General features: G+C 39.4%; 1 protein-coding gene across 1 annotated transcript; it reads left to right on the plus strand.

Annotated features, from left to right (window-relative positions):
* The first annotated feature begins 25,117 nt into the window (after window positions 1-25,117).
* On the plus strand, window positions 25,118-60,728 carry mkxa (mohawk homeobox a). Its single transcript, XM_078427535.1, has 7 exons — window positions 25,118-25,164; window positions 26,059-26,301; window positions 30,757-30,916; window positions 35,945-36,098; window positions 41,882-42,211; window positions 60,425-60,458; window positions 60,542-60,728. Exons 1-7 carry the CDS (start codon window positions 25,118-25,120, stop codon window positions 60,726-60,728), a joined length of 1,155 nt encoding a protein of 384 aa, XP_078283661.1.
* Window positions 60,729-60,948: the final 220 nt, after the last annotated feature.

Genomic DNA, 60,948 nt, shown 5'->3' on the forward strand with positions numbered 1-60,948 from the left:
TAAAACTAAACTAAACAAAGGAATGGGCTGTTTGACCATCACATCCATGTCAACCTTTATGCCTATCTGCACTTATTCCACGTCCCTGCATTAGGTCTATACCCTTCAATGTCTTGCCTCTCAAGTGCCTGTCAAAATATCTCTTAAATGTGATAATTGTATCTGATTCCACCACTTCCTCGAGCAGTGAGTCCCACATTTCTGCCACTCTTTTTGTAAAAAGATTACCACTTCCCACTGCCTTCCCACTCCTTTGCATTGGAAAGTGATGGCTGGCACTTTGAATATGGTATTTCTCTATGTCCAGCTCACATATTGAAACATGTTTATAACTAAATTTATTTCCCTCCTGTTACCAAGAAGGATCACTCTGTACCTATAGTATTTCTTTCAGCAAATGAGCCAGAAATTGGTTTAATCCATCCATTGAAAGCAATTAGTTTTAAGAGTGAGCTGAGGATTGGACTCAGACACATACCCTGTGGAGAGACGACCCATACTCTGTAGCCAAATTACAGAATACTAGACTGTAGTAGTTTTATTGAGTTGCCTGCTGGTAATTAATCTAAAATTAGCTTATTGGACTATATGAAAACAAACATATTAGTTTCAACTTCAAACAATTATAATAAATACCTTCCAATTTGTAAAACAGAATTTGGAACGGTAGCCTAATAAATAGCTTGGTCAGCGTAAAGTAGAAATTATATATCGGATTTCCATTACATATGATTACATGTTTATATTTCTGAACAAAATATGTTTCTGTCTGTGGTAACTGAAACAGTTGTAAACAGATGTAAAAAGAACCCTTTATATTTAGTCACTGCACACTTTCCTTTTCTAGACATTTGCAGTGGAAACCCAAAATTGATTGCTGTGGTTTATTACTTATAATACTACTGCCTTGATTTATTAACAGAAAATGCCACATCTGACATAAAAAATACAAGAATATGGTTCTTTTGGCGAGCTTTACAAAATGTGAAGTTTTGATGGAGACAAAAGTATGCTTATAATGTTCTATTAAATCTTCAAGATCAGGTTTAAAACTCTGGTTGTAAGTCAATACTGAAACATTTTGCCAACTATAATACATATGCACGTATTGGCCTGAATCGGGCTGACTGATTACTAGCAGTTCCTCAGGGTGTTAGCACGTTTTAGACTTCTGTGCATCTGGCTGTCCACTCTGTTGATGGATTCCCCATTGATCCCAGTGGTGAAGTAGTGATATATTCAGTAGAGAGCCTGGTTGCACTTTATATCCAACTATCAGTTTGCATCAGCGAAGGCGAGCAAATGAAATGGATGGACTCACTGACTTTGTGGAGAAAGATACTTCAATTACTTAGCTTAATATTTTTAATTATTTGTTTGTGTTTCAGTTTGACTTGTTTAATTTAAATTTGAAATTTGTTCATAATTTTTACTTGCTTTGATCATTTCAATCTATTTACAGAGTTGTACAGCACAAAAACAGTCCCTTCGCCCCCCTCCCCCCTTGTCCATGTCGACTAAGCTGACATACTGGGCTAGTCCCATTTGCTTGCATTTGGCCCATAGACCTCTAAACGCTTCCATCCCAATTATCTGCGTAAATGACTTTTAAAAGTTGTAATTGTATTTGTTTCTATAGATTCCTCTGACAACTCATTCCATAACGACTCCCCACTGATTGAAATCATTGCCCCTGAGGTACCTCTTTAATTTCTCCCCTTTTACCTGAAGCCTATGCAATCTAATTTTAGAATCCTCTACCCTGGAAATGACGTTATCCATGCCCCTCATGAGATTGCACACCGCAAAAAGGTCACCCCTCAGCCTCTAATGTTCCCAAGAAAAAAGTCCCACCTGTCCAACCTTTTCCCATAACTTAAGCCCTCAAGCTCAGGTAACATCCAGGTAAGATCTCTTCTGCATCTTTTCTAACTTAAAGATATCCTTTGGTTCTGGGTAACCAGAACTACACACAGTATTTAAAACGTGTTTTAGTTATTGTTTTAGAGATACAGCATGGAAAATTTGCCCACCAAGTCTGCGCCGACCAACGATCCCCGGTACACTAGTTCTATTCCACATACTAGCGACAATTTACAGAAGCTAATTAACGTACGGACCTGCACGTCTTTAGAGGAAACCGGAGCACCTGGAGAAAAATCATGCGGTCACAGGGAGAACTTGCAAACTCCACATAGACAGCACCCATAGTCAGGATCGAACCCGGGTCTCTGGCACTGTAAGGCAGCAACTCTACAGCTGCCCCACTGTGCTGCCCTTGTGGTCTCCCCAACAACTTGTGCAGCTGCATCATAATGTGTCAACTTTTATACTCAACTTGGTATTCATGCCAAGCACCACCTTCACCACACTGTCCACCTGATTTGCCACTAATAGGGAATCATGCATCTCTCAGGTCTCCCAGTTCTGCAACACTCTCCAGGTCTCTACCATTTACCATGTTAGTGGTGCCCTGATTTGACATTACCAAAAAGTTGAATACTTTATAAATGGCTCTGACTATCACAGGCATTTAAAACCCTTTAGAAAGATATTTGTCCACATATTTGGTGCAGGTTTATCTGCATCAATTAATATAAATGAATCACTGAACCAGTTACTGAAGTAACTTTTTAAAACTGTGAACAGTATTCTAAAGCTCACACTAGCATATTAATTGCTGTGTTGAATAGGGATTCTCACACTTGGAAGAAGTAACTGTTGCCACCTTGTCCCAGGGAATTCCCGCTGAGTTATTCCAGCTTTTTTTTGTTATCGTTGGACATAGGATTTCCTTCTTTGAATCTATGTCAGTGAATTTAGGGCCTTGTTCCTCCCCCTAGCAGCCATCACTCCTCCATGATATCTATTTCTTGTGTTGCCGCTGTATTTGTTGCCATGAGGTGGTTGCCTGTGTGACCTGGAAAAGAAGGAACTGCAGATGCTGGTTTACACTGAAGATAGACTCAAAATGCGGGCATAACTCAGCCGGTCAGGCAGCAATTCTGGAGAAAAGGAATGAGTGGCATTTTGGGTCGGAACGCTTCTTCAGACTGCTCTGGATAAAAGGAATAAGTGACGTTTCATTTCGGAACCCTTCAGCAAAGTTTGAAGAAGGGTTTCAACCCAAACATCACCTATTCCTTTTCTCCAGACCTGCCAGTTACTCCAGCATTTTGTGTCTGCATTTGAGACCTGATGTCTTCTTAGATTGATGCACTGAAAACTTTTAGAAGCCGTGTTCGAATGAGTGTGATTCCAAATGGAATCATTAAAATCCAACTTTAGTGTGCAATTCAGGGTGCAAACCACAACAGTGCCCTGTCAAGAGTCCTTGAAGCCAATTTCACAAACTGCATAGTGAATTAGCATTACTGCTGAATCTAATGATGGTCTAGCACACCAAAAATAGGTGAATCCAATTTTTTTAAATAAAAAGAACAGGATCAAACTGATTTAAAAACAATATTCATGATATTTACCTTTACTACCACCTTTACTAGAATCATAGAACTTTACAAAACTGAAGGAGACCATTCAGTCCATTTTGTTGACATGGACAAAAGAGAATACGAACATAGCAGCAACTGCCCAGCTCTTGATGAAAGATCTTGCAGACTCGGACTCTTCAAATAATCCCCAGATATGTTTTAAATATAATAATGATTTCTGCCTTTGACATGTTATTAGGTAGAAGAATGAAATTATTATTTTTCAACTCCCGTCTAAACCTACTAATTAACATGAATTTATATCTCATTGCTGACATTTCTTTGAAGGAAAATTGGTCATGTTTATCCTATCTAGATGGCACATAATTAAATATCAGTTTCCTGAGATGCTGACCTCATCAATCTCTCTACATGACTACAACACTCTATTGCTGAAATCATCTTCATAGATTTCCTTACACCTGTCCAGTGATATGACATATTTTCCTTCATTTATGGTGATGAATTATTTGTCTGAAATGGTTACATTGTCTGCAGATGCTGCCTGACACATTGAATACCTTGCATTTTCTGGGATGATTTCAAACTTACAGTATCCACAGTATTTTCTCCATGGATAATCAATTCTCATAGCCTATTATCTATTTTTTAACTAGATAATACGGCCACACATTGGCAAATTATTTATTCTATGTACATCCAGAGGAGGAATAGCATTTTAGCAGATTTTCAGTTTTGGCATGAGGTTCATATCCTCTAATTTTGTTCACACAATACATTAATGAACCAGATTACATCCCCATTACTCATTTTTTCAGAGCGTTTGAAAATATGGATCATATTCTTTTTCAATTTTACTTTACTATTATGGGAATTAGAAATACAATGCAAACATCATTTGACATTTTATCACAATCATTACATGTAATTTTATCAGAGAGTAAATTATGGATGTTTACATGCTGTAGTTTAGGGGGCTCTACCACAGAGTTGTGGGTTCAAAACTCACCCCAGAGTATAAAGTCTTAGGTTGACATTGTAGTGTGGTGCTGAGGGAATATTGCTCTGGCACAGTTACTACCTTTCTAATTTGTTATTAAATTAAAGTTCAATTTCCTTTTTCAGGTAGATTAAAACATTTTGGTATTCGCTTTGTTGATTTTTTTGTTCATTATAACAAATCACTTGATTAAACAAAGATAAATAACTTACTTTCTTCCATCTCTGGCTTTTCTTATTTCCCCTCTACCTTTTCTCTTGTAATAGAAATATTTTTTTGCTGCCTATCTTCAAATATCTGTCAAACCAGGTTACAGTTCACTATTGCCCTGGCCTTTGAAGTAATGCAAAGTGAAACAATTAATTTCCTGAAATACTGTATTAAATTCCATCCTTTCATCGTACATAGAAAGGAAGTATTGTATATCAGTGCATATGATTTATTAGCTTGTGCATTGGGAGAGTATTGGCAAAGGAGGTTCTGGTTTAAAAACTTGAAATTCAGAATGTTTGAATTTCAGACAGAGTACTGAAATATATTTTTTAATCCCTATGAAAAAGGTAGCAGTATGAAACCTTCAACAGTTTTTTTAACTGACATCAAAAATAATATTTTAACATCCTAGGACATTGATTGTAATTTCATCTATCAAAGAATTATGCTAAAAAAAAAAAAATTCACACAAATGTCACAGTTTCTCTTCATTGATGGCTATAGGCCAACAGTAGCAAATAGAAAGAGGAAAATAGTTTTGACTCTAAATTCCTATAGCTTAAATAGAATCACCTGAGCTTCCCTTCAACTAAAATATATGTTTGAATAGTGTCTTAAGAAATATTTTATAGTAGTTTAGTTAAAGAGATTTTCTCGTAGCATATTGCCTCTTAATGCCACAAGCTAAAAGCTACTGTATCTACTTTAAACACCTTATTAACAGTGACACAAACAGTAATATGTCAGCATTTAGAGACCAACTTGACAATTCTATTATAATTTTTTAGGCATCTTCTTGCTTATGCATGTCATACATCAACTATTTTTGGACATATGCCAAGCATATGCAAATAATGCGCTAAATTATTTTGAGGCAGACATTCTTGGTTATTTTCTTGTTAAGGAAGTCTTTAAGAATGCATTACTGCAATACAACCCAGTTGAAACTTCACAGTCGAGTTCTGAATAGATTAAAATCTGTTAAAAAAATTACTTCAGTCCAACTACACAATATTTTCCATCATTGCAATAATCTGGATTTCATGAAACAACATTTATAAGTCTTCCTCACCTCCATCCAGGGACCCCAGCAATCCTTCCAGGTGAAACATGTTCACATGCATCTCCTTTAACCTCATCTTCTGCATCCGATGTTCGATTTGCTACAGTTGGCCTAACGGCATCAATGAAGAGAAACCATGACATTTCTATGATTTTGTTTAAAAAATCAGCCTAATTCTTTAATAGGTGAAATTACAATCAATGTCCTAGGACGTTAAAATATTATTTTTGATGTCGCTTAGTTTAAAAAAACGACCTTTTTCATAGGAATTTGAAAAAATAATTTCAGTACTCAGCGAGACCAAGCATGGACTCGGCAATCATTTGGCCGAACACTTATGCTTGGTCTACGAAGACCTAATGGCTAACCCCTGGTGCTAAACATTTTAACTCCTCTTCTCCCCTTCCTTCCCCCCTCCCATCCCCTTCCCTGTGCCCCGCCTGGACTCGTATCTATCTCTTCCACCCCCTTGCCTTCCATCTACATTTCTCCCTCTAGCTTCACAATTCTCATCTCAATTCACAATCCTTTTGTTTCACACCTTCTGCCAATTCATCTCTGGTCTTTCTCCAACCATATATCTATCAAAACCCCTCTACCTTGTACCCACCTTACCTGCTAGGATTTTGTCTTGTCCTTCCTCTCTTTCAGCTTTCTTCCCCATCCGAGTCAGTCTGAAGAAGGGTCCTGACCCAAAACATTGCCTATCCTGGAGAAATGTTCTCCAGTGATACAGCCTGACCCACTAAGTTACTCGAGCACTTTGTTTTTTATAAACTAAAAACTGGATAAGGAGCAAATTGTTTATGCTATCCTTTTAGCCAAATGTCATTAGTATCCGATTCCTATCCTCTGTCTTTTACAGCAATTCAGTAAATACCAGAATGTTGACTGGATTGGGGGGGTATTAGCTCCAACAAGAGGACAAACAAACTTGAATTTGAATATGTATGATGTCAAGTTAGGAACAGGGGACGTACAAAGAGATCTGGGTGTCCTAGTGCATCAGTCACTGAAAGGAAGCATGCAGGGACAGCAGGCAGTGAAGAAAGCCAATGGCATGTTGGCCTTCATAACAAGGGAAGTTGAGTATAGGAGCAAAGAGGTCCTTCTGCAGTTGCACAGGGCCCTAGTGAGACCACACCTGGAGTATTGTGTGCAGTTTTGGTCTCCAAACTTGAGGAAGGACATTCTTGCTATTGAAGGAGTGCAGCGTAGGTTCACGAGGTTTATTCCCGGAATGGCGGGACTGTCGTACGTTGAAAGACTGGAGCGACTGGGCTTGTATACTCTGGAATTTAGAAGGATGACAGGGGATCTTATTGAAACAAATAAGATTATTAAGGGATTGGACACGCTAGAGGCATGAAACATGTTCCCGATGTTGGGGGAGTCCCGAACCAGGGGCCACAGTTTAAGAATAAGGGGTAGGCCATTTAGAACAGAGATGAGGAAGAACTTTTTCACTCAAAGAGTTGTGAGGCTGTGGAATTCTCTGCCTCAGAAGGCAATGGAGGCCAATTCTCTGGATGCTTTCGAGAGAGTTAGATAGAGCTCTTAATGATAGCGGAGTCAGGGGATATGGGGAGAAGAACAGCACCTCATATTTCGCATGGGCAGTTTGCAGCCCAGTGGTATGAACATCGACTTCTCCAACTTTAGATAGTTCCTCTGTCCCTCCCTTCCCCTCCTCCGTCCCAGATCTCCCTCTATCTTCCTGTCTCCACCTATAATCCTTCCTTTGTCCCGCCCCCCTGAAAGCTCTCTGCGTTCCACAGAGACCGTTCCCTCCGTGACTCCCTGGTCCACTCGTCCCTTGCTACCCAAACCACCCCAACCCCGGGCACTTTCCCCTACAACCATACGAGATGCAACACCTGTCCCTTTACCTCCCCCCTCAACTCCATCCAAGGACCAAAACAGTCTTTCCAGGTGAGACAAAGGTTCACCTGCACCTCCTCCAACCTCATCTATTGCATCCGCTGCTCTAGATGTCAACTTATTTACATCGGCGAAACCAAGCGCAGGCTCGGCGATCGCTTCGCTGAACACCTGCGCTCGGTCCGCATTAACCAAACTGATCTCCCGGTGGCCGAGCACTTCAACTCCCCCTCCCATTCCCAGTCTGACCTTTCTGTCATGGGCCTCCTCCAGTGCCATAGTGAGGCCCACCGGAAATTGGAGGAACAGCACCTCATATTTCGCCTGGGCAGTTTGCAGCCCAGCGGTATGAACATCGACTTCTCCAACTTTAGATAGTTCCTCTGTCCCTCCCTTCCCCTCCTCCGTCCCAGATCTCCCTCTATCTTCCTGTCTCCACCTATATCCTTCTTTTGTCCTGCCCCCCTGACATCAGTCTGAAGAAGGGTCTCAACCCGAAACGTCACCCATTCCTTCTCTCCCGAGATGCTGCCTGACCTGCTGAGTTACTCCAGCATTTTGTGAATAAATCGATATGGGGAGAAGGCAGGAACGGGGTTCTCATTGTGCATGATCAGCCATGATTACGGTGAATGGCGGTGCTGGCTCAAAGGGCCAAATGGCCTACTCCTACACCTATTGTTTATTGTATATTGAATTGTTTTCTCTGGAATGCCAGGGGTTGAGGAGAGACCTGATGGAAGTATATACAATTAAGAGAGACATAGATAGGGTAGACAGTTAGAATCTTTATTCCCAGAGTGGAAATTTCAAAAACTAGGGGGCAAACCTTTAAGGTGAGAGGTACAAAGTTTAATGAAGATTTGCAGGGCAAGTTTTTTTTACACAGACGGTGGTCAGTTCCTGAAACACTCAGACAGGGGTGATGGTGGAGATAGATATGATAGTGGAATTTAAGAGGCTTTTAGATGGGCACATGGATATGCAGCAAATGGAGGGAAATGTATGATGTACAGGCAGATGAGGTTAGTTTATCTTTGTATTATGTATGGCACAGATATTTGGGGCCAAAGGACCTGTTCCTGTTTTATACTTTTGTAAGTTTTATAAACCATTGCATCTTTGAGCAAAGAAAATGATGAACTTTTCTTTAAGTTCATATTTCAGAAAGAGGGTATTGATTGCAAGGCCAGCATTTATTGCTCATTGCTAATTGGTGGTAAGCCACTCTCATGAACTGCTGCAGCCATTCCGCTGAAAGTACTAGTGATTTGTACTGATTTATTCTTCTTTTGTATGAATATGGCATTCATGATAGAATTGAGTGAATTGCTAGACGTTTAGAGTCAACAACATGGGTTAGGCCTGAAATCACATATGCACCAGGCTCAACATGTATGGTACATTTATCGCCCTGAAGGATATTAGTGAACCCAATAGAATTTTACAACAAACCAATAGTTCTTATGATCATCATTAATAATAGATTACTTTGTTTTCAAATCCGAGTGCATTAACTTGAATTTAAATTCCACAGCTGACTCAGGGATGTGAACTTGGGTCTCTGGATTGCTGATCATTGCTGGTCTTGGTATCTCTGGCCTTTGTTCCAACCATCTGCCTACCAACCCCCCGCAGCCTGTGTCTACCTATCACCTGCCACACATTGTCCTGCCTCTCCTCTCTCCCAGCTTTCATCCCCCACCTTCCCAAACAATCTGAAGAAGGGTACCAACCTGAAATATCACCTTTCCATATTCTCCAGAGATGGTGCCAAAACCACTGAGTTACTCCAGCATTTTGTGTCTTTTTAAAAATTTAAAACAGCATCTGCGGTTCCTAAAATAATTTAAATTGCTCGATAGTATTCTGTATGGGCCAATTCTGATTTACCTTCATCTCTGCTTATAAACCCAAGCCAAAATGCTGTCCAGGTCATATTGCATAAAAGCATGGACTGCTTCATTTGCTGTGGAGCCACAACTTAAATTAAATATTATGCATCATTGCCACAATCATCCCTATTTCTGGTCCTTTGAACACCAATGATGAGACAACTGGAGATGGTTAGACTTAGGACACTGTCTAATGGAATTTGTAGTGATATCCTGGGACTGAGATTAATGACCTTGAACAATCACAACTATCTTCCTTATTGTAAATCTGATTCTCACAATTGAAGTGATTTAGTCTTGAAGCCCATTGATCCAATTTTTACGTGTTCTTTGAACCATACTCAGTTGAGTGCAGCATTGATAGCATTCCCACCTCACTTCAGAATTCAACGTGCCGGTCCATGTTGGGTCAAGTTAATGCCGAGGTCTGGAGACAAATGGTTTTACCATAACCCTAAACAGGCCATCAGTAAGGAGGTTACTCTTGAGTAAATGCCACTTGATGGAATTGCCAACACCTTTCATCAGTTCCCCAGTTATAGTGATTAGACTAATTGGGTAATAAATAGGTGGCTAAAATTTATCCTGCTTTTTGTGAATAGGATTTACCTTGGCAATTTTCCATGGTTAACTTGATGCCAGTGTTGAAACTGCAGAAACATTTGGCGAGAGTGCAACTATTTCTGGAATGCGGATCTTCAGTACTGCAGCTGGGATATTGTCTGGTTCTGTACACTTTACTGTATGCATTGTTATCAGCAATATCCTGATATCGCATCGAGTGAATCAAACTGACTAAAGACTGGCTTCTGTGTTTTCTGGAGGAAATCAAACTGGACCAGCAATTAGGCACTTCTGGTAGAACAGATTGCAAATGTTTCAACCTTACCTTTGGCACTCACATACAGGGCCCTGCCTTCTTTGAGGAAGGGAATGTTACAGGAGTTTCCTTCTCTAATTTTATTGTCTGTGATCATTGATGGCTAGATATTGCTGCTTGTGCAGTTTCGATCTGATCCGTTAGTCCAATTGGTTAGTGGGATATTCTATGACCAGAGGTCATAACATCAGAATAAAAGAATGTACCTTTAGAAAAGAGATGAGGAATTTATTTCATCAGAGGGTGGAGTTTCTGTGGAATTCATTGCCACAGACGGCTGTGGAGGCCAGGTCAATGGATCTGTTTAAGGTGGTGATTGACAGATTCTTGATTCGTAAGGGTGTCAGGGGTTATGGGAAGAAGGCAGCAGAATAGGGTTGAGAGAAGATAGATCAGCCAATTTTTTTTCTTTCAATAGGTGCAGGATAAGTAGGCCATTTGGCCCCTTGAGCCAGCACCGCCATTCAATGTGATCATGGCTGATTATTCACAATCCGTACTCCGTTCCTGCCTTCTCCCCATATCCCTTGATTCCGCTAGCCCTAAGAGCTCTATCTAACTCTCTTTTGAATGCATCCAGTGAATTGGCATTCTGAGGCAGAGAAATCCACAAATTCACAACTCTCTGTGTGAAAAAGTTGACCCCTTGGCTTGACTTGTAATGGCAGTGTGATGGATATGTGGTTACAGGTGTCTGGATTTCTGCTGGTACCTTATTAAGCCCACTTCTGAGCTGCCAGGTCTGTCTTTTGTCTCTCCGTTTAGCAGAATGATAGTGCTTCAATGGTGGGTGTTTCTGGCATGAAGATGGATTTGCCTTTGCAAGGACTGTTCTGTGATCACTTCTATCATAGATCAATTCATCTACCATAGGTAAACTGGTGAGGATGAGATAATTTAGGTTTATGACTTGTGTTAGTTCACTTATTACCTGCAGAACTCGTTTGACAGCTATGTCATTCAGGATTCAGATAACACCAACACCAGCTCCGTACGACCTCTTTACTCCTATATTCAATTCCTCTCATTATGAAGGCCAACATGCCATTAGCTTTCTTCACTGCCTGCTGTACCTGCGTGCTTACTTTCAGTGACTGATTTACATTAATTTACAACCCATTAATAAGTCAAGAGTCAGGAGTGTTGTCTGTGAGAGTCTGAGGAAGGGTCTCGACCCGAAACATCACCCATTCGTTCTCTCCTTGAGATGCTGCCTGTCCTGCTGAGTTACTCCAGCTTTTTGTGTCTATCTTCGTGTTGTCATATTCACTGGGAACAAAACAATAATATTCATTCTTGTTGCAGTTTTACAGGCACATTAAGATAACAGCACAACAACAAAAGATACAATACAATAAATTATCAGTTATACTTGATAACCTAGATTTACTATCACAATGTTTAAAATTTGGATAAGTGCATGAAAAGGATAGCTTTAGAAGGATACGTGCCGAATTCAGGCAGATGGGGCTAGTGTAAATGGGGCATGAGGCCAGTATGGGTAAGTTGGGACAAAGGGCCCATTTTCACGCTGTATTACTCTAACCAGACCATAACAGTATAAGTCGAATATGTCAGGTAATCTTATACAGAGTCTATAGTAGTTCTGTGCTGAGGTGGGGTTGTGATTAGAATTGTGCGGCGTGGTTCTGTTGATTGAACCATGGAAGAAGTTGTTCTTGCACCTGAAGATCATGGTTTTCAGGCTCCTGTACTTTCATACAATGGTGGCAGCATGATGAGAGCGAGGCCAGGGTACTGTGGGTGATGATATTAGCTGCCTGCTTGAGGCATTGCTTCCTGTAGATCCCTTAAATGCTGGGGAAGGCACACCGATAGACCAGCAATATCCACCCCTTCAGCATTCTCTTTCATTCTTTCAGCCCATGATGCAATCAATCAGTATGTTCTCCACTGTACAGCTGTAGAAGTTTGATAGATTATTCTGTGAAATGCAAAATCTCCTCAAACCGCAGAGGAAGTAGAGGCTCTGCTGAGCTTTCTTTGTAAATCCAGCAATGTGCTGGGCCCAGGACAGATCATCAGAGACCGCCGTTCTACCAAATAGGACAAGCTCACGGAATCTCGGCTTTCCCTTTATGAAGCTCCTTGGTCTTGCTCACAGTGAGACCAAGATTGTTGTTCTGGTACCACTCAACCGATTTGTCAATCTCCCCCCTGTACTTTGACTGATCGTTACCCATTATTTGTCTACCAACAGCAGTATTGTTGGTGAATTTAAAGGTTACATTGGAACTGTGTCCAGTATAGAGAGAGTAGAGCAGGGGGCTGAGCATGGAGCCATGAGGTGCCCTCTGTCGATTGTCAGCAAAGAGGAAGTGTTGTTGCCAATTCGAACTGATTGAGGTGTGCCAGTGAGGAACACAAGGATCCATTTGCATTGGGGTGAGCAGAGACTCAGTCCCCTGAGTTTGCAATATGTTTAGAGGGGTGATGATGTTGATCCTGGTCAAGGAATTATGAAATCCCTCTCACCCAGGGTACATTCTGTTCTTTGCTATTTTCAATGTTTTTCCAAGTGTTGTTCAACATAGAAGAGCATTGATTCATCAACCAACTAAGGGACGATGTAGTTAGTAATCATAAGGAAGTTTTTTTTCCATTGTTTGACCTAATGTCACAAGACTTCATGGGGTCTGGCATCAATGTCGATGACTCCTTGGGATACTCCTTCCTAGCTGATACCGCAGTACCATCCCCTCCGGTTAGCCTATCCTGTCAGTGAGGCAGAAATTAAAAAATGATTCAACAGTTGTGATCGATCAGTGTGGCAAATTAGCCAGAAGGTGTGGTGCTGTGCGTTCTACTGTAGGTTGATGATCCGTAAATTACCACTCCCATTTTAAATATTAATCACCAGTTGCTTGTTAGTTTGGTTTAGTTTAGTTTATTGTCATGTGTCATGTGTCATGTGTAGAGTGAAAAGCTTTTATTGTGTGCTAATCAGTCTGCAGAAATACAATACATGATTGTAATTAATCCATTTACAGTGTATAGATACATGATAAGGGAATAATATTTAGTGCAAGGTAAAGCCAGCAAAGTCCAATCAGGGAAAGTCCAAGGGTCACCAAAGAGGTAGATAGTAGTTCAGGACTGCTCTCTGGCAGGGCCGTCTTAACGCATGGACCTGATGGGCACTTGCCCGGGGGGGGGCCACGAGCATAGGGGCCCCATGCTGATCTGTGTATGTTAAGTGACTTGCAATAAATAAATACTACTTTAAAATTGTAGGTTCAATAAGTGCTTTTTTCGCAACATTTTCGGTCACTAAGTGCTTCTCACAGCGATCTGTAAGTGCTTTTCGCAACAATGTAGCACCCTAAGTCCATCGCTAAGTGCTTTTCGGTAAGTGCTTTTCGCCGGCACGACAGGGGGGGGCTGGTAGGGAAAGGGGGTGGGGGAGAGTAACGGTAGGGGCCCCAGTACACTGCTTTGCCCGGGGGCCCATAATGCTGTAAAAACGGCCCTGCTCTCTGGTTGTGGCAGGATGATTCAGTTGCCTGATAAGGAAGATTAAACACCTAGGTCGGCATCAGGTGACCTGTCAGCTTTTGTTCTTTTTCTGCTTTGCTGAACTATTTAAACATCAATTGGATTGCCACAGGTCACATATAGGCCAAGGTGGATAAGGACAGCAAATTTGCTCTCTAAAGGTTATTAGAGATGTTTTTAGACCAATGTAATAAATTTCTGCATATTTTACAATGGTATTCTTAAATTTGATAGATACTATCGTGGGATTTGAACGTGCCTGGATTGTTAGTCTAAGCCTGTGACTTTCTAAGATCATAACTTTAACCGCTGTTTCACCATCAAACACCTTTCAGCTCAGCTCAATAAATGAATGCCAGTCAGAAAGTTCCAAATTACAGTCCTAAACTAAAAGTGTGATATTACAAAATCAAGGAATTTGCCCTATATTGAATACAAATGATGCCAGTAATGCTCACAAGGTCAAGCAGCATCTGTAGAGAGATTGAAATAAAAACTGAATTAACATTTCAGGATGATGATCTTTCATCAGAAGTAGGGCAAGTTTAGAAAGCAAATGGAGAAAGGATGTGAGTGATGAGAGAGTGGAGCAGAGAGTGGTCGTACAGACCAAGAAATGATGGTGAAAGTTGTTTATTGCGGATGATCTGTCTGTGACTGCAGAGAGAGGAAGGGGGAAAATGATGCAACTATGAGACCGAAATCACTACAGAGATCTGAAATAGAAGTGGATGTGGGAAATACCCAGCAGGTCTGGAATCATGTATGAAAAGATAAAAACTGAGCCAATGTTCAATGCAGGTGGATGCCCTTTCATTGGAACTGCACAGTTCTGATACAAACTCAAAAGGCTGATTATCTCAAATTGTTGAATTCAATCTTGAGTCCTAAGTCTTGCAAATTACTTAGTTGAAATATATGAAATGCTGTTCCCCAAGGTTATGCTGACCTCCATTGGAACAGTGAAGAGACCCATTGGAAGAGACCAAAGAGAGAAATCAGAATGGGAATGGATGGAGAATTAAAGTGACAGGCAACTGGAAGCTCGTGGTCACCAGTGCAGAGCAAATGGAAGTGTTCTACAAGCAGTGTTTGGTTTCCACACCTCTAGTGGAGGTCACATTGTGAGCACCAAATGCAGTTTCATTACAATGGAAGTAAAAATAATTCAATGCTTAATTTGGAGGACGTATTGAAGTCCCTGATGATGTTGCATCTCCAGCAGTTACATAGAAGGTGTTGTAGGAAGGTGAGTTAGTGTTGGTAGAGATAGAAGAGTGGACCAAAGAGTTGCAGAAGGAATGTTCCCTTCAGAATGTTAAGAGGAAGGGAAGATATGTCCTATGGTGGCATCATTAAAATTATAGGTGATGATCAGTTGAATGTGAAGGCTGGTGGGATGAAAGTGAGGTCAAGGAGAACCCTATCCCCACTGTGGGTAGGAGGGGAGGAGGTATAAGCAGAACTGTAGCAAATGGAACACATCTAATTGAGAACCCTATTAACTAGTGTAAAGTGAATAACAAAAATGAAGCAACAATTAACAAAAAAGACAGGAAAAGAATATGACATCATGAAATGAAATAAAATGAAGCCAGAGAAGTCTAAAGAAGGGCCTCGGCCCAAAACGCCGCTTATTCCTTTTCTCCAGAAATGCTACCTGACCTGCTGAGCTACTCCAGCCTTTTGTGTCTGTCTTCGGTCTAAACCAGCATCTGCAGCTCCTCCCCACACAAAAGCTCTTTCTATAGCCTAATCAGTGGTTCAGTCTAAACTTTTCTAACAACTGATTTTAACATATTACACTGTATCAAATCAGATTGAAATCTCAGGAGCTTGGTCCATTATCACACAATCTCTATGCTAATGTATGTATCAGAAAACGTACAGTTTTGAAAGAGGAAGGCCCATATCTGTAAAGGGAATGGACAGGCAATGTTTTGGACCAGGACCCTTTTTCAGCTCTTTCTATTACTTGGTTATCATTAAGCATCATAAATAAATACTCAATTGTCTTTTTTTACATTTGAAGGTGTTTGCTTTATATAGATTGCATGCTTTGTAACAAAGAGGATGATTTGGAGACATTCTGAAGATAATAAAGGTGCCATTTAAAGCACACAACATTTATTTCTCAGTTGCTGCTATTAAGGACTTGTAGTACATACTGTAAATATTCTGCATTAAAAATGTCCAGAAAGACTGGTAACCCAAAGTGATCATCGTGGCCCTCATCATTACTGTGGTGTGAAGGAGTAAAACATACCATTTCACCTGCACTCCCCCCCCCCCCCTTGCGAGATGTCTACATTCAGCTTCAAGGAGAGGTCATTCCCAGAGGAATAAAAGTCAAGGGTAAATTACATCATTGCCAGTTTTATGGCACCAACTTGTATTCCTTTATAACAACCTTATTGATCTGTGCTTCCCTTCAGAGGACTGTGGACATTGACTCCAAGATTCTGCCACACCTCTCAATATTCTGCCATTATTACATCACCATTTTATCATCCTACCTTGTCTTCTTGCACCCCCCCCCCCCCCCCCCGCCCACCCCACCCCAAACGTGTTGCCCCCACATCTCCCTGGATTACATTGATTTCTACTTCTACCATTCTGATCAGAACGTCTGTAACTTACCACCACTCATCCAATTTGCTGCTCTCCCTTGGTTTTAATTATTTTCCACAGGGAGACATTGACAAAAGCCCTGCTAAAATCCACAGAGACTAAATCAAGCAAACAAGCACACTGCCCTCATCCACAATATATATTAACGATTTAGATGAGGGAATTAAATGTAACATCTCTATGTTTGTGGATGACACAAAACTAGGTGGCAGTGTGAGCTGCGAGGAAGATGCTATGAGGCTTCAGGGTGACTTGGATAGGTTGGGCGAGCAGGCAGAAGCATGGCAGATGCAGTATAATGTGGATAAATGTGAGGTAATTATCGCTGAAGGAGTGCAGCGTTGGTTCACCAGGTTAATTTCTGGGATGGCGGGACTGACGTATGATGAAAGAATGGGTCGACTGGGCTTGTACTCGCTGGAATTTTAGAAGGATGAGAGGGGATTGTGTAGAAACATATAGAATTCTTTGAGGATTGGACAGGGTAGATGTAGGAAAAATGTTCCCGATGTTGGGGGAATCCAGAACCAGGGGTGACAGTCTAAGAATAAGGGCTGGGTAATTTAGGACTGAGATGAGGAAAAACTTTTTTCACATAGAGAGTTTTGAATTTGTGTAATTCTCTGCCACAGAAGGCAATGGAGGCCAATTCACTGGATGTGTTCAAGAGAGAGTTAGATTTAGCTCTTAGGGCTAAGGGAATCAAGGGAGAGAGGGAAAAAGCCGGAATGAGGTACTGATTCTGGATGATCAGCCATGATCATATTGAATGGCGATGCTGGCTCGAAGGGACAAATGGCCTACTCCTGCACCTATCTCCTATGATGTTAACCCTTACTACCTGCATCAAAAATTCAATTAGTCAGGTATGATCAACCCTGAACAAACCTCTGCTAGCTTTCCCCAATTAAGCTGTAACTGGGACTATAAAATGGTGCCAACAAAGCACCTCTTGCTTATGGACTCAGTGGGGCAGTTCTATACTGACTGAGGCATTTGTACCTATGTACGGGGATAGTCTTGCTGAGCTGTATGCAAAAATATATATTTCACTGTACCTGGTACATGTGACAATAAATAAACCATTAAATGGATATTTATATTGTACCATTCAATTGAATTCACCAATTGGTCATCACTGCAGTTAAACTAACTAGTCTGTAATTTGTCATCTTCATAGTTCCTTATTTAATCAATGATACTCTGTTAGCAGTCCTCCAATCCTCAGGGATGATGAAAATTTGTAATTGGAGCCTCTACAATTTACTCCCTTGTTTACTTGAACAGCCTGGATTGCATTTAATCCAAGCCGGGTCATTTACTCACTTTTAGATCATTTATTAAGATCTCTTAGTACATTACTGTGTTGATATCATCAACATATCACACTTCACCTTCTGAACACAACATGAGTATCACCCCCCCCCCCCCCTCTTTTGTGAAGACAGCTGTAAAATACTCATTAAGAACCTGTTCACATCTTTGGTCTCCAGACATTGACCTCTAATAGATCTTTCCACTTGCTTTTGTGATGTTATAAAATATCTTTAGATTCACGTATACCGAGGTAAAGTGAAAAACTTTTTTCTTCTATTTTATTTGTCAGTGTTTTTTAAAATTCCAGCTACCTCCTTTTAAGTTCCCACATTTCTACACTCTCTGGGTTATCTACTTGTGTTACAAGTCTCCTTTGAGCTTTCCCGTTATTTATATTCGCCGTGCTGGATGGGGGTTCTAGATTTCATGATAGCCCTTTTCTGTGAAGAAAATTAGTCGCTTCTTGATAGCTTTAACTACTCTGAGATTGATTTTCAAGCAGCTTGGGCTAAATCACTTTTCAGCCATGTAAAACCAGTCTTAACTAAATTTAGAACTTTTACTCCTATTTCATCTTTTTTTTCTTTTCCTCAGCCATACGAAGTCTAACTGAAATATCATCGCTACTGCAAAATTGCTCTCGCATTAATACCCCTTCCAACTGCCCAACTTCATTCCCTAAACTTTTGCCCTTTTGCACAATTGCCCTTTCCTCGTTGGGTTCCCGTTTGTTGGTTAAAAGTGTTCTGAGGAATTCCGTCCTCGACTGTTTCTTTTTTCCACTGACCACAGGGTAATGCCACCCCCCTCCCATCCCATGCCCACACGTGCTACAAATTAGTTCCATCTCTCTAGGAATAGCTGGAATCCAGAGTGTACTCCCAACTCTGTGATCGGAGGTATCACAAAATGCTGGAGTAACTCAGCAGGTCAGGCAGCATCTTGGAGAGAAGGGATGGGTGACGTTTCGGGTCGAGACCCTTCTTCAGACTGATGTGATTGTGATTGTCCTTTAGTTCATCCATAAAACCTCGTTTGATCAACAAACCATCATCCTCACAGTTGCGATTGTTCCTTTAACGAATCCATTTCTTTTAATCCTCTGTTCTAGATCAGCGGAACAGCCTGCCACCAGGAATTGTGTTTCATAGTCAGTCGTGTCCCTTCGCGTCCCGCTTCACAACAATTAAACTAGCCTACGCTATCTTCCTTAAATCAATGAACTAGGTAGAATTCTGCGTTAGAAGCCTCTCAAGGATTCTTCGAACTTGTGGTTTGAATTCATTAGAAATTAAACATGTGATATTAAAACTATTATAAGTACAGCAATGGCAATGGAATAGCTCTGCCTGTGTGCGTGGCTTGATCGTATTCGTGTACCTGATTTAATTGGACATTACGAAATAAAAGCTGTGCACTATATTTCGGTACATGTGACAATAAGAAACCCAAACTAATTTGTTGAAACTGGTAATGTACTTTTTCTCACTGTTGGTAGAGGGTGGGGGAGGGGGGTTGTTAACGACTTACAGCTAACGATTCCATCCGCCCCATGGGTCAAAAGTAATTTCATGTTTGTTTTATTTAAAGCCATTGCTTAACATAATCGGTGATATTACACAATACAGCAGTATGTGGAAATTGCCTGAGAAATATAATAGACTCCAGATTGCATTTACCTGGTCCATTCATGGAAACCCACTGTGCCAACGCATTTTTATTCATTTCAATCCGAGTGCTAAAGACCAATACATTGTTCCAACGATATATCTCCAATTAGCCTTTGTTTTTACTACTAGATTAAAATAAAGAATCAAAGTCGAAATTAAATCCCTTCTATCCTCCCTGCTTTTGCTCGGATATTATTCATGAATTTTACAAGCTTCATACAGAAGGCACAGTTTATAAGTCAAACCATGAATTCAAATCAAAGCTGCACGGAAGTTTAAGTTAACGCTTAAAATTTAATTGGGGTATAAATAACCAAATAAATAACTGAATAGAGAGAAGAAAACCTACTGCTGGACGCTCTAGAAGTGCACATTGTGCCCAGTGAACGTCGGCAGAGCGAAGAAAGGGTATTATGCTGCAGTCCAGAATGGTCAGCTGCCTGTTCTCGTTATTGATGCTAACAAGCTTCTCTCGCACCAGCATTTACTGCAATTGGTAGATATGCGTGAAAGGAGAACGTGTTGTCAATTCCGTCCTTTCAGTCGGTCAATGTGGTAGCGCTCTTACAACACTTGTTCAACTTACAATCAACAACGTACAATACTTGCGCTCAACTCCCCCCGATACTTAAAATTACAAAACATCAGCATCTCCGATTTCACAGGTTGCAGCTTATTTTAACTTAAATCTGTAAAGTGAAGTCATTAAAAGTAATTCATTTTGCAAAGGCCCATAACCGCGAGGCCGCCCATCACAGACGTGACATGTGTATCGTTCCACTAAAGTGGAAATCTTTCGCACTTATGGACGCCCAGGTTTTAACATCTCCGCGCAGTTATTTCGAAGTTAGTTGGTCAAGACCTGTGATAAACCTGTGACAAAATTAAAATTACTGTGTAATTCGCATACATCTAATCCGAAAACAGGTTTGCACCATCAACCCCACCCCTTCCCTCGCCCTTCCAAATGCAATACCACGATCGCAGCATTAGTTCAATACAGCATTGGGTCAATACAGCATTAGCCGCGGCATTTATCAGCGCTTCTACAGGAAACATCGGACATGTTCTCACTACCAATAACAGTAACTCGATACCTCCCGCAGGCATCGGACAGAAGACAAACAATTGACTTATTTACATGTTAGTTGGAACCCGCTGGTTCTGTTACACAATATAACTTTATAGTTTATTAAAGTGCTCTTCAAAGGTTAGAATTATACAGGCAATAAAGTTCAAAAAGGGAATAGCAGAGTTAAAAAATCTGGCAACAAGTATATCATACTCCAATGTAACTCAACATGTGTGATAAGTCATGTCTATTACAGTCTATGTCTATTACAGTAATCCATCTCAATACACCTTGCTCTTTTCTGCAGCCCATACCGTTTATCAATGTAGGCGTTAGATTAAAAATATTATTTGTGTTATCTTATCAGGAGCTTCCATATTGAACATTTCTGCACCATTGCTGCTTATCCAATAACTCAAAAGAACTTTATGAATTGTAATAAATACTGCCGTTTATTTCTACACGTCGTAGCTACAAACAGAAAGGATCGGTGGCGCGCACGATCGCGTGCGTGTGTGTGAGATTGAAACAAATATTGAATCTTGGCGGATGAGGCTATGGAGAAAATGCCATTCATGTAGTTAACAACGGTACAAAAAACCTTCCACTGGACGCAAAAGAGAGCCGTGGATTATAAATACAGCGCGGTTTCACCCACCCGAGTTCGTGCTGGGGATTTAATTTTGCGCACATAGCCAAGGCGTCTTTGCCATTTTTCGTGAGCGCAGCCGATAAATTGCTACCGAGGAGCCAGACAAGTTTTCATTTAGCTTTCTGATTATTATTCCGTAAAACAAATATAATTGGTATTTAATTAATGCATGTTTTTTCGTTGTTGAACCACAACCAAATGTAGTTGAAGCACTAACCGCAAACATTGTCCAACTTCCAGTTCAGACCACAGTTCGCACTCCATCCCGTTCACTCAGAGATTCCTTCACGTCAAGTTGCACGGCTTGGGGACCGCTTGATTACGTGATATTTATTCTATCTGAGCGCGGAGTCCGAATGTCATTCCAAGTGACAACATGGAAAGTGTTCGTGTTCTCTGTTATCCACTTAATTAGAAACCCTTGGTAATGAAAAGTATTGAACAGAAGCTAAAATATATATATTTTAATTACAAAGCCTCGATACCCTCCAGCAAGCGCGATTGAGACCTTGTCTCACCAAATTAATATAGGCTACTCAAATTATCTTTCACTCAATTCATCTGTTGTACCTGAAGGCAAAAACACTGTGATGGTTTGTTTTTTTGCTGGTCATTCATAAAGTACGCGTCAAATACTACATTCGCGAGGATCGTGTCTATCTCGATTCTTCGTGCTAATATTAGTCGAGATGAACACAATAAAACGAGGGCTGAAGACGAGAAACTGAATTCGAGTAGGTTGCAACGTGCGCGTCCTGCGGTTGTGTTTAGTGTCCGTGGCTGGAAGTTTCACACAATTCACCGACAGCGGCTACGAGAGGTTGTGAGCCCCTTTGGATCGCATAAGTCAAAACGGATGAATAAAGCGGCAGATGCAGTGAAACACCGCTGAAGGTAATCAGCGGGGGGGAGGGGGGGGGTCTTGTGTCAGAAAAGGATCATATATCTGTAAAATACACAGAGCCTGGTATTTGATTTGATTCCTCCCTTCGCTTAATCTTTTGTTAATTACACAATCGCAAAGTTTTACTGGGATGTTTAAACTTTCAGATTTTGAAACGGTTGAGATCATCAAGATTACGAAAAACTTTAGTTCCCAGCGTTTGACTGTGTAAATATGTCTCTGTGGTGAAACTCTCTCGAGCGTGTGTTCAAACTGAGGAGTGATTGTAACCTTATGAGTGCAAACGGGATGGAGATGAGAAATTTCATTTGTTTTTTCAAAGGTCGACCCTGTATGCTTACAATGTTTCTGTTTTTATTTCTAACGCTTCTAACACACCTTGTGTCACACTTGTGTTTACAATTACTCCACTGAGTTGATGACAAGCTGCGTTGAGTCAGTGTACAGACTCCAGCCCCACAGGGAACTCCATCATTTCTTCGTCCATCGTTTTGACAACAGAGCGAATCCAATTAAATAACAGCCCGTAAAAGGAAAACGTGACATTACAGTCAACATTTGGTGTATTAGGAGTGTTCATCGCATTATTTTCGGCAGTGCCGCCGGGATTGACAACGCAAGCCAATAATAAAGGGGGCTGGAATTACTTCCAAGTTCTGGTCACTTTTCAGCGTGGAGATTGTAATCATGGGTTACCTTAATGTAGTCCCCAGCGGTAACTAATATAATTGATTCACCTTGTGTAATGTCAAAATATGATCCAGTTTCATAGAACTGCGCAATACTATGTCTGGCTTAATCCAATATTGTGGATCTACAACCTATTATTGCTCGATAGTATTAAAAGAGTATTTTAATTAATATGTAGAATATCACGCAACCGTTATAGACAATAGACAATAGACAATAGACAATAGGTGCAGGAGTAGGCCATTCAGCCCTTCGAGCCAGCACCGCCATTCAATGCGATCATGGCTGATCACTCTCAATCAGTACCCCGTTCCTGCCTTCTCCCCATACCCCCTCACTCCGCTATCCTTAAGAGCTCTATCCAGCTCTCTCTTGAAAGCATCCAACGAACTGGCTTCCACTGCCTTCTGAGGCAGAGAATTCCACACCTTCACCGTTTGATGAAGTATGCAGTGTTGATCAAATGTATCGTTTTCGAAAATGTATATTAGGGATGCTGTTCCTTAATCAAAAATGGGAATCAACTTTTAACTCAGAATCGGTTCCATCTAACAGGTTGCTGATTTATTCGTGCGTCTTCCTGTAGATTATAAATGTCGCAGAAAGCCAGGGGTTCCTCTGATAGTCCTATTTTCCAGCAATTAATCTTCTAGCAAGAAAAATCGATCTGACCGAAATAAAGTTCGGTTATTCGACATGTTTGGGAGATCCCGGTCTACCTGTATTGTGCGGGCTTCAATGATTAAATGGGGGGGGGGGGGGGAGGGGGGGGGTGCGGTGGGATAGAAACGAAATTCTGCGTGTGCACTTCAGTGAACTCATAATCAACATTACTTTTCCACAAATATATATTTGATCTTTTATATTTGGAAAAAAAAAGATGCAGTGGGGTTGCTTAAATCGGATAAAATAATATAAGCATGTGGGCAAAATAGAACTATCGATAGAAATGTGAATTCACGGGAAGTTTATAATGTGGCAGCCTAACAAGACAGAATAACATAATTGTAAAGTTTGTAAACATTTAGCTACCAAATGAGTGATTCCTGCACTCGCGTTATTCTTTGAAAATATTATTGAACATTTCAAGTCACCGATTAAAATATTATCAGTGATACACTTGTTACGAGAAAAATAAAGCGAAAATGTACCAGGTCACTTTATTTATAACGGAAATGTTATTGCTGGAAGTGAAATAAGCGCGCTATATTTAGGAGCGGCAGAACAGGATGGTGTAAAGCAGGCAGAGCCAGCCTCTCGCTGCACTGCCCTGGAACATGGATAACGCATTCAGTCTATGTTCGCAGTCTAGGCAGCACAGCTGGGAAACATGAGCGACGCTGTTTATTCAGGTTCCGGGGTAGGGCCATCATCAGGGTAAATAGAAGAGAGGCGAGCGTGGTTCGTGCGGTTTCAGATCAGTCTGACTGACAGCCATGTGAAATGGGAATGATCGTGCACACAGGAGCTGGATTATTTCTCGCTCTTATCGCTTTACTGCTGTGACCGGACCCTTCCAACCAAAGCCAGGTGAGGTCAACGAGTTTCTGCTTTGTTTGGTCGTGTTGATTGGGAGAGTAAAGTGTGCACGACAGTCTCGGCGTTATGCTTGTTCTCTACAGAATGTGATGAGGATTTTAGAAAACACTTCGGGAACATGTTGTATTTTGCAAAGTGGGGCTGGACAGGGACTGGCGGTGGTTGGGGGTGGTCGGTTGTGGTAACGGACGAGGCGAAGGCAAATTGTTGGCTTCGGTTGTGGATCCCGGACCAGCCGCTGGCGAATGTTCCCGGGAAGTTCTCGGCCCGGCCAGCTGCGGGTTAAAGATTAGTAACAGATTAGTCGTAGACTGCTCCATAATACAAGACAAGCGGTGGTCTTTAAATCGTTCAACCCGGAAGGATCGCCAGATATCAACAGTCCCTGCCGTGCTGGTCCCGCCAACCCCCATTCTGAGCAGAAAAATCAGCTGACAAAAGCAAACTTGGGTGAAACGGGGGCGCGGGTAACCAGCGGGGTGGGGGTACTCGGGTAAAATGTAGGCTGCGAAACAACGGGACCATTATCTAATCTTCGCGGAGGAGACACGTGTCGGATCATCTCTCTGTCTGGGAACTAACCCGGGGGAAGTGGGGGAAGGGGTGTGTGCTTACAATCCCACTGCCTACACTGGGGGACATTGCAAACGCTCCCTCTCCCCACAACCTCGGTGGCCTGTGCGCTTTGTGTGTGATATTCCTCAACCTCGTCCAGATGTTCTTATCTAATCATCCGTTCTGAATGGAAGCTCTGTCCAAGTCAACCCCGCGTTCTGTTCTAACACAAACGTAAGGAACATCAATCATTACTAATGTTTCTATTGCTACGTTTACAAGGCTCGCGTTGTCCTTCAAATGGGCCAGCGGCAGATAGACGGAGACCAAACTTTTCACTTCATACCCCTGGACACCCATTTGCTTTTCTTTCCTCCCGGGTCAAGTTTTTACCCCTCTGTTAATCTGTTATGACAAAGAGAGAAAAAATAGGCGCGATGTAAATCTTCCTCAACATTGTTCTAACAAAATACACAAATTGGTGAAGGAACTCAACGAGTCAGGCAGCATCTGGGGAGGAACATGGAGAGACAGCGTTGACCCGTTGAGTTCATCAATTACTTTGTGCTTTGCTCAAAATGTCACCATCTGCAGCCTCTGGTGTCTCCGAGTTGTTCTAACAAGTGGCTTTAGTTAAGTTGTCACACGCGTTTACGCAGCTGCCCGACCTGCTGAGTTACTCCAGCACTTTGTGAATAAATACTTAAATGCTGAATTTGACCCATTCTGAGGTTGCTCGCACCCCCAGTTCGCTTTTGGGCTGGGGATAATTGTTTCAATTGTTCCAATTTGGATGAGATAAAAATTTAATCCTTGCGTACTAAACCCAGTGGGCGAAATCTGGCCGATTAACGAGACGCACTTCCTCAGTAAACGGTTTCATCTGCAAATCTATTTTCGCTGTTTTGAGGTTTGTAAACAACGCGGCGTATGAAACCCAACTCTCATCTGCTGGCGAAAATGAACAGCAAGGCCTTTCACTCCTCGTGTTTCATTCTATCCCTAGAAACCAGCCGAACCCTTCTTTTGTGCATGGAATGTACTTTGTCTTCATTTACATGCCAGACTGTGCCCCTTGAGTTTTATGTTAATCTATGATCTGTTTTGATTATTTTTTTTTGCCTTCAGTGAAGCCGGGTCGGCCTTCCATTCATTATACGGAACAGACGGTGGCCCCGGAGCGCGCAAAAAGATGAACACCATCGTTTTCAATAAATTTACCAACCAGGTTCTTTTCGAAGAAAAGGCAAATGAGGTGGAGAGGAATAGCAGAACGTACATCGAGGTGATGGAGGAGCAGCACCGGGAGCTAATGATGCCGGACAGTCCGTCCAGCAGAAGCCAACGGGGTCTGCGGCACAGGAGGTCAGGGTACGACCATCTTTACAATATAAGATCTGTATTAAATGACTACATTTGACGGGCTGCAGAAATGTTAGAGGAAGGGGACATAGACTGAGCGGAACTGAACGACACTCTTGCACTTGTAAATAGGCTTTGGATAAACCGACATTGACGTATAGTGTAAGAAAATAACTGCAGATGCTGATACAAATCGAAGGTATTTATTCACAAAATGCTGGAGTAACTCAGCAGGTCAGGCAGCATCTCAGGAGAGAAGGAATGGGCGACGTTTCGGGTCGAGACACTTCTTCAGACTGAAGAAGGGTCTCGTTCCGAAACGTCGCCCATTCCTTCTCTCCTTAGTTGCTGCCTGACCTGCTGAGTTACTCCAGCATTTTTTGAATAAATACCGACATTGACGGAGAGGTGTTCGTGTTTCTGTGTGTATCTCGGCATTGTGCAAATGCACCCCCTTCCCCAAACTAAGAAGTAATGCATTCCCCGTGTTGAGAAACTAGAACAAAATGTGCACACTATTTTGTTATACTTCGGTAAACCTAAACACATTTTAAACATTTTTTTTTCAAATTTACTGCTTCAGCATATTTCACAACTGTGTGAAACTATCTGATTGGAAAATGATTGCGAGATTCTGAACAGACCAGAGGTGAAATTGCAATTTAAGAATGTGAACTATTAGAAATAGTTATATGCTAAATAACTAAACGTATATAGTCAACCACGTTGTACATTTCATTTAAAAGTTCACCGAACTGGACGCGTAAAATAGTGCTCATGCCTCATTGCATAAATAAGGCAAAGAAGTGAAATAAAATGGAAGAGTTCAAACAACATTGACATTTGAAGTGCTCGAATTTATGTAGTTTTTCCACAGTGGTCGACCACAAACGTAAACATCTTTCCCTACGTGGTATTGTAAAATCTTTAAACAATTTAAGTACGATGAAATATTATATAAACATACACAAGCTTGCAAATAAATGTTATCTGGTATTCTTTTTGTTATGTCTGTGTAATATGTTTTCAGTTCAAACGAAAATACATATCAAATCAAAATTACCTGTTTTTTAAAATTAAAGGACTGTCATTATGGACAGGGAGAATTTGAATATTATTTTGGTTTTATGGTACAAATCATCCTCTTAACGTTAATGTCAAAAGCATGTTGAAATCCACTACTAGAGTTACCCGCAATACTTGTGCAATATTAGAATATACAGATATTTGATGACAGTGGTGTGTGGATCGCATATGTTGCAGTGCGCAAGTTTAGTAACGGCGCGACAGTCTGGCTATGTTCAAAGGGACATGTTTCGTCAGAGGAACCATCAGAGCCAGGATCAGCAGCAACTGGATATGAGGCCCAACGATTCGCAGCGACATCTACAGGTCTCGTCTCGAATACAGTCACATTTCCCCAGCAGCGGAGGACTCTTCACACTGCACAAATCTCCTTACTGATCTCATACACATATATCCATATAAATGCACCACACGTCATGAAATGTCCCGCATCCACGTCCCAATTGTACTGACCTAGAGGTGGTGTTTACCTCTCATTCAACTACACACGGAAATGTCTGTCTGTGACCATGTCGGTGCCTTTATCAAAACACAAATTATATTTCACATGTTTATTTAAGTTTTTTTCAGCTTTGTTTATTATTGTCGCGTGTACTAAAACTACAGGGACTTTAACATAAGTTGGAATTGTGAAATGCATCGTACATACAACACAATTTTCCAAAACAAGTGTGTAGGGAGGAACAGCAGATGCTGGTTTACACCGAAGATAGATACAAAATGCTGGAGTAACTCAGTGGGCCAGGCAGCATCTCTGGAGAAAAGGAATAGGTGATTTCTTACTATTGAGGGCGTGCAGCGTAGATTTACTAGGTTAATTCACGGAATGGCGGGACTATCATATGTTGAAAGACTGGAGCGACTAGGCTTGTATACACTGGAATTTAGAAGGATGCGAGGAGATCTTATCGAAACGTATAAGATTATTAAGGGGTTGGACACGTTAGAGGCAGGAAACATGTTCCCAATGTTGGGGAGTCCAGAACAAGGGGCCACAGTTTAAGAATAAGGTGTAGGCCATTTAGAATTGAGCTGAGGAAAAACTTTTTCAGTCAGAGAGTTGTGAATCTGTGGAATTCTCTGCCTCAGAAGGCAGTGGAGGCCAATTCTCTGAATGCATTCAAGAGAGAGCTGGATAGAGCTCTTAAAGATAGCGGAGTCAGGGGGTATGGGGAGAAGGCAGGAACGGGGTACTGATTGAGAATGATCAGCTATGATCACATTGAATGGCGGTGCTGGCTCGATGGGCCGAATGGCCTACTTCTGCACCTATTGTCTATTGTCTATTGTGATGTTTCTGGTTGAGACCCTTCTTTCTTTAAACACAATGACAGAAGCCGAGTTATGCCCAGGGCCATCTTCGTGCTGCACCGTCCAAAAGACAGGGACAGTCCAATTTACACAGAGCCTCATCATTCCATGAGAAACCTCACAAACACTTCGGCTCCAACGAATATACTTGGATTATTCTATTGTCATAGATTGTAACAAGTACCATAAACCCACGACGTGTAGAGGTACTAATACTGATTTAAGTGACCCTCCAAGCAAACGTTAAAGAATCTCCGCTGAATGTTTCTCTTCCTGCTGAGTAATTACAACATTTTCATTTTGTTTTAGTTCCACAGCTTCTACCGTTCTCTTTATTTTCATTAAACATCGATGCGCATTTTTGGTTCATCCAATCCAATTTTTTTTTATCCGTACGGAATCAATAGAAAAAAAGCAAGCTTCCTGAGGATAAAATGGACACAAAGTGCTGGAGTTACGGCGGATCGGGCAGCATCTCTGGAGAACATGGATAGGTGAAGTTTCGGGTCGGGACCCTTCCTCAGACTTCTCAAGTCAAGTCAAGTCAAGTCAAGTCAAGTTTATTTGTCACATACACATACAAGATGTGCAGTGAAATGAAAGGTCACCCACAGTCCAGCAATAGAGCAAAAAAAGATAAACAATTTCACACACAATCACAACCAACACAAAGCAAAAAAAAGAAACATCCATCACAGTGAGTCTCCTCCAGTCACCTCCTCACTGTGATGGAAGGCCAGAATGTCTGACCCTTTAAGTCACTCCAGCACTTTGTGTCTTTTTTGTAAACCAGCATCTGTAATTCCTTGTTTCTACGTAACGATAAATGGGTTCGATTTAAGTCTATTTTCTAATTTAAAGCGAGAATGTATTGCTGTGGTGATTTGGATTTTTCCGACGGGCGCCTTCATCGGGGGAATTGGCTCAAGTTTCATTAAAGAAGAAAGTTCTGTTAACATTTTCTTGAAATAATGTGCGATTTAAACGTATGTGGATGGCTGGCTTTCAATTAGCTATTTCTGACGTTTGATCCAGCACCTTACTTTGACACATAATGATTAATAGAAAAGCAAACAAGAAACTGCAAATGTTGGAAATCTGGAACAAATCAGAAAACGCTGGAAATACTCAGCAGGACAGACACCTGGGAATTCTAAATACAGTTTCACGTGGAAGTGACCCGATTAAAGCTGATCGACTTGAAACATTAACTGTTTCTCCAACTTTCCCCATCCCCCCCACCCAACACACACACACACACACACACACACACACACAATCTCTCTCACACACACGCACACCTCACGGATGTACGGTGTCATCTGACGAATGTCTCCAGGAGGTAATATTATAAAGTTTATTTCAGTTTAGTTCAGTTTAGTTTATTGTCACGTGTACCGAGGTACAGTGAAAAGCTTTTTGTTGCGTGCTAACCAGTCAGCAGAAAGACAATACATGATTACAATCGATCCATTTACAGTGTATAGATACGATAAGAGAATAACGTTCAGGTACATGACAAGGGAATAACGTTTAGGAAGGAATAACGTTAGAACATGTGCAGGAAGGAACTGGCGGGTGTTGGTTTACACCGAAGATAAACAAAATGCTGGTGTGACTCAGCGGATCAGGGAGCATCTCTGGAGAACCGAAATAGGTGACGTTTCGGGTCAAGGCCCTTCAGACTGATGACATTGACCCGCTGAGTTACTCCAGCATTTTGTGTCTAGGTTCTATTATCACAATTGATGTTCTTTTCATTTATGTGATGAGTAATATCTGAATATTGTGGGGTCTTGTACGATGCACAGTCTAGGCGTGCAATGCACACACACGGTGGATTGCAACGTGTGTTGCTAATTTGCCGAGCATGTTCTATTCAATGTACACGAATGATGCGCGGGACATAGTGCGGGAGATGCGCTTTGTATGAGCCTTTATCTTGGTGCAGCATTTAAAGTGTTTCCGTTTTCAGTGGTTTGGTTTGGTTGCCTTCAGCAGGGTTCTGCTTTTGGCTGTTTAGTGGTGACTGACGATTTCTCATTTGTTATTCTGCGTTGCTTGCAGCTCTCGGCAGGGCGGTGGAAAAGTCAGGCACAAACGACAAGCTCTTCAGGATATGGCTCGACCCTTGAAACAATGGCTCTATAAACACCGAGACAACCCCTACCCGACCAAAACGGAAAAAATTCTGTTGGCCCTTGGATCGCAGATGACCCTGGTACAAGTAAGGCCCTTTCTTTCTCTCTCAACTACAGATTCTCACTGACATTTCTGCCCTTAATTTCGCCCAGAATCACCCATTCAAGAGTATTCAATTATCATATGTACTGACAACGGAACAATTAAAATCTTACTTGCAGCAGCTTAATGTACCTGTGCACGCAATACGCACAGATAATGCACAATAAACAAAAAATATAAGATAATAACAACCGAAATCACGCGACTGCAGAAGAAAAGGTTGTCACCTTTATCACACTTGATGGAAGTCTGAGTTTATCATGTGTTTGCCCAATGTCAATAGCTCGTATCCTCGCCTGCCCCCACTTCGCCCCAAAGATATACTGCAGGTTAAATAAAGGATTAGAGTTAAATAGTGACACTTCTGGGAGATATACGCTGAAAGTGGAGGATTGTTGGACGGCGATTGCAGCTCCAAGACTACATGACCATAATGCATGGGCAGTTCGGATGTTAACCACCCCAGCCAACTCTCCCACAATTTTTAAGTGCGAATCCGTGTCTTGGATAAATCATTCAATTTTCATTATTTTAGGCAAGGAAACTAGACATTCATTTTGAATCTCAATGTAAACTCTTAGTGTAGAGACGTCGGTTTGTTGGACATACTTTCCCACCAGAAGTTGGAATACTCCGACTAGTGTTCATAACTGTGTAAGAAGGAACTGCAGATGCTGGTTTACACCGAAGATAGACACAAAATGCTAGAGTAACTCAGCTGGACAGGCAGCATCTTTGAAGACGAGACGCTTAATCAGACTGATGAACCCACTCCACCCGATTCCTTTTCTCCAGAGATGCTGCCTGACCCGCTGAGTTCGTTCAGTTCAGTGCAGTTAGTTTATTGTCACGTGTACCGAGGTACAGGGAAAATATTTTGTTGACTCCAGCATTTTGTGTCTACTTTTGGTGTTCATAATATATGATCCCATCTAACCAAACCAAACTATTTCCAGAATGTAGGTGGTTAGGAAGTAATTGTTTGATCTCCAGCGACATTTTCACTCATAAAGTTTAAATGAAAAACGATTGTTCAATGCAGACACAAGCGAAATCCCGGCAGGACCTTTATCTTGCAGCTTCACAGTTAGAATTCAACTTAATAGAATATAAATTAATCCTGATCTACTTTATTCGAACAATTCCTTATGCTGACTACAACCTCTGAGAGCTTCCTCTAATGTAATAAGTTCTGGTCAGTTTATATTTCTGCTGTTTTTGTTCGCTTATTTATAGGAAACCATGAGTATTGATATAGTTCCAAAATATGAATAGAAAGAGGGGAGAGAAGCAGACAGAAAATAATTCGCGAACCACTATATGCTTTGAATTAAACCATGTTTAGGGATTTGCTTAAAGTCTTGTTATTTCCATCCCCCGTAATCTGACTATCATTACTATTGAATGTGATTTTGTTAAACTCTGTACGGATAATGCGATTATTCCGCGTTTCAATTTACTATGATTAGACTTATTTTAGTACATAATATCGTTCTGAAACGACCCCTTTGTTACTGTACATTTGTCGTGAGGATTACAGCTGAGAATGTACTCGTTAAGATAATAAATACTTGCAACATGCTCTCTCCAACTGCAATTCAGGTGCTGAATAATACCAGCTACAGCGTTGAACAAACTATATATTGTTGTGCAGAAACTTGACTCTAAGACGACAGATCTTTTTCGTTACCTTTGTGGAGTGATTTCATCCAGTCCATAGAAAAGTTTTATCGTGTAACTGATGTCTATCTGAATATGACCATTAAGCAATTATATTTCCGGTTGTACAAATATAAGAACAAATTAACTCATCAACGCTGAGCTGGCGTAGGCCATTCGGCCTCTCCGTCAAGATCACGCAGACCCTTGACTTCAACGCTATTTCCTGCACCAATTCCATTGCCTTGGTCCGCTAATACCACCCCCCCTCTCCCCAAATGGATTTATAAAGGATATTACACCGGTAAACTATGCTGTGTACGTTTTCCAAATATCTGTGACATTGCACCATTTCATGATAAACATTATCTACTTTTAATAAAAGCGCGTGCTTAAAACAATTGCCTTGGTTGCATTAGTTTAGGTCGGATTTGTTTCATTTGCATCGACAAAGGTGGGAACCAGGGTCCTTTAAGTGTTCAGAAGTTTGAATTCCATTCACACTCTTCCTCCCCTAACCTCCCTTCAACCAACGACTCTCGAATTCGTCAAATTAAAAGTTGTCAGCTTTCAAACCACACCTTGAGCAAGAACCACTGACAAATTGCTAGTCATTTTTGTCAAGTGTAGGAAGGAACTGCAGATGCTGGTTTAAACCGAAGATAGACATAGTTTGACTCAGCGGGACAGGCAGCATCTCTGGAGAGAAGGAATGGGTGACGTTTCAGTCTGAAGAAGGGTTTCGACCCGAAACGTCACTCATTCATTTTTGCTCTATCTTTTGGACATGGTTTGAAACTTGCTTTTTGATTGCAACGGCATCTTACTTAGTCACTCGGTTTCCTCGCATTGATTTGGAATATGGGACGACTGCTTGAACGTAGACACTTCCATCAGCAACAACTCGTTGATGGAAGATGCGGTTTTCCCTGGAGGGGTTTACACGCTATTCGAGATTAAGGCATCGTATAATATTCATATTGCAACAGCAACATTTTGTGTTAGTGAGTCACAAAGAACAAACCAAATCTTATTTTTGGTGGAAGAGATTCTGGACAGTTTTATTTCAGGAGTGAATCTGTTCCTCCATTGCTTAGTTGATTCCCCTGCTGAATAATCGAGTGAAATGTTTCCGTGCCTCAATGATAGATGGTCCCGCAGTTTGTAACTCTGCTCATTTTCGTCCCATTCTTGTAACTCGATACCCTGCACCAGCAGTTACCCACCCCATCCCATTTTACTTTAACGCCGCCGCCCAGCGTACCTGCCTCTGCAAACTTGGCGGAGAATTAGCGAGCAACTCATATTTCAATGTAGATAAATCATCATAAACCAGAATCAAGCGGGCTAGGAGGAATTCAAAGAGGGGCGATGGTTGTTATTCCAGTTTATTGACAATTTATTTATACAGCTCTAGGAAAGGCACGTGGCAATAAAACATGTAAAGTCAAAGTTCCTGTAAAGGCAAGGAATCAAAACAGACAAAGCGAAATACAGAACCCCGCTGTGGGTACCTGCATCCAGAAAAGTCCTGGATGAAATATAACGTTCAGCAATGAAATAATAACCTCGTAGCTGTCGCTGTAGATATTTCCACTAATGTAACCTTTAATGCAATTCTACACGCGTGTCAATCTTCATAATACGTTTTTGTTAAGCACTCGGGTCAAACAAAAATAAGGATATTTAAAGCACAATTGCCTTGAAATTGGTGGCTTTGAATAACACGACGCAGTGTTCCCACATTATCCCTTGTTTTTTCCCCCCAGTGTCACCTCAATACACATCCAAAGCCCGATGTACAGCGGCTCAGGAATCCGGCGAGAAGCACAAAGTATTCACACCGAACTAATGCCGAGTCTTCTTAGCCACCTGTGTTCACTTTGCTAAATGAGGGCTAATCATCTTTGTTTTACTGATCCCCACATAGCCAACCCAAGCATCCCAACCGAATTTTCCATTCTCCGTCTTTTGACAGCTGACAATTAAAACCAACCCCATTTAGGCACCTTCATGATTACATTTCTTTTAGCTAATTTTACATTTCTTGGTCCCACCCGTACAGGATATTACTTGCATGTTTTATTACTTGTAATAATTGTGAAGGCCCAGACCGGATTGAGTGGTGTAATTTCCACTTGGCCGTATTTTGTTTCGCCTTCTCTCAGGAAAAGATCATCCGCCACTGACTAAAATTAACAAGGCACCACCTGCCTTGTATTAATATTTTTTTTGGTTAAAATCACATAATTAACTATTAACTATATAAAATCAGATAATTAACTATTAACTATAGTTTTGGATGCCACATGGATTTGGCTCCATATCAATGCATTAAAAATTGTACAAGATACAATTTAATCAGACCTACAACTTACTAATACAGACATATATATTGCCCATATTTTGTTTTAACTCAATCCTAATGTAGTGCTGTTATTTTTACTATTTTTATTAATTCTTTGCCCATATTTTGTTTTAACTCAATCCTAATGTAGTGCTGTTATTTTTACTATTTTTATTAATTCTTTGTGTCAAGTTGCTGCCATGTCCTTAAACAAAACTTGCAGTATTTCTGACCATGTTTAATTACATCAAAGTTACCATTTTGTATTTGCATTTTACATTTCAAAAATTACAAATTTATTGTACCCTGACCAACAATTTTCAATAAAATTTTAGTTTCTTGTAACTTGTAAAGAATCTTGCTGTACTAAATTCACAACAGTTACAGCAAAGTCCCAGATTTGCTTCATTTTTTGAGCTCAGAACTTCTTCCAATTGGCAAGACAGTGCATATTATTGGCTAGATGAACTTACTTGATCCCCCCCGTGACCACAATCAGCATGAAGCTGTCCCTGCCACGTTCTACTGTACGATTTGCGTGGAGCTCAAAGCAAATTCTGGGTGCAACAAGCAGCCAAAGATTAAAGCCTCAGAGCACCAACATACAGTATGGTGCCATGAAATATTATCTGTTTCACTACACTCAGTTATTTTAACCATTTCATTGTGGATCAAAGGCAATAAATAAAGTGCACTTGAAATAAAGTGCATAGTTGAGAGGTGAAACACCCTTGTCAAAAAAGTTGTTGAAATGGATTCTGAAACCATGGTATCACTTTGGACCATTGCTGCAGCATAATGGTTAATGTTGTTTTGTTCTCTATGATCAGCTTCAGATGGGAAACTTATGTTTTAAGGAAGCTGAAGGCAAAAAATTGCATTTCACTTTCTTAAAAACCGAGAAGAAAAAAAATGGGCTTGTAGATGGCAATTTATTTAACGGAAATTTTTGGAAAAGTTTGCCAAATAGCCATTTGCTTTTAAAAACTATGCTTTTTCTAATAGGTTTCCAACTGGTTTGCAAATGCTAGGCGTCGCCTGAAGAATACTGTTAGACAACCAGATTTGAGCTGGGCCTTACGAATAAAGTTATACAACAAGTACGTACAGGGCAATGCAGAACGACTCAGCATTAGCAGTGACGACACATGTTCGGAAGGTATGGGAAATGAACAAAGTCCTTTGAGTTCTATATTCTTTTGCAACATGTCTTATTATTATTTGGCACTGCCTTATTACAGAATGTTCTGTTATTTATGGATACAGGAGTCAATCTTCTGTTCAACAAGAGCTGTGTTCTCTGAAGGGAACGTCAAATAAAATACGAGGCCAAAGTGCTACATGTCTTGATGTGCATTTAAACTCAAGTGAATTTTTAAATGTGTCTGGGGCATTTTTGGCTGCTGATCTATAGGTTCCTTTATTTGGGACGTATGTAATTAAAAGTCACACATTGTTAAGATTGAATATATGCTTAAGCCAGAGTATTATAATTAAAAGTCTTTAAGATACATCCTTTGAGGGAGCAGTTGCAAAAACAAAATAAATTGTAAAGCTTCAAATCGAACAGAAATTTGTTTTTCACTAAACATTCCCTGAAATTTAGTGAGAAAGTGGGTGAGAACATGCCATTAACTGAGGCTAATAAAAAGGCAAGCAAACCTATGATTACAACTCAGACTTAAGAAACTTCTTTTTTGATTTTGTTTTTGCTTAAGGTCAATCAAAAGAAAACTGATTTTTTTGTGAGAACACAAGGAAAATGAAAATTCATTTCATTATGTGTCGTAAGGATGATGAATTAATTGTTTATATGAATGATAACAGTTGACGGATAAAACATGAAAGATTGGTGCCTGCTTGCAGTTCCATAATTACAATTTCCGTTGCGATCCTCGACTGCTTTTGTGCAGTAATTGAAATCCTGGAAGCAAACTTGTCCTGATATTTCTTAGCAACTATATCTAGGTCTTTCTCATCTTGAAACATCTATGATGATGGCACGTTGGGAATGCAGTTACCTGTTCACAATCGAGTGCAGAACTTTTATTATGCTCTCCTGTGCACTAGCATGATTAAACAGGTAGGATTATATCATGTCCTGTTCATTAGGATTATATCCATTAGTCGGATCATATCCATATCCTTTTTCAGTTGTAAGATTAATCTTTTCCTCCTTCCCTTGGTTATCTTTCCCAAATTGAGCAATATTTCCCCTCTTGTAGAGATTCAGGCCAGGTGTGAATCAGCAGAGCACTTTACAGGCCGGTATTTGAGATGTTTTCATGAGTGGGAGAGTCAAGAACAAAGGGACAATTTGAGGTGAAGAAGTGAAGATTGCAAAATAATGGGGCCGTTGTTTAAACGTGTGCAGAGAGGGCACGTCTCAGAAGGTAGTGACTTTCTGGAACTCTCTGCCCTTGAAGGCAGATAATTCAATATATTTAAGGTGTAGATAGATAAATATTTGAACGATTGAAGAATTGATGGTTATAGGGGATCTGGCGCAGATGAGGAGGCGAAGCCAGCATTGATGAGCTGTGATCATATTGACTGGTGTGCCAGACTTGTGGGGTCTGGTGGCCTACTCCTGCTCCTACATCTTTGCACATCTTTGCATTTCACATGTTCTCACTCATGTGAAATAAAGATAGCAAATTCATACTTTCACAAATGTAAACACATTTTTCCAAGGCCCTCACCAAACAGGTGGCTGCCAACAAATGTGATGCTGTGCACTTTCGTCTGGTGATGCTGCCTTTTTCAAAGTGGTTAATTGACCATTGGATCGATAAACCAATGAAAACTGTGACAGGACTGGTTGATATATGATGTGTTACCATCAATCCTTAAATGAAAGATAATAACAACGGTAATCATAACAAAAAAAATCCTGCCGCTGGCTTTGGATCGTGAAATCAATAGATCGATGAGGTGGCCTACTTGATGCCAGGAGGGATGGCCAGGCTGTTAGTCAGTGTTGTTGATTGGAACAGGAGAATAAGAGTTGGCAGAAACACAGAACTGCTGCAGCTGCTTTTCAATGTTCTACAATAAGTCTGTGCAGAACTTCAGCGGTGAACCTCAACTCATCACCATCGTCAAGGCGTAAGCAGGAATTTAAGTCAGACAACTTTTGGGGTGTACTTTTGGGGTATAGCTACGATTATTTCTGGAGCCCCATGCTTCTGCTATTCTTAACCTCTCCCCACTGTTACTCTCAGTTGAATTACATGGAGAAGTTCAAATGCAGCACTGCCTTATACTAGTTCAAATGAAACTTACCCCATACACAAGTAAATTAATTATTTTCTGCTTCAGTGATCACTGCCAATGTCATGATTTACTTGCTCTAGTAACAGTCCCTTATGCTAAATATATACAAAATAGAATTAAAGCACAACATTTGTAATTAAGAGCCTTCATCAAGACAAAGAGGTGTAAAGTGAGTCTAGTGATATCGATTGGAATTCAGTGCAGATGTATCCATGAATATGTTGAACTATAAATACAAAATATACAAAATAAAATTAATGCACTTCTATGACTGGAAATTTGAAAAAGTAATTTCTGCTGGTGAAAGTGCTTCCTTGCGGTAACAAAATATCAATGAATGTTTTTTCAACTTCACCAACATGTGTGTGTTACATTTTTTTCTTGGCTGCAACATAATGATAATATTATATGTGCATAATTAATAAAGGTGGCCTAACAAAAACTGAAGAAGGGTCTCGACCCGAAACGTCACCCATTCCGTCTCTCCTGAGATGCTGACTGACCTGCTGAGTTACTCCAGCATTTTGTGAAATAAATACTTTCAATTTTAGACTTGTGCGCAGGGGTCAGATTGCATATCTAACGATGTTGAAAGGGAAAATTCCACACAACATGGATTTTAGTTTAGAAAGAAAGTATTCTGGGTTAAGCCTGTGGCTGGAGGTGAACTTTGCATATCAGGTAAAAGTGGGATCCAGCATAGTAACGGTCCATTTTGAAACCAACAGCATGGGAAGAAAAAGGAAAGAGTTTATGCTGGAGAGTTTAAAGATACACAGTCGAAATAATCTTGCAGGTAATAATCCCCTGATTTGTGCATCAGTTATGGAAGTTGCCTGTTATCAGGCAATTGAACCATCTTACCAATAACTAGAGAGTGGTCTTGAGCTATTATGTACCTCATTGGAGACTCTCGAACTATCAGATTAAGAACAAGAAAAAGGTATAGCATTAGCCACTGAGATTATGTAGGGTTTAGGTCTAGCAACTCTATACTTATATGAAGCATTCACAATAAAATAGATGGTCTTTTACACTGAAATAAACGGCTTTGATCCAATAAATAGATCTAATAAAAGTGATGTGATTGAGACTGACTGGGAATTAATATTTAACCAAAGATGACTTTCAGACAATGAATGCAATAGGAAAAAGTAGGGAAGGAAATATCCTGGACAATAAAGGACTGATTAACACAACCAAATGAAGTTCTCTATATTGTTTGGGAGAAGCTCAGAAATCGCTGGTGGAGTGGTTTTTAGTCCTCTTCATGGTGATGATAGTGTTAAAGGACATGGATCTTCTAATAGGTTAGGAAAAGTTTATATAAAACATATATAAAATGGGTTTATATAAAACAAGATTATATATATCATTTAAGATAGTTACACAAATAGATGTGCCAATTAACAAGCTATTTTACAATTAATATTGTATTGTGAGACCGGATCAATTAATAGGAGCCTCTGCAGAAGTGTAATATGATAGAATTTTATAGTTCGTTTGAAGGTGATTTCATCACGCCAAAAAACAGTTTTTTAAATCTGAGCAAAGCAAACTCAGTAGGTATGAGAAATGTCCATGGTGGATTGGGAAACAAGGTCTAGAAAATTATAGGAATAGGCTTAGAAGGTTCCCAAAAAAGCAGTATGCCAAAGGACTTAGAGCATGAGTGTAAACTAGCAAGAGACATAAAAAAGGATTTTAGAAGCTTTTACAGATATTTAAAAACTTGAGATTTGCCAAAATAAGCATATGTCCCCAAGAGGCAGAGACAGTAGAAATTACAATAAAGAAATTGTAGACGTTGAACACTTTGTATTTGTATATCTGAACAAGGTACAGATAATGTTTGGGAACAGTGGGAAACCAAGTGTCTAGTGAGAGAGAGAAATGTTAAGAAATTAATATTAATAATTTGGTATGACTAATTAACTACTCATTTAGATTTGGTGGCTAATTCAGGATTACTAATCCAGGACATAGAAACAGAGATAATGGATGCATTTTGAACTTCCAGAAGTTCCTAAACTTTTGAAATAGTCCCCAGGGCTGGAAGTGAGCAAAAGTAACCTCAAAGGGAGAGAACAGGAAACTACAAACCAGTTTGCCTCAAATTTGTGGTAGCGTTGTGGTAGGTAGAACACGTTATTTGGAAATGTTGTAACAGGCATTAGGTGATTGGGCAGAAGGATCATACATGTAAGAAATAGGGGTATCATATTTGACAAAGCAGTTAGAGGGGTTTGAAGTTGTAACACTAAGGATAGATGAGTGAAGCCACTGCATGTGGTGCATTTTTATTTTCAGAAGTATTCAGTAAGTTGCCAATCTGGAAGTTCCGACACAAATTTAGGGCTCATAGATTGGAGAAATATATTAGCATGAGTTGAGTATTTAGTAACAACCAAAGAACAGAGAGCAGAGGTCAATACGTCATTTTGGGGATGGAGGGCAGTGGCTGGGGGGAGGGTAGGTAATGCAGAGTCTTGTACTTTATCCTAAACTATTCAGTTTATCAGTGAATTAAATGAGGGCCTGAGTGCTTTCACACTTTCTGAAGACACAAAAGTAATTGGGAAAGTGGGCCAGGGAGAAGGATGTAAATTCTGTCCCATCCTTCCCTACTCTAACTTTGAAACATAACATTCCATTCCTTCATCGTTGTTGGGTCTGAATAAAAGAACTCCCCTCCGAACATCAGTTGACAGGATATTTATGGATGAGTAACAAATGCTAGGATTACCAGCAACACAAAACCCGACACATGAATAAGAAATAAAGTTTTAGACTTTAGAGATACAACGCGGAAACAGGCCCTTCAGCCCACTGAGTCCATGCCGACCAGCGCCCAATCCCATACACTAACACTATCCTACACACTAGGGACAATTTACAATTTTTACCAAAGCCAATTAACGTGCAAACCTGCACGTCATTGGAATGTGGAACCAGAGCACCCAGGGAAATCCCACATGAAAACATACAAACTCCATACATACAGCATTCGTAGTCAGGATTGAACCGGGGTCTCTGGCACTGTAAGGCAGCAATTCTACCGCTGAGCCACTGTTTCCCCCATCCTTTCAGACAGTCCATTCTAATCAGATAATTTTGATACATAAACAAATTTCTCTTCCTCTCTTCCCAAATGCATTGTATTTTTGTGCCCGCTGAATACCCATCCTCTGACAGTCAAACTAATTTATTTTCAAGTGTCATGAATGTTTAATTGTCATAAGCACTTGCAACAGAACAATTCTATTCTTACATGCTACAGCTTTTCCAGACACATCATTGCAGCAATACAGCAGTACTTTATTACGGCTATTCTTGAGGTGAACCCTTTCACTGATTCCTTCCTTCACCTTAATTGCTTTGCGGAGAACAACCTTCACTTCTCTAATCGAATTTTCTCATCCATCCTCTCTAATAAATCTCCTCTGGGCCCTGTTTAAAGTGTGGTGCCCAAACAGGACACAACACTCATGCAAGGTTTAAATCTGTAATATATAGTGGTAAATAGCAACGTACTTGATTTTGTATTCACTGCCAATGTTTATAAAGCCAAGAATCGTACAATAAAATGTATTTATTTATTTCATGAACCTAAGAACAGATTATTTAATTATTTTTTTCATATATGCTCTCTCTTATAAATCGTAGATGCAGAACATCCACCAAGGAACCCTGCAGTCGGTGAATTCCACAAACCCCTTCAGGCTGTGATTAAAAAGGAAAGTCCCATTCTGAAGGCAGTTGGCAGGGCAGGCACAATAATCAATGAAGATTATGTGTCCCCACCAAAGTATAAGAGCAGCTTGTTACATCGTTACCTAAATGACTCGTTAAGGCATGTCATGGCATCAAACGCAGCTCTGAAAGCTGCCGACAGGAAAAGAAACCATTCCGGCTCCTTCAGCTCCAATGAATATGAAGAAGAATTAGCATCACCATCATCATCTGAAGCAGACGGGAACTTTGTGTATCGTACTGGTAAGGGTTTTTTTTTTTTTTTTAAACATTAAAAAAATGATTTAATGCTGGCACAACTACATTTGTTACTCATTTCATGCCATGAGATGGTGACAATGGACCTTCCTGGATTGTGCACTTTAACGTAACATAGCAGTTTTACATAAGTTGATCACTTGCCTGACCTCTGCTGAGGATAGTCATTAGTCAAACAAGTGTTGTGGGAGCTGAGTCATATGCCGACCAAACTGAGAAAAACTGTTAAGTTTTCTTCAGTAAATTATATTAGGCAGCATTCGGAGTTTTAAAACAACTCAATAGCTTCCAATTACTTCGCCCAACAAGTTTTTTTTTCAGATTTCCTTAAACTAATCTTCATGCTCATAATCCTTGAAAGCTAGGGCAATGTTTCCTAGCCAACAATTTAGAAAGTCATTTTTTTATACAATTATCTTTATGGAGGAGTTTAGCAATGAGACATTAAAAATCAACCCAGTGACTAGCTTCACAGTAGCCTAAAGATCAGAGTTTTAATTAATGGAACATGCTATTGTAGAGGCTCCCCAACTGTTTTTCTAAAGTGGACACCTGGATACCTTATGTTGTCTACCTGGGTTTATACATGCACAATGGCAACTAAGAACAAGGACTATTTGCACCCATAAAATGTTGCCGAGAGAGGATTTAAACCTGGAGAAAAGTAGGGGTTGGAGGAAGTCATGTTAGAGAGAATAATGTATTCCTCATAATAAGCATGTTTATGTTTAACTCCTCCACAGTAGCATGCAAAAATGCAATCAAACACTCATGAGCCCAAGGAAGAATACAATCATAGCATGACTGAGAGGCCTACTGTGATCCCATAACATTGTGTGTACTTCTGTAGTGCTCTCATTGACTTGCTAAACTGGCACAGATAATTTTCTTTTGAAGAATTGTGTCACTTTGGCCATTTGTCAGTTCTGCTGTTATGATTGTGAACAAAAAAAATCATGTTGCATTCACTCTCTTAGCTGGGTAGAAAGCCATGAAAATATAGTTATTCTCCAGGATCATGATACTTGTACTAACGTAGCCCGGGCAGTCATCTGTAGTATTTGTTTTGAAAGTAAGAATATTCTTGACATTCTTAGTAAGGAGCCAAAGTTAAGGTCTGATATTTTTTCATTGAGTTTTCTAGTCAATGTTTAATTAGTCTGGAGTAAAAATGTATTCAAGTAGTCAAAAATGATAGACTAGAAAACTGTGGAGGAAGTACTTGAAGCAGGAAGTTTCTGCCCACAGGAAATGTATGAGTTCCCTTTAAACAGAACTGGAGTATTAGGCACATAAAAGTTTTAATTCATGAACCCAGCCAGACATTATTTATGTTTCCAGGGTACTTATGCAATTTTTTCAAATACTTGCATTCATCATAACTGTGGAATATTGAGGCAAATTACAGCTTAACACTTCCTTAAAATAACATCAAAATATGTTTATAGCTAAATTAATACAGTAGCTGGAAAATTATTCATTTCTGGTTAAAGTACACGAGTGGTTGAAACCTCCATAAAAAGTCAGCACAGTACTGCTGCAACTGTTGACTGTGAGCAGGTTTGATTTATAAGACTGACTGTAATGAGTGCCTTTAAATAGGGCTGTAAATACATTTTTTTTAAATTACCATTCATCAAACCTCTGTACAAGAAACCTTCATTGTACACTTAAGCAATTAAATACTCAATGCAAGGCTTTTAGCAAGCACAGAAAACTATAATAAATTATATTTAACTGATGTATAATTTTGACAGAAACAAATATTTGAACATATGCCATGACATAAATTACACCACAAACACAGTATCCAACAGAGTAGACAACAGAGGTTTCAATTTTTCTCCCATTTTGATGATGAATGAAATAACATTTCCTAAATGAATTCTGATTGTAAAATATATTGGATATTCATTGAATTGATAATCAAACATTGTGGCTGGTTATTCTTGCAAAATGTGTTACTTATTTTATAATACTACTTTCTGGCTCATATTTATATCTCAGCCACGTTACTGGTTTGAGAACTTTCTGTAAGATAAATGTATTTCAAAGACTGGGATTTCTTGTCATTGGGCAGCACAAAAGAACAGATTGGAGCTTGATAGCACCAGAGAGCCGGCTACAATCCTGATCTCGGGTGCTGCCCATGTGGAGTATGCATGAAGTTCCACTAGGTGCTTGAGTTACCTCCTTCATCCCAAAGACAAGCAGGTTGGTAGGTTAATTGGCAACTGCAAATTGCCTCTAATGCGTAGGCGAATGGTGGAATTTGAGGGGAGTTGATGAAGATGTGCGGAAAATGAAAAGTGGGATTAATTTAAGAATAGACTAAATAGGTAGCTAATGGTTGGCACAGACTCAATGTGACAACAAGCCTGTTTCCATGCTGTATCTTTCTATGAGTCTATCAGGTAGCTATATTTCAAAATATTTAATTGGCTGTTGAATGCTTGGGGATATCCTGAAGAGGTATTTTTTAACTCTTAAGAGTATTTTATTGCATATTTAAATACCGAACAATTTCAATGGAGGAAATTTGAACTATTTTAAAATCAGTACAATGATGTAAAAGAAAGGCACAACATGCTGGAGTAACTGAGTGGGTCAGGAAGCATCTCTAGAGAACATGGATAAGTTACGTTTCGGGTCATAACCATTCTTCCTGACCTGAAACTTCACTTATCCATGTTTTCCAGATATGCTGCCTGGCCTGCTCAGTTACTCCAGCATTCTGTGTCTTCCTTTGGTATAAACCAACATCTGTCATTCCTTGTTATTACAAAATGATGTAAGTTAAATTCACTGGTCTTCTGGACGACAGTGCTCAAAGGGATTAGGAGTTGGAGAGAGGACTATAATACTCTCCCCACCACTTTCTCCTTGGGTTTGTGGCATTTACTCAAATTATAATGGCTAGTTCTCAGATCCTCAATCATCTCATGGCGTAGCTTCAGGTGTCCACACATCCAGGAGCATTGGCGTTCTCTGCTTTCCCATCCGAGTGATCACTTGCGAATCCAAACAGTTGACTGTTGGTTTACTGTTCCATATATGTGTGAACATTGGAGACAAACTCAACAATGTCCCTGTTCTATAATCAATTTGTGGGGTGAGTCCCTGGAATGAAAACAGCCACGAGAAGTGGAGTTGATTTATTTTCTTCTTATACAAGTTCAGAAGCCCGAGGGGCATCAGCAAAATGATTCCCAGCCCAAACTCAGCTAAGGCTGCAAAGACCCATGACCAAAGCTGGAACGTCTACAGTCCACATGGCTCAATGTCATACCAGTCTGCTCGTTTACTTATTTACCCTCTGAGGGAGTCTTTTCAACTTTACAGATAACTGTACTTTTCCAGTGCATGTCTGATTAATACCTTAAATGTTATCAGAATCCAAATTAGTATAAAGTGGCAGAAAGCTCCATGAATACAAATTAAGTGGGATGGGCAGGAGAGAGAGAGAGAGAAAGCAAGGGTTACTGGAAGTTAGAGAATTCATACCGCTGGGTTGTAAGTTGCCCAAGCGAAATATGAGGTGCTGTTCCTCCTATTTGCATTGGGCCTCACACTGACAGTGGAGGAGGCGCAAGACAGAACATTAAAGTGTTTAGCTGCCGGTGGCTAAGCTCTTTAACTCCCCCTCCCATTGCCATACTGACCGTTCTGTCCTTGGCTGTTGATTTCTCTAACTTGTAACACTTGCTTTCCCCCTCTCTCCGTCCCTCACCGCCCTAGTTCTCTAATTAGTTTTACTGTCCTCCTGATTAATTTTGCTGATTGTATGCCTAGATCATCGTCTGCTTCGATCTGTCATTTTCACACCTTCCCCTTCCACATATCTTTAGTCTCCCTCTCTCTTGACTCTCAATCTGAAGAAGGGTCCCGACCCGAAACGTCACCCATTCCTTCTCCCCAGAGATGCTGCGTGACCCGCTGAATTACTCCAGCATTTTGTGTCTATCTTTGGTGTAAATCAGCATCTGTAGTTCCTTCCTACACATGAATACAAATTAATCTCTTTGTTTTTGTTTTGCTAGCTTATGGCGCCATATGGTATTACTGAAGTTTCTAGTAATGTTGACTTTAGGCCAGTGGTCCAGATTCCGATGTTGGTTGCCTTTTCCTCTTACAGTTTAGGAACACCATATATCCAGATGAATCTGCTGAAAACAGTGGATAAATGAGTAGTGAGGTCTAATTACACTACAGTGTTACCTACCTCAGGCAACTTTGGCCATTGTTGATGCTATAAAAATGCAATATTGGCCCAAATGCCCATTAATTTGCTGATTTTTATTTCTATTGTAACAATAAAGCAAACAAAATAGGCTGTTTTTAACTAGGCTAATATAGTGTGTTTTATATGAAAAGATACAGCCAATAAAATGAAACAATGAATAAAAAGCAAGCTTTTACAAGTGTTTTTTTTCCTGCAAGAGATTGAAAATAAACATATAGAGGTTTCTATTCCACACCTAAAATATTAATATTCAAAAACATATTTTATTTGGGCTTCAGCCTTGTAAGTGACTGGCCCAGATTCTGCTATGTTTTGCCAGCAGTTTTGCAGAGAACTGCCTCTATTCCTCATTGTAAGTGCCGGTGAGTCTCGGGACTAATGCAAACGCAGAAGTCCTGAACCTACTGGCCTGGCCCCACTGGCAGTTTCCTGGCTGTGTGCTGCCACTTGGGGATCTGCTTTCAGATCCAGATTGTATCAGGTCATTGTTTCTCTGAGCATTGATTACTGTTGACGTTTTTCTTTGGGTCTTGGCCAGAATGATTGATTCCCTGAGAGAGAGATAGAGAGCATGGCACAAAGCTTAATTAGTCCTGAGCTCTTTAATTGGGTTGCACATAATCACATATAGGCAGTTATATGGAAGAAAGGAATGGTTTGGTTAGCTATTTATATTTATTATTTGTGTTTATTATTTATGATTTTAAATTATTTGTTTTGTTTACGATTATTTGAAAGTCTTTTAAAGTTATTTTTCTGTGAAATTTTATATTTCTTTAATAACATTTAATTTTCTGCAGTCATTAGTTGATTTTTAATGATTTTTAGTTATGTTTGAAAGGAAGTGAATTTCAGAAACACTGAAAAACTTTAAAAAAGTTTAAACTTTAAAAAACTCGAAAAAACGGCTTTAGTAAATGGTGCTGCTGGGATGGGGCTTTGCTGATTGCCAAGGCCTCCGGAGAGTTGTGGACAGGCCTCACTTAGGCCTGCCCACGTCACCCTTTCTCATCATCCAGGCTCTGCCATTATCCTGGGCCATTGTGCTCAGCTGTGGGATCATCTGAAGGCCATCAATGACTGGCCTCCACTTTCTGGAGCAGGTAAGTTGGGGGAATGGGGAACAATGGCAGTAGCTAAATTCCAGGGCTTTTCTGGCCCTCTGTTAATATAAATGTCACTGTTGGCATCACATTGCTGATTGACTCATCCCCCGAGAAGGAACAGCCTTCAAAACTCTTGATTAGTAACTTTTGATTAGAAAACCTCTTGATTAGTAAGAGTGTCAGGGGTCACGGGGCGACGGCAGGAGAATGAAGTTGAGAGTGAAAGATAGATCAGCTATGATTGAATGGTGGGGTAGACTTGATGGGCCGAATGGTCTAATTCAATCCTATCACTTATGGTCTTATGATCTTGTGAATGGGTTGAGAGTGAAAAATAGATCAGCCTTGATTGAATGGTGGAGTAGACTTGATGGACTGAATGGCCTTATTTTGCTCCTAGAATTTATGAATTTATGAACTAATTCCCTCGATTAGGATTGAGTTTTCCACTTTGTCCAGACATTTCATTATTTATTTGAAATCACTCTGCCTGAGCTCACCATGCCCGACAAAAGGAAGATAACCTGTACGCAAAAAAAATGATAAAGACCAACATTGGAAAAAACCCACTACAGAGTCAATGGGGAGCCTAGAGAATGGTGTATACTGCAAGGGTGAAACTTGAGTGGTGTTGAGTGATGCCCGGTCAGGAGTTGTCATTTCAATGAGACCTTAAACCAAGGTCCTACGTACCTTTGAAAGTGAATGCAGAATATATCCTAGCTCTATGTAAAGAGGAGTAATGGGTTTTACTCCATTTTCCAGCCAATATTTATTCCTCAATCATCATCATGTTTTGAAACAATATGGTAATTGTCATGTTGTACATAAATTGGTGATTATACTTTCTATGTTAAAATTTAAAAGAGAGTTCGGTAGAGCTCTAGGGGCTAGTGGAATCAAGGGATATGGGGAGAAGGCAGGCACAGGTTACTAATTGTGGATGATCACCCATGATCGAGCGCTGGCTCGAAGGGCCAAATGGCCTCCTCCTGCACCTATTTTCTATGTTTCTATGTTTCTCTTATGGCTGCTTTTTAAAAGATACCACATTGACAGTAAAACACAAAGGAATGTATTTGATTGAGAAAGCTAAAACATTTCTTCCTTTCTGACTAACTATCGGGCAAGGTGACCACCTTGAACAGTTTCTTTAGTGTGAAATAGTTTATGAGATGTGCGTATTCTGCTTGTAAATTAGCATAACCAGATATTGCTGAGAGTATCAAGTCAAGATGCACACTGCATTTAATGGTTAACATCCTTATTGATGGTAAAAGTTCAAATGGGGTGACTGAGTAATTATGTGTGATTAATAGCAGAAACAATTACTCAATATATTATCTGTCCAAACAGCTTGCTTGGATTAACCAGCTAATGACTTTCAGCAAATATCATAAACTCGATAGCATGAAATTTGGACCAATAACACCCATTTTTGGACTTCCAAACAGTGTCTGCAGCACATAATTTAAAAAAAATTGAATTGGATGATATATTAGTGTGGGGATTACATGTAGATTTGTGGAGTAGACTTTTAGAATATTTGAAAAATCTTTTGTGCTTCCCAAAGTTCTTCTGCCAAACAAAATGACTGAATTTCACCACTGTTTTCCTGGACACTTAACCTATGAAATGTAGCTAAGCCCACATTCCCCAAACTGAAAATGAATATACTTACTGAGGACTGGATATCTGCATGTCTGCCAGATCTATATTCTGCAAGCTGATTCAAGACTCTTGTCCTCGTTATGCGGTCTTTGAAATTTTTTACCGCTATTTTAAATTGTTCATTGTTTCCCCCTTTTCTCCTTTTCTGTTGACTTCTTGCTCATTAAAGTGATTATTCTTCACTTGTAAACATAGGCCATTCTAGCGGATTAATAAACCATGTGGAATTACCTAGTCCATTCCTCTCCTTATACAATATCCAACTGAGAAGGCGGGAGTGTGTCTGGTTCACCACTTCCATCCAGACTACTAGGGCAACTATAATGTTTTTATCTTTGTCCAGCCAACAATAAAAACACATTGACGTTCAGATCTGGGTGCTTTCTATTTACATGATCGAAACACTTAACATTTTAATAAACTGAACTAAGGGAGGAAGAAGCTATTTCTACTTTTACCTCCGTACTTTCATGGAGATTTTAAAGCTCTATCAATGTATCAAAGGGCCATTTGAAATTCCAGTTTCTTTTGGCCCTACTTATTTAATCAGAAACATTAATAAGTAATCAGACCATGTACATTCTTTCCTCCAAGATCTAATTTCATAATATCTACCCAAGCCTTGGCTGGAACTCTAGATTCCTGGAGTGAGATTCAGGCTAACTCCCAAATTCGACACCCAACAGAATTCAATAGGAAGGAATGTCAGTGAGGATTTTTTCCCTCTTAACGTTGAGGTGAGAAAACTACTTTTCCATTCCATGTCACGATGGACTTTGACTTTCCCGTAAGACTGGCTGTGCAAAATGTGCACCAGATAGATATTAATTCATCCCATGCCTTGACTTCATGAGACTCTGAATTCAACTCGACTCTCAAGGTATTTTTGTCTTATCTATTGCAATTCTACAGTTGGTAAAATTGTCTCCCTTTCACCAGGATAACCAGCATTTGTGGCTTACCTAGATGCCTTTCATTCATCCTATCAGTCACATAGTTACGTATACTTTGTTTGTGGGATATAGCTATTCCACTCTTCTGCCTTGTCTACCATTTTTTCTTAAAAATCTATCACTTTATCTTAACTAACTGTTGTAATTTTCCTAAATCTCAATACAGTGATTTGGTGAGGTTATGTCTCTGTTATTCAAAAGGTATAAGTTTGCAGTAATTGTTATTCAGAAGATATAAGTTTGTCAAGGTAGAAAATGGGACTGTAAATTTCAAGTTTCAGTTGGCCTGCCAATCTACAATGTCCACCTTCCTACACTGAAAACAACAGCCAAACACTGGTGAGGACATCCGACCAAATTGTTCACCTGTTGAAGATTACAGTTGTCTGACCGAGAAAATAGTGGGCAAAGTAAAACAATGAAGAACAATGTGAAAATTGTTATATCTGATTGCGAGCCTTGTGAAGATCCAATTTGTGTGCTATGGTATCAGGATGTTTATTTCATTTAAGCTACAAATTTCCAGAATGTTGATGAAATTTAGGTTTTGCAGGCTCACCTCTTGGAAGGAGCAAAATTGAAGCCACATCACCCAGAAACAATGCAATGATTTAGAGGAAATAAAACTGTAAATGGAAGTGATGGGGATCACCAGGCAAAACATGAAATAAAACATGGCAAACAGTGCATTAAGGCAATGAAAAACTTAAAAGAAATATCCTCCCATTAAGAAGCCAATTTTAGTCTCAGACGAATAGTACCAAAAACCTCCTATAAAGAAGTAAGCCCTCATCCTGCACAGCATCTGTTTTTAATGAATGACAGAAGATGTACATTTCACCAATGAACAGTTTAGAAATGTGTTTGCATCTTAAAGAGAGTTGGCACATGTTGAGAAACACAGATACATTTTTATACCAAGATGATCCATTGATCCATCCATACTCTGTAATTCTTTGCAAAATCAAGTTGCTCTTCCTCTTAAGTCAATTTAAAACTGGCTTTTCTATTTCAAACAAACTTTAATCCCCAGCCAATGCCTTCAATTGAATCAATTGTTTCCCAATACTACTAGATCGCTCTATTGGGTATTAAACAAAATGACAGTTCACAAAGTTCTTCTGACATTTGACAAGCTTTGGTGGAGCTCTATCCTATATCAGATTTGTTTAAGGTGAACCCTAAACCTATGAGATTTGTTTAAGGTGCACTGAAAATTAGGCACATTATTCAAATGATTATCCGCCATTACATCTTAAAATAACACATTAACATTATTTTTCATTTCCTTAAAAGCAACTAAATTTTACTCGAGATATATTGGAGGCCTTGGAGACCTCCTTAATTTCTTATTCCCATAAGGCTGTTTTAATCTTCAATAAAGATCTTGGATGATTGACACCTGTTCTCAATCTTCCAAATGCTATAGTAGGAAACAGTTGCACCGTTAATGTATTGTTACATGAAAATGGGGGCTGAAACTAAACCATAACAATGATAGACTGCCAAGGTCTTCTTCGATGTATTCTCCTTGGCAATTAGGACAAACTCCTTAGTGATTAGGATACACCCCGGGGCAATTCTTCCACCAATGTTGTGAGCCATCTCTTTACTGGCTACAAAATATTTCTCTTTCAACTTTACTGTTAAATGTTCAATTTAAACATACTCTCAGTGAGGTTCATGTTCTTTGATCTCACTTGAATTTTTGTTACACACCTTTCCTCAGCCTCGCTTTGTCAGAGTCAAAATATAGATGCCTGGCAACATCATCATTTTTCTCCTACTACTGGAGAGAGCAATCCCTCTCACACAGCCCTGACATAATACGCAACCAATAAAGGTAAGAGTTAAACTTGAATTTATTGAACCTTGACAATGCAGACAACGCAATTGACTCATTAGCAAATTCAACACTAATACAATTTATTGAACATCATAAAATCTCTAAGCCTTGCATTTGTGCAACATCTCAATGTCAATGGTTTAAACAATATTGCAGCCAGCATGGCCATGTTATCACCCAAAATTTCTTCCACATGATAATTATCAACGTTGTTTTCAAGTACTCAAATGTTAGATGAGGGACAATAAGTTTTCTGTCAAAATTGGGGCACTGATTTGACTAGTTTGGTACGGCTAGTATTTCAAGAGAGAGTTAGATTTGGCTCTTAGGGCTGAAGGAATTAAGGGATATGGGGAAAAAGCAGGAATGGGGTACCAATTTTAGATGATCAGCCATGATCATATTGAATGGTGGTGTTGGTTCGAAGGGCCGAATGGCCTACTCATGCACCTATTTTTCTATATTTCTATGTATTTGTACAGCTACCTGTATTTTTTTTAATTAATTGAAGTGACGTGGGTACACCTGGTTAGTTAGAATTTATAATTTTTAATTGCCCTGAGAAGATGGGGGGTGGAACTATTATATAAACCACTGGCATTGGTTTGCTATAATTGAAAGCAATAAGAAGTGAACTATTATGGAGTTATGCATAGGTCAGACCAGGTAAGATCATGTTTTCTGAATTGTCCAGATTTTGTGGATTACCAATACACTGATGTAATTACCACAAAACTATATCCTAAAACAATAATGCATTGGTTTTGCAATGACTGAAATTGACTTTCCTAAAAGCATCCTACTAATTATTAAAAAAGGTTAAAATAAAGTTTAGTAAGCTTGCATCAGAAGTTTTAAAGTTTTTGTGTCAATCTGGTTATATATATATTGCATTTGGTTCACCTCCAGATTTTGAGGGTGATGTGGTCCCAATATATTTTAATAAAATAAAGGACTGGCAGAATTATTCCCATTGGTTCTTCCCCCAAGGAAAATATTACCTTTGGCTTTCATTTCTGTAGTTATCCATAATTCCACCTTAAAATGAAGCTCTGCTCCTGGATCAGATAGCTCATCAAGAACTAAGATCCAGAGAACAAGTATTTGGCCATATGGAGGATAAAGGCAGAATTGGATATTTCTCAGCATTTTTTTAAATGGAAAACTGAAGATCTTTTGTGAGAGCCTGCATGAATGTCACTGGAATTCTAGGCAGCAGAATTCCATTGCATTCTACAGGTTTTTTTTCTTAGCCAAATCATGCATTAATTTATACTCTAAGTTAGGAATTCCCCTACTCGGCACTTCGGTATCTATTTCGCTTATTTGTTAAATTTCCTCATTTTTGTACCATTTGGCAGCTATCCACACGAGCAAAAGTCAAAGAACCATTCAGGGAAAAAGAGTAAAGGCAATATTTCTTACAGGGTCTTACTATTATACTTGGCTTGTCAAGACACACATGTTCATTTTTCAGGTGCAAAAGACAGAGGGAGGCGCTCCATTTCCAATTCACATGGCTAAAGAATACTATATGCCCTAAATTTGTTCCAAAATTGTCTTCTCCCTTTTTTGACTTTCTACATTAGCTTCACACTGCTTCTGTCTGTCTATATTATTCTAACTTAATGAATATTTATTTCTGACATATTTAGTGAAGACAGTTAGAGTTTACATAGTGATTGTAAAGATTAACAATATCTCATAATTATAATTTCACATGTCCAGTTAAATAAAATTTAGATGTTTTCTAAAGTGGCATAGTTAGGAAATTAACTATCATGGACAGCTTAATGCTAAATTAATGCCTCACAGTGTTCCTTTTCCATGAAGGATTTGTTACAGGACTGAATTAAATATTTTATTTTTCCCTTGTAAGATTGCAATTTCTTGATTAGTCAATTTTTCCACTGACATATATAATGTGTAACTGATCAAGAGTCAGCACATTGGCAACAGATGTTCCTGGTAGGCAAGACTCATACTTATTTATTGCTGCTGCTAATTATCTATTAGCTAACGATTTTGTAATTCTACTGGACCATATTTGCCTAAAATTCATTTAATTAATTTTGACATTGTGTAACTGGGTCTTGCGAACACAATTGCTTAGTAAAAAGAAACCACAGTTTAATTGGGATTCTGTTAACAATGAAGGGCCCCAAACATTTGGCCGTCTTTCAGTGGCACTCACCTGAACCAAGATGAGCACGCGTGTGAAAATAACATGTAGGAGGGCGTGGGGGGGGGGGGTGTTATTCCAGGACTGTCACTTCCCACACACATGTCAGTGGTAGGTTTGCCTCAGTTGCTGCATTTCTGAAGCCCCCACCTCCTGAACATTTCTGATAGGGTTTGACAAAAGGAAAACCTGGAGCAGAGTTCTACCATTTACAGATATTTTAAAAGCTAATAATACTGTTGTAAAACATTCTTTAAAGTTACATTCGTTAAAAGCAAGTAATATCACTTAAAAATTATTTAAAATGTTAATCTAAAGTAATTTATTTTCAAATATTATTCACGTTGTTATTATTATTCACCATATATTGAGAAAAAATGGGGAATCCACTCTCTGCCCAGGTGTGAGCTCCTGCAGACTCAGGGAGGATGTTCTTGCAGCTTAACGCTGGGAAATCTCGACCAGGCAGGATCATACTCCTAACTCCACATGATGGAGCATCATGATTCAATAAATCTAAAACATGCCCATAGATTTTTGGATTTAGTTTAGTGTAAATGGCTGAACATTGGTGATTCTCCTATCACCAAGACAATGTGAACCCAGCGTGGAGGCTATTAACCATAGGATAAGATGTGTATGCAAATGTGTGTGTGCATGTAAGTATGTAAATATGTGCAGGAGTTTTTGATTCCATGTGGATGACTCACATCTCTCATTATTGCTATTGTTGGCACTCTGATTCTGAAATATACAAATGTGAGCACTTTGAAGCATGGTCATAGTTCATTCAGATGTTGCATTTACGTGCACGTGCTGAGCATCATTTCTCCATGCAACATCTTTGAATGGGTTTATTTAATGATAATCACATCTCACTACCAGGACTGAATAGGACCCTTTGATCAAAAACTGCCTGGATTTAATTATTGTACCATGTTGACTCACTCAGGCAGTTTGGCTTTCATAGCCTTTTTTAAATAAAAATTACTATCAGTTAAATAAAGATGAAAGTGGATATTTGAAAAAATAAGTCTGCTCCAGATGACTAATATGACGAACTTCCATATTTGTTTGTGAGTAATTTTGAAACATTTATCTAATACAAAGAAGATGTGTCTTTTGAACAGTTTTGTTCAATGTTGTTTGACAAACTTTGTGCACAAGATAATCCAATGCCGTATCATTCCACATGAATGTGATCTGGATTGGAACTGTAGATTACTCATTACAATACATTCTGCCCTTTGAAAATTAATTGACCTTGAGCGAATTATCAAGTTATGCTGATTTAATTAATGTTTGGCTCTACAACATAAGAAATGGGGGAAAATAACTATCAATTAAAAGTACATTCTGAAAACATGGTAATGTCCAAGAAATAGCTTGGCCTGTTGTGTTCAATTATGAAAAATGTGAAGTATCAAAAAGGATTCTTCCATAACCAGATCGCCCAGTCATATATATTTTTTTTAAATCTTGGACCATTCAATAGTTGTTAAAGGGAAAAAAAAATTATTGCTAATAATTATATCCAAACTTAGTTCTGTTAACAATGCGTACAATATATTTGGCTGCTGGTGTGTGTGCACATGAGATGTCGATTAACGTAGACAGTTAGAAAACACACAGTGGACGCAGCTGTGGAGATCTGAGCCAGACTGGAAAACATTTTTTTGATACCAGTGCTGCTTGATCGGACTAAACAGATAATGACTTTAAAATTGCTGTAATCTGGTTCCACTTATGCATTCTTCTTTTTGTGGTGTTATTAGAATACTGAAAGCTTTTAGTACATTACTTAAAGCTTTTAGTACATTATTTCTGCAATTCTTTTTATAAATACTGTATATACCTGTATGTAGGCAATGGGAATGTGAAGCACATTGGATGTTTACATACTATAATTCCTATAGTTATTTCTAGGCAAAGTATTACTAATAAGGACACCAATCAATAATTTGCTGAGAGGATAATTCCACAAGTGCACGTGACCTTTCATGTAAATAGCACAACATGGCAAGGTGTAATGGCTTGGAACATTGTTCCTTTACATCTGGAACTTGGTTTGAATTCAGTCCAGACCGCTGTCCTCTCTCTGAGGACTGTTAACAGTCCTAAATAGAAAGGTAGCCATTAACTCATTTCCAGTGGATCTAAATTTAAAGCAGAAGATATAATTTGACTCCAGTAAGAATTAAGTTGTCAGTGACATTCATTGCAGCCATGTGACTAGTTGGATGTGAAATGGAAATAGCGGCTGGCATGGTTGCTTGCTCATCCTAAATTCAATCACATTATTCTGGTAGTGTGGAAGGAGGTTTCCTGTATCAGATATGAGGTATACCGCATTAAGAGTTCCTTCTCTCCAGAAATACTGCCCGTCCTGCTGAGTTACTCAAGCATTTTGTGTCTACCTTCGGTGTAATTGCAGTTCCTTCCAACACATTCAGAATGGTTGGCGTCAAAGTGAAAGGAAAAGAGATAAACTGATTCCATTCATCAATTATTCTCGTTCATTTTATTGGTGCAATATTAAACAACAAAACTTCAGGAATTCATGATAATGGTTCTCCTTAAGTATTACTAACACTGAATAAAAGGATATATTTTAGTTCAGTATATGTTAGCATTTGGGACCTAACCCAGTTCAATACTATAGCATAATATTTTCATCATGGACAAGTTTAAATTGTGTCTCAAGACAATTAATATATTGGCAGAAACATTTGCTATTGTGTTAATCATTTTCAGCATGCTATTCTACTAGGAGAGGAACATAATACAATGCAAAATGTATATATTTCTTCCAATGGGGTGTCTTTTCCAGGCTGAAAGTCCAATAAAGTATTTAATAGTCTTGGAGCGAGAGAGCAGATTAGATTTATTTGTATCATACATTGACTCCAGATATACATTTTGAGGAGAAAGTAAACAGAATGTAGTAAATTCACAGCAGTTTAGACAATTAGGGGATCATTTGATTAAAAGATTTAAAATATTATTGGAAGCTGATAGAAGTAGGTAAAGAGAAATTATTTTCAATGGTTGGTAAAACCTAGTTTTAAATTTGAACTTCATGGATTTTTATTAATTAAAGGTGTTAGGGTATATGGAACAAAAATGCATTCAAGGAGAAAGATCATGGATAAGCCACAATCTCATTAAATGGCAGGACATATTCAAGAGACTATGTTCAATAAGTAAACAAAAGTATTTAGAAAGTGGATCTACTTTCTAAGCACTTTCTGAGCGTCTAAGCACAAATCATGCAGCAATATGATTTTACCATATTACACTGTTAGTAATCATTTTTGCTAAGATTGTGTCCATTGGGAAATTGGACAGGATACCTGTGTAACTTACTGTGCTTGATATTTCCTTATTATCAGTTGGACACATAACAATATCACGTGTTACACATTGCACATCTTATTTGATGGTTGCATAAAACTGGGGCTTTTATGACCAATTCTTTGAGCATTCACAAGAAAAACAGGACATACATTGGGATTCCAATAGAATGCAAATAATGGGCTACCATTCTTACATTGATGTTTTTTACACAAATCTGGCAGCCTCCTTTTCAATGGTCAGGGTATTTGAAGTCTGTCTGGATGTTTCATCACTTCATCACGCGGCTTTTTAAATCATGTACTCATCGGAAGTACATGCTGCAATCTCTGCCTCATTGTCATCTTCTACTTCCTAGTGGCTTTGGTTCGTTCACAGCACAGGAATCCATCAGAGAAAATATAAGGGCCCACAGACGTTTACAATGTACCCTCTGCCCTGTTAATTCCTTCCTTTCCATGGTGAGTCATGGTTGCCATGGGGTGTATTCCTTGTAGGTCTGACATCTGTTCCAGTGACCTGACAAATGAGTGCTCTTCATGGGCTCCCCTTTTAGTTTAGTTTAGTTTAGAGATACAGTGGGGAAACAGGCCCTTCAGCCCACCGAATCCGCACTGGCCAGCAATCCCTGCACACTAACACTATCCTACACACACTAGGGACGATTTACATTAATACCAAGCCAATTAACCTACGAACCTGTATGTCTTTAGAGTGGGAGGAAACCGAAGCTCTCGGAGAAAACCCATGCAGGTCACTGGGACAACGTACAAACTCCATACAGACAAGCACTCATAGTTAGGATCGAACCCGAGTCTCTGGCGCTATAAGGAAGCAAATCCACTGCTGTGCCACCATGCCACCCGTTTATTGAATGATTCTTCATGTAAACCATTCTAACACTGCTTAGAGTACACCTTTGGTCAATTTCATGTTTTTAACGATTAAGGTGGCGTAGTTAAGTGGCAAAATCAACAAATTGGAACTGATGGGCATGTAAAAGAGAAAAGGAATGAAAAGGAGAGAGAGACGTGGATAGCTGGGAATGCACTTTGGTGCATTAACCTGAATCCAATGACTGAAAGGCTGCCTCCTGTGTTGCAGAAACCACTATACCAGAGTAAATAGTCTAAATCCATCCATATGAAATTGCCTTATATACCCCCAACTGATGTTAAAACAAGATACAAATAAATCTGTGCAAATATTTGATCCAAATTGTCACCAAATATTTAACCCACAACATCCACAAATTTCATCAGCATTATTGCAAACATAAGAACACTTGATTTTTTATGGTTGAATGATTAAGGAATTTAAGAAACTAATTCTATTCCATCTGTTCCCGGTTCTCTCTAGTTCTCTGATATCAACAACATTTAAGATTAGGTTTCTGTCCAGCAGCAATATGCCTCTGTTTTTATAATAGTAATTATGTGATCCAATAAACATGCAGTTTTTTTCTGAGGTTACTTTATTCCTCCCCTAAATGACTGTGAGACATCTACCCAGTGTTGACAAGTATTATTACATAATACATAGAAAAACTTCAGAAAATATACTTCATGGGAACAGAAGGAGTTATATTCAAGCAGTGCACAAATATAATACCTTCAAGTGCATATTTTCCATTGAGTTTCAGCAGGGCCACATAAATCATCTTCCAAGGAAAAAAAATAGATGTGTAAATCCTATGCTCATCCTCTGCATAACCTATAGGCTGCCTCCATTGATGTGGATTGGGTTTGGCATTATTTGATGTAACGTATGTGACATAATTCCTGTAAATCACTCAAAACAAATTTAGTATGTAATCTGAAACTATTTTGTCTGTGCACAAGCAGGAGTCAAAATTTTCGCCCTTTATCACTGCAATTTTAAAATGTTCACTTTAATATATACTTTAAGAAATTCCTCATATACTTTAAGAAACTTTTCAAACTTCATCTTGCCAATGATATTAATGCATTGGAATGCACTACTTGCAAGGATGATGGAAGTGTACATAACAGAAAGTTGAATATGAACTTGAAACTTGCAGAATATTAGGAAAGAGCAGGAGATTGGGACTCAATGGATCGCCCTTTTGAAGAGACAGCACAGGCATGATGAGCCAATTGGCTTCCTACTGTATTCTATGATTAATGTAAGCAGAAAGCTGACTGTGTTTTTGGCCCTTTAACCGTTCTGTCCAACTGGCAACTGGATGTTCATATGCAGAGCTCTATTTTCCTATTCAGGCAGCAGAATGAGTCAGATTTGTTGGGTAGTCTGTCATAATATAGCATATCTGTAGGATTACAGACCAACCCATGATTCATCTGGCATTGGATCCACAGTGCATCTATGTCACAGAAAAGCAAAAATATCCCACTGTAATACCAATGTTTATGTACAATCAGCAAGTCATGTTGGCAAACATGAATAAATCCTTATGTTTTTATGACTTTGTGACCAGTGGCATCCCAGTGAAAATAAATTTTGAAAAGAGTGATAGAGTATGACTCAATCACTCTTTTCAAACCTACTTTCTTTCAGAAGAAGTGAGTTCAGAGCCAAAGAAAATCTAGTTCAAATTTCCACATTTACTGTAATCATCAGAATATTTGGCTTATAGCTCACTTTGTACAACGTAGGAGTATCTTTGCAAAGCAAAATGCCCCTCCTGTGGAATGGTCAATACTGCAAACGAATTGAATGAGGAAAGAGGATAACTGCCTTAAAATTTGTTTTACCTTTTATTGGTACAAATGGCTGTTCAAATATTAGTGTATTCTACCTGATAGCTTCTGAGGGAATCTTTGCAAGAGAAAGAGAATAACTTTCATCTCTTTTGTTATCAGAGTCAGTGGAACAAGGACCAAACCGATTAACCAGGTTAGTGCATTTCAGAAAATTCTACTTGTAGAACTGAAAGTTGCAGACTTGAGGATTAAACTCCACTTCCTATTTTCTTAAAGTTATCCAAAGAAAAAAGAAACCTCCAAAGATGAAACCTACTGGAAGGAAATTAACGCTGCCATGGCCTTAACAAATCTGGCACAGGCTAAAGGCAAAATACAAGGAACAACCAGCTGTATCATTCAAAAGTCTTCGCATATTTCCGAAATAAAGACTTTGAAAATGTCACCGTGTAAACCATTTTAAAACAAGGTTTATGTAACTTAAGACTTTTCAGAAGCATTCCATGTACGTATATTAAAAAAAGTGCTGCAATCAAATGCTGACTCCTGGCTCTTGAGGCCAGTTTAGAATAAATCTTTTTTAATCTAATCTTATGTTTATTAATATATTTAGGATCTTGCAGCAGTTTTAAATCTTTGTAATTGCACACATTTCTGCTGTTGTTGGCCAGCTTATTTTTTTT

Source organism: Rhinoraja longicauda, chromosome 2, assembly GCF_053455715.1.
Source record: "Rhinoraja longicauda isolate Sanriku21f chromosome 2, sRhiLon1.1, whole genome shotgun sequence".
In the NCBI taxonomy this organism is placed as follows: domain Eukaryota; kingdom Metazoa; phylum Chordata; class Chondrichthyes; order Rajiformes; family Arhynchobatidae; genus Rhinoraja; species Rhinoraja longicauda.

Coding starts and splice junctions, on each gene's coding strand:
- mkxa (XM_078427535.1), top strand. CDS start 25,118: ATGGAAGCTCTGTCCAAGTCAACCCCGCGTTCTGTTCTAACACAAAC. Junction 36,099..41,881: donor TGACGACACATGTTCGGAAG/GTATGGGAAATG, acceptor TATAAATCGTAG/ATGCAGAACATCCACCAAGG. Junction 42,212..60,424: donor GAACTTTGTGTATCGTACTG/GTAAGGGTTTTT, acceptor TTTTGTTATCAG/AGTCAGTGGAACAAGGACCA.